Genomic DNA, 72,089 nt, shown 5'->3' with positions numbered 1-72,089 from the left:
AGCCACGCCCAACAGGAAGTGAGGTAATTTCACTTTTGTGCGAAATGCATGGCCACGAAGACGGCGCAACTCCTCCTAGACCGTTCATAGGAATGTCACCAAAATTGATACACTTCATCTACAGACATGGCTGACAAAAGTTACTAAATACGTTTCACGTAGCATTAACCGTTCAGAAGTTATACGTCAATCAATTTTCAATGCAAAATTTTACATGCTTAAAAATTCATAACTAATCTTCTAATTGCTCAAAGCTGCTCATACTTCACAAGCAAATCACTCATTGGGCTTCTGACATGTTACCCAATTTCTGTGATATTTCGCCACTGGGGGCGCTATTTTTGGGCGAAAAATCCAATCTTTCCTCAAATTTGGTCAAACTTCACGGCCACCCTCTTACTACCTCCCATGTCATGTATACCACATTTTGGGAATTTTCGTCCATGGGGGGCGCTGTTTTTGGCCGACGCAATTGCTCCAAAACGGGTTTTTGGTACATAATTCCATAATGCTTTTCCTTCACACCACTACCTTGTGATAGTGCGTTGCTGTTGTAGACACTTATTTTTCCAACTCATGATCGCTCATGTACAGCATAGCGCCACCTACTGACATGGGAAAAACCAAAAAATTTATTCTTCAAAAATCTATATCTCATCTTCTATTTACTCAATTGTCATCAAACTTCATACGCAAACTCTTCATAGCTCACCTGACATGTACGCCAAATTTTGTGCACTTTCGCCCCTGGGGGTGCTGGTTATGGCAGAAATGATATTGCAGCTTCTGATTTGTCAAATTTGGCAAGCAAACTCTTTACGGTATTTCGTGGGGACGCATGCCCCCGCCCCCCTTGGCCGCTGGCGCGAGGGCCCGTCGAGGCCGCTTGCGGCTTTAATTAGGGCCCGAGCCCTATGGGCGAAGGCCCTATTGTTCTTGTAAGAGTTCACTATTATTATTCTTCCGCCTTCTTCTTCTTCTTCTTCTTCTTCTTCCGTCTTCTTCTTCTTCTTCTTTATTTTTCTCCACTGTTGGGCCATTTTCGGGGCGCTTGCCATGGGTGAAAACGCACGAAATTTGGCACCAGTTCCGAGAATTGCCACCGCTACTCAGAACCAGAAGCCCAAACTTGGCCGGGGCTCCGGGCCTCTATAGCGCCCCCTAAGTCGTTGTGATTTTGGCCTCCCGCATTACGGTGCCTGGGTGCCATGTAGTTTGTAGTAGTGGCATGCCATTGGGTACGCATACGTATCTCACTAAGCCAGACAAAAATGTCATGCCAATGCATTAGCCACGCCCAACAGGAAGTGAGGTAATTTCACTTTTTTGCGAAATGCATGGCCACGAAGACGACGCAACTCCTCCTAGACCGTTCATAGGAATGTCACCAAAATTGATACACATCATCTACAGACATGGCTGACAAAAGTTACGAAATACATTTCACGTAGGATAAACCGTTCAGAAGTTATACGTCAATCAATTTTCGATGCAAAATTTTACATGCTTAAAAATTCATAACAAATCTTCTGATTGCTCAAACCTGCTCATACTTCACAAGCAAATCACTCATTGGGCTTCTGACATGTTACCCAATTTCTGTGATATTTCGCCACTGGGGGCGCTATTTTTGGGCAAAAATTCCAATCTTTCCTCAAATTTGGTCAAACTTCACGGCCACCCTCTTACTTCCTCCCATGTCATGTATACCACATTTTGGAAATTTTCGTCCATGGGGGGCGCTGTTTTTGGCTGACGCAATTGCTCCAAAACGGGTTTTTGGTAAATAATTCCATAATGCTTTTCCTTCACACCACTACCTTGTGATAGTTCGTTGCTGTTGTAGACACTTATTTTTCCAACTCATCATTGCTCATGTACAGCATAGCGCCACCTACTGACATGGGAAAAACCAAAAAATTTATTCTTCAAAAATCTATATCTCATCTTCTATTTACACAATTGTCATAAAACTTCATACGCAAACTCCTCATAGCTCACCTGACATATACGCCAAATTTTGTGCACTTTCGCCACTGGGGGCGCTATTTTTGGGCAAAAAATCCAATCTTTCCTCAAATTTTGTCAAACTTCACGGCCACCCTCTTCCCACCTCCCATGTCATGTATACCACATTTTGGGAATTTTCGTCCATGGGGGGCGCTGTTTTTGGCCGACGCAATTGCTCCAAAACGGGTTTTTGGTAAATAATTCCATTATGCTTTTCCTTCACACCACTACCTTGTGAAAGTACGTTGCTGTTGTAGACACTTATTTTTCCAACTCATAATCGCTCATGTACAGCATAGCGCCACCTACTGACATGGGAAAAACCAAAAAATTTATTCTTCAAAAATCTATATCTCATCTTCTATTTACTCAATTGTCATCAAACTTCATACACAAACTCTTCATAGCTCACCTGACATATACGCCAAATTTTGTGCAGTTTCGCCCCTGGGGGTGCTGGTTATGGCAAAAATGATATTGCAGCTTCTGATTTGTCAAACTTGGCAAGCAAACTCTTTGCAAGACCCTTATTGGGGCGCTTGCCATGGTCGACAACGCACGAACTTTGGCTCCTTTTTCTTAGACTGCCACCGCTACTGAGAACCAGAAGCCCAGATCCAGGCGGGCCTCAGGGCCTCTATAGCGCCCCCCGTGCACCGTTCAGTGCGAGACCCTATTGTTGCCATGTGTCCATTTCTGTGGTTTGTCGCCATTGTGGGAATAATGTCTCTTGCCGAAGAAGCTGTGGAAGGTATTTCGCGGGGACGCATGCCCCAGCCCCCCTTGGCCGCTGGCGCGAGGGCCCGTCGAGGCCGCTTGCGGCTTTAATTATTCTTCCGTCTTCTCTTCTTCTTCTTCTTCTTCTTCTTCTTCTTTATTTTTCTCCGCTGTTGGGCCATTTTCGGGGCGCTTGCCATGGGCGAAAACGCATGAAATTTGGCACCAGTTCCGAGAATTGCCACCGCTACTCAGAACCAAAAGCCCAAACTTGGCCGGGGCTCAGGGCCTCTATATCGCCCCCTAAGTCATTGTGATTTTGGCCTCCCGCATTAAGGTGCCTGGTTGCCATGTAGTTTGTAGTAGTGGCATGCAATTTGGTATGCATATGTATCTCACTAAGCCGGACAAAAATGTAATGCCAATGCATTAGCCACGCCCAACAGGAAGTGAGGTAATTTCACTTTTGTGCAAAATGCATGGCCACGAAGACGGCGCAACTCCTCCTGGACCGTTCATAGGAATGTCACCAAAATTGATACACATCATCTACAGACATGGCTGACAAAAGTTACTAAATACGTTTCACGTTTGATAAACCGTTCAGAAGTTATACGTCACTCAATTTTCAATGCAAAATTTTACATGCTTAAAAATTCATAACAAATCTTCTAATTGCTCAAAACTGCTCATACTTCACACGCAAATCACTCATTGGGCTTGTGATATGTTACCCAATTTCTGTGATATTTCGCCACTGGGGGCGCTATTTTTGGGCAAAAAATCCAATGTTTCCTCAAATTTGGTCAAACTTCACGGCCACGCTCTTACTACCTCCCATGTCATGTATACCACATTTTGGGAATTTTCGTCCATGGGGGGCGCTGTTTTTGGCCGACGCAATTGCTCCAAAACGGGTTTTTGGTAAATAATTCCATAATGCTTTTCCTTCACACCACTACCTTGTGATAGTGCGTTGCTGTTGTAGACACTTATTTCTCCAACTCATAATCGCTCATGTACAGCTTTGCGCCACCTACTGACATGGGAAAAACCAAAAAATTTATTCTTCAAAAATCTATATCTCATCTTCTATTTACACAATTGTCATAAAACTTCATACGCAAACTCTTCATAGCTCACCTGACATATACGCCAAATTTTGTGCACTTTTGCCCCTGGGGGTGCTGGTTATGGCAGAAATGATATTGCAGCTTCTGATTTGTCAAACTTGGCAAGCAAACTCTCTACAGGACCCTTATTGGGGCGCTTGCCATGGTCGACAACGCACGAAATTTGGCTCCTTTTTCTTAGACTGCCACCGCTACTGAGAACCAGAAGCCCAGATCCAGGCGGGCCTCAGGGCCTCTGTAGCGCCCCCTAACTCGTTGTGATTTTGGCCTCCCGCATTAAGGTGCCTGGTTGCCATGTAGTTTGTAGTAGTGGCATGCCATTTGGTACGCATATGTATCTCACTGAGCCGGACAAAAATGTAATGCCAATGCATTAGCCACGCCCAACAGGAAGTGAGGTAATTTCACTTTTGTGCGAAATGCATGGCCACGAATACGGCGCAACTCCTCCTAGACCGTTCATAGGAATGTCACCAAAATTGATACACATCATCTACAGACATGGCTGACAAAAGTTACTAAATAAGTTTCACGTAGCATAAACCGTTCAGAAGTTATACGTCAATCAATTTTCAATGCAAAATTTTACATGCTTAAAAATTCATAACAAATCTTCTAATTGCTCAAAACTGCTCATCCTTCACACGCAAATCACTCATTGGGCTTCTGACATGTTACCCAATTTCTGTGATATTTCGCCACTGGGGGCGCTATTTTTGGGCAAAAATTCCAATCTTTCCTCAAATTTGGTCAAACTTCACGGCCACCCTCTTACTACCTCCCATGTCATGTATACCACATTTTGGGAATTTTCGTCCATGGGGGGCGCTGTTTTTGGCCGACGCAATTGCTCCAACACTGGTTTTTGGTAAATAATTCCATAATGCTTTTCCTTCACACCACTACCTTGTGATAGTGCGTTGCTGTTGTAGACACTTATTTCTCCAACTCATAATCGCTCATGTACAGCATAGCGCCACCTACTGACATGGGAAAAACCAAAAAATTTATTCTTCAAAAATCTATATCTCATCTTCTATTTACTCAATTGTCATCAAACTTCATACGCAAACTCTTCATAGCTCACCTGACATGTACGCCAAATTTTGTGCACTTTTGGCCCTGGGGGTGCTGGTTATGGCAGAAATGATATTGCAGCTTCTGATTTGTCAAACTTGGCAAACAAACTCTTTACAAGACCCTTATTGGGGCGCTTGCCATGGTCGACAACGCACGAAATTTGGCTCCTTTTCCTTAGACTGCCACCGCTACTGAGAACCAGAAGCCCAGATCCAGGAGGGCCTCAAGGCCTCTATAGCGCCCCCTAACGTGTTGTGATTTTTGCCTCTCGCATTAAGGTGCCTGCTTGGCATATAGTTTCTAGTTATTATTATTATTATTAGGGCCCGATCACCGTTCAGTGCGAGACCCTATTGTTGCCATGTGTCCAATTCTGTGCTTTGTCGCCATTGTGGGAGTAATGTCACCAAATTTCACATAAAGAAACCTCTTGTGTGAATGAAGTTGCTATGATTTTTGGTGCTGATCTGGATCACTGAACCAGAATGATCCATGAAAAATAGGCTTTTTCCTCACTAAGCGTCATTCTCTCTCTTACTGTTCTGGATCTATAGGGTACAGTGGCCAGACGTCCCGGTTTGTAACAGCTAGCGCAAATTACTGTGACTTTAGTTACATTCTCTAGCTAGTTATTATGATTATTATTATTATTATTATTATTATTATTATCATTATTATTATTATAAAGCCTTTTAGAATGTATTTTCCCTTCAGGTTTCAACCAATCATTCACAAATTTCACATGAAGAAACCTCTGGGCTGAATTAAGCTGCCGTGACTTTTGGTGCTGATCTGGATTGCTGAACCAGAATGATCCATTCAGTCACTTATAACTCTGTAATTTTTCATGAATTTTACAGTCAGTTTTTTTTATTATTATTATTATTTTGTTCAGGGCACAACTTTTCCTCACTAAGCGTCATTCTCTATCTTTTACCGCTCCAGATCTATAGGGTACGGTGACCAGACATCCCGGTTTATAACAGCTCGTGCTTTGACTTTAGTCACAGTCTCTATCTAACTCAAACTTCCTGAAGATCATCCTGAAGAAAAGTCTTGTTTTGTTTTCCACTTTTATTTCGAGTCATATTGTAATATTGACTCACCAGATCACTGTGAAAACACAAACAGTTTGGCACAAGTTATAGATTACATATAAATTATTAATTAAATCATTAGTTAATTGTTAGAGAGTGTTTAACTGTTAAACACTAACAATTAACTAATGATTTAATTAATAATTTATCAAAAAACACGTTTAACTCCAGCATCCATGATAATGGTGTGATGATGATAAACTTTAACATCATCACACCATTATCATGGATGATGGAGTTAAACGTGGTTTTTTTTGGGGTATTTTCTAATTCCGTGTTCAACTATGTTACTTTCAGTGTTAGTGAAAGTCAGTGAGTCAAGATTGTCAGCAAAGAAAACAACAACAACAACAACAACGAGATGTTAGACATTTCTCTAACAGCTCCCATATACTGCTTCAATTTTTTAGTCATGTGACCAGAAATGTCCTGGCTTTTGATGGTTAAAGTACAAGATGATGAAAGGATGCAACAGTAACAATGAAAACAAAACAAAACTCTAATTGTTTGAAATTGCTGCAGTAAATCAGAAATAAAACACTTCAGGAAATACAGTGGTGCTTGAAAGTTTGTGAAATCTTTAGAATTTTCTATATTTCTGCATAAAAATGACCTAAAACATAATCAGATTTTCACACAAGTCCTAAAAGTAGATAAAGAGAACCCAGTTAAACAAATGAGACAAAAATATTATACTTAGTCATTTATTTATTGAGGAAAATGATCCAATATTACATATCTGTGAGTGGCAAAAGTATGTGAACCTCTAGGATTAGCAGTTAATTTGAAGGTGAAATTAGAGTCAGGTGTTTTCAATCAATGGGATGACAATCAGGTGTGAGTGGGCACCCTGTTTTATTTAAAGAACAGGGATCTATCAAAGTCTGATCTTCACAACACATGTTTGTGGAAGTGTATCATGGCATGAACAAAGGAGATTTCTGAGGACCTCAGGAAAAGTGTTGTTGATGCTCATCAGGGTGGAAAAGGTTACAAAACCATCTCTAAAGAGTTTGGACTCCACCAATCCACAGTCAGACAGATTGTGTACAAATGGAGGACATTCAAGACCATTGTTACCCTCCCCAGGAGTGGTCGACCAACAAAGATCACTCCAAGAGCAAGGCGTGTAATAGTCGGCAAGGTCACAAAGGACCCCAGGGTAACTTTTAAGCAACTGTAGGCCTCTCTCATATTGGCTAATGTTAATGTTCATGAGTTCACCATCAGGAGAACACTGAACAACAATGGCAGGGTTGCAAGGAGAAAGCCACTGCTCTCCAAAAAGAACATTGCTGCTCATCTGCAGTTTGCTAAAGATCACATGGACAAGCCAGAAGGCTATTGGAAAAAATGTTTTGTGGACGGATGAGACCAAAATAGAACTTTTTGGTTCAAATGAGAAGCATTATGTTTGGAGAAAGGAAAACACTGCTTTCCAGCATAAGAACCTTATCCCATCTGTGAAACATGGTGGTGGTAGTATCATGGTTTGGGCCTGTTTTGCTGCATCTGGGTCAGGATGGCTTGCCATCATTGATGGAACAATGAATTCTGAATTATACCAGCGAATTCTAAAGGAAAATGTCAGGACATCCGTCCATGAACTGAATCTCAAGAGAAGGTGGGTCATGCAGCAAGACAACGACCCTAAGCACACAAGTCGTTCTACCAAAGAATGGTTAAAGAAGAATAAAGTTAATGTTTTGGAATGGCCAAGTCAAATTCCTGACCTTAATCCAATGGAAATGTTGTGGAAGGACCTGAAGCGAGCAGTTCATGTGAGGAAACCCACCAACATCCCAGAGTTGAAGCTGTTCTGTATGGAGGAATGTGCTCAAATTCCTCCAAGCCGGTGTGCAGGACTGATCAACAGTTACCGGAAATGTTTAGTTGCAGTTATTGCTGCACAAGGGGGTCACACCAGATACTGAAAGCAAAGGTTCACATACTTTTGTCACTCACAGATATGTAATATTGTATCATTTTCCTCAATAAGTAAATGACCAAGTCTAATATTTTTGTCTCATTTGTTTAACTGGGTTCTCTTTATCTACTTTTAGGACTTGTGTGAAAATCTGATGATGTTTTAGGTCATATTTATGCAGAAATATAGAAAATTCTAAAGGGTTCACAAACTTTCAAGCACCACTGTATAATCAGCTCCAGTGAGACACACTCAGGTTGTTTGATTCCTTCCATACTGTGGCTTTTCATCATTAAACTCTAAGTCTTAGAAGGACGTTGTACATCAGAATATATAATATCCTGAGGTTGTTGTTTCTTTACTCTTCCTCTTTTGGCTCTCCTCTCACTGAAATGTAAAGCAGTGTAATTCAGCTCCACAGTGTCACAGTCCTGGAGGAACAGATACGAAATTACAAAGAACAGAGATCTCAATTATTAAACTTTTAGTACAAAAACTAATCATTTGTCCTTTTATGAAGTAACGTACTCACACATGCTGAATATTTACCTGATTCGGGGTTTTGTCCGTCACAGAACTTTGTTTGAGTTTCACTGTTGAGAACAAAATGTGTTTTACGGACAGATCAGAGGACGTCTCTATAGTGAGACACACTTTTTATTTTTTATTTTATGGTCACACTTTTTGGTTCTTCATAAACAGATTTAAAAATGTGTGTGTAATTGTTGAGATGGTGAAATTGTACGTGAGGAGATGTTTCTAGAACATTTCTGGAAGGAGTCTCCAGTGTGAGCACTTTGTCGCAGTCAGAGGTAAAGATAAGAGGTGAGTTGTGGTATAAGGGGAATAAAACACTTCAGGAGATGATGAGGTGGGAACAGTAGCTCCGCTTCATACCACATCAGGATATCTAATGAACAGGAACTTTGGGTATTTTGTCAATTTGATGGAAGTCGTGATCTAATTACTCATAAACCGTCCATTCGGTGTCCTGTATGTAATAGGAATTATATACACAATAAAGCCAAAAGTATGTGGACACCTGATCATGTGGTTCTTCCTCAAGCTGTTGAAACAATATCAGAAGCACACAATTGTACAGAATGTCTTTGTGTCCTGGAGCATTACAGTTTCCCTTCACTGGAACTAAGAGATCCAAAACTGCTCCAGCATGACAATGCTCCTGTGCACAAAGCACGCTCCATGAAGACATGGAGTGGAAGAACTCGAATGTTCTGCACAAAGCCCTGACTGAACTCAACCCCACTGAACTGGAACACTGACTGCACCCCAGACCTCCTCACTCACACTCTTGTACCTGAATGAACACAAATCCCCACAGACACACTCCAAAATCGAGTGGAAAGCCTTCCAGAAGATTAGAGGTTATTATAAGAGTAAAAAGAGGACCAACTCTGCGTTAAAGCCCAGGGTTTTTAAATGTTAAACGATGGGTGCTCTGATGGGTGTGATGGTTGGGTGTCCAGATACCTTTGGCTAGTTGGTGTAATGTTAAAATATTTATATTTATAAGAATATAATAACTTTAATAAAATCCATAATGCAGACTCACCTCTGTTTCTTCCTTTACAGGTTATGATAAAGATCAAAGCAAAGATCACAACCACACACACTCCCAAAGCTCCAGCGAGACAGATCACTACAGGATCCATGACAGATCTCTCTGCTACACAGGAAAAATCACAGGATTAAATATTGGTACAACATGCATACATAAATAAACTGATACACTCTGAGCGATGATGTAAGCAGATAAAGAAGATTCCAGCATTTTATCCCACACTTGAATTCTCAGTGTTAACTTATTAGAATTTGTTGATGAATTTTCTCGAACAGCAGAACTAAAGATAGATGCAAATGTGGTTAAATCACATCTACAGTGTAATATATTAAAGCGCTCATTCTAATCCGAGCAAACTCCAAATCACAATCTCCTGCCAATAGAGCGATCGCTTCAGTCATACAAATAGAGAAAACCTCAAAATAAAATTCTTACCTTTCACTGATAAAAAGGTTCCTTTTCCAAAACTTGTTGAAAGTCCATGAAAATAAAAAAGTCCACAGTAATACAAGGCTTCATCTGATGGTTCCACATTAACAATTTTCAAATGGAAGCCCGTTTTTTCTTCTTTCTCGATGCTGAATTTTGGCGGCTTGAACTCATCTATATATTTGGGTTCATGTTGATATGTCAACAATACCTGAGGCACCTGTCTGACTTTTTGCTTGAACCAGATGATGGTTCCAGGGTTATCCTCTTGCATTTTAAAGCAGTGCAGAGTCACGTTCTCACCAACACCAGCAGTGATCACTGGGTTCGGCTGGTTGAGATCATTTATCAGTGCAGAATCTAATATAAATGGTTAAAGAATGAAACATGAGCAAATAAACCAAAACTATTGTTTTCATCCAGTAATTCACAGAGATTGGTGTAATATTGTGAGTAACATGGGATCACATGAGCATTAAATCTTACTGACATTATCAAGCTCAATGCAATGTACTGAATAAACTGAATTTCCAGTGTAACCAGCGACTGGAGGTCAGAGAGGAGATGTGTAAAGTGTGTTTGTGTTTGTGTTGCACAGAAATGTATATTGCTTCTATGTTTTATCATCAAATTTCAAGGTGAAAAATCTTACACAGGAACAATTTAAGATAAAAAAATGAAATTGAGGTGCAGGTCAGAAAATTAGAGTATCGTGAAAAAGTTCAATATTTTCCTTCAGTTATTTAAGAAAGTGAAAATGTAATATATTCTCGACTCAGTACATGTAAACTAAAATGTTTCAGACATTTTTTTCCTATTTTAATTTTGATAATTTTGTTCTACAATGCAAAAAACCCATTTTGAGTTTCAGTAGAAGAATATAAATACCGTGTATCTCTCGTTCTATTTCAGTACATGCAACCACAATCATGTTGAAGACTGCTGACTTTACAGTTGTTCAGAAGATGTTCATCAACCCACTCCAGACGGAGGGAAAGGCACAGAAGGTCATTGCTGAAAAGGCTGGCTGGAAAAGGTGCACAAGCAACAGGGATGATTGCAGCCTTGAGAGGAGTGTCAAGAAAAGTCGATTCAAGAATTGGGGAGAGGTTCACAAGGAGTGAACTGAGGCTGGTGTCAGTGCATCAAGATGCACCACGCACAAACGTCTTCAGGAAAGGAGTTACAGCTGTTGCATTCCTAATATCAAGCCATTCCTGAACCAGAGACAATGTCAGAAGCGTCTTACCTGGGCTCGGGAGAAAAAGAACTGGATTGTTGTTGCTCAATGTTCCAAAGTCCTCTTTTCAGATGAAAGTAAATCTTGAATTTAATTTGGATATCAAGATCTGAGAGTTTGGAGGAAGAGTGGAGAAGAACAGAATCCAAAGTGTTTGAAGTCCAGTGTGAAGTTTCCGCAGTCTGTGATGATTTGAGGTGCCATGTCATCTGCTGGTGTTGGTCCACTGTGTTTCATCAAATCCAACATCAACACAGCATCCATCAGGAGATTTTAGAGCACTTCATGCTTCTATCTGCTGACAAGCTTTATGGAGATATCGATTTCCTTTTCCAGCAGGACTCAGCACCTGCACACAGTGCCAAAACTACTACCAAATGGTTTGCTCACCATGATATTACTTATGCCAGCCAACTTGCCTGACCTGAACTCCAGAGAGAATCTATGGAGTATTGTCAAGAGGAAGATGAGAACCACCTGACCCAAAAATACAGACGAGCTGAGGGCCACTATCGAAGCAACCTGGGCTTCCATAACACCTCAGCAGTGCTACAGGCTGATCGCCTCCATGCCATGCCGCATTGATGTGGTAATTCATGGTAAAGGGGTCCTAACCAAGTATTGAGAGTATAAATGAACATACAATACTTTTCAGAAGTTGGACATTTCTCAATTGTAAATTCTAGTTTGATTGATCTTTGGGACCTCAAATCATGGCACCTCAAATCATCAAATTCTACTGATTTGAGATACTGGATTTCTGATTTTCACAAGCTATAATAATCAAAATAATAAAAAAGGCTTGAAATATTTCACTTTACATATAATGAATAGAGAATATATGAAAGATCACCTTTTTGAATTAAACTACGACAAAATGAACTTTTTCCATGATATTCTAATATTTTGAGATGCACCTGTATCTTAAAAAGCATTTGAGATCTGAGAGAAAATGTTCAGAGAAATTAAACTTTTTAACTCTTTTATCTGTTTGACCAGAGTTAAAAATCCTTAGTAACAGTCTCAGAATTTTCATAATGTAAATTTGAAATTATTTTGCAGTTTTGCGATTTTTTTCAGCTATAAATGAAGATTTTAGTTTTTGTCATGAGTTTCACTCACTAGAATCTCAAAAAAAAAAAAATCAGTTTTCCTTAAAGTGGCTCTTCAACCAGACACAGCCCTGTAATATTAAGATCAGAAACTGTTTTTGTGTCAGTAATCCTTATTACAGCGACACACTGATGAGCAGAAACATAATGAACCATCCACACTTACCAGTTTGATTAAAAAGCATCACTGTGATCCACATCAGTGTGATCATCTTCAGTGTGAGCTCTGTGTACAGCATGTCTCCTCTCGCTGCACTGATCGACGGTCAAACTGAGCACTGCTCACTTTGGGCAAAGACTGAAGGTGTGACATCACATCACATCTCTGACATCACAGATTTCCAGGGTATTTATTTATTTATTTATTTTTTTTGAGACACAAATCTAGACTAGAAAGCAGAGCAGTAGATAGTAGACTGTGGCCCCTCCTCAAGGTATTTGAACACACGCTTCACAACTCTTTCAACATCTCATCTCATCTCATTATCTGCAGCCGCTTTATCCTGTTCTACAGGGTCGCAGGCAAGCTGGAGCCTATCCCAGCTGACTACAGGCGAAAGGCGGGGTACACCCTGGACAAGTCGCCAGGACTCTTTCAACATCCTCTTCAAAAATACAATACAAAAAATATATATATATCAATAAAAAGTTTCTAACTTTATCTTGCACTTTGTTTGCTGGCCGAAACTTTCTGTGATCTTTCCGTGCTCTCCTTTAATGGCTCTCTGCGTTCTGCCTCTCGTAAACCACTTTGTCTGGCGAAATTAAAAGTAAATTAAATATAGTGATTATAAAGGGAAGTTGTATCTTTACCTGTGTAAATAATTAACACATCCTGCACTGTGTACATTTCATCCTGTAGATTCAGCTGCAGGTAAAATTCACGAGACTTCCTGGGGAATTAAACCTCATGACCTTGAGGTCAAGGTGAGGCCCATAAGCTTCTGTGCTTATTTTTGAGATCCTCCTCCTGACATCCTGAAGGCGTTCTACACAGTGTGTCCAAAAGTATTTGCACATCCGACCATCACACCCGTATGTGTTTCACATCCCATTCCGAACCCCGGAGCATTCAGCCACAGGAGAGTGAGTGAGGTCGGGCACTGATGTTCAGCAAAAAGACCTGGCGCTCATTCAGCATTAAATTCACTCCAGAGGTGTTCAGTGGGCTCTGTGCAGGACACTAGAGTTCTTCTACACCAACTTCAGCCTTTTTTCAGCCTTACTTTGTGCACGGGGGCATTGTCAGGCTGGAACAGGTTTGGGCCTCTTAGTTCCAGTGAAGGGAAATGTTAGTGCTCCAGCAGAGAAAGGCATCCTGGACAATTCTGTGCTTCTGCCTTCCAGCAGTTTGGGGAAGAACCACATATGAAATGTGTGTGATGCTCAGCTGTCCACATACACAATAGGAGCAAAAGTATGTGGACACCCAATCATCACATTCTAGATTTATTCCTTCTTTGCTATTATAATAACCTCCACTCTTCTGGAAGGCTTTCCACTAGATTTTAGGGCGTGGCTGTGGGGATTTGTGTTCATTCAGCCACAAGGGCATCACTGAGATCAGGCACTGATGTTGGTGAAGAGGCCTGAGGTTCAGTCAGTGTTCCAGTTCATCCCCAAGGTGTTCAGTGGGGTTGAGTTCAGTCAGGGCTCTGTACAGGACACTCGAGGTCTTTGGGCCTCTGAGTTCCAGTGAAGGGAAATTGTAAATCCTACAGCAGCGTACAAAGACATTCTGTACAATTGTGTGCTTCCAACTTTGTGGTAACAGTTTGGAGAAAACTACACATGGATGTGATAGGAGGGTGTCCACATACTTTTGGCCATATAGTGTATAGAGTGTAAAAGTCCAGCTGAGTATTTGTCTCTCAGTAAGGGTTCCTAGTAGCAGCACTTTTATGAAGATAAAAGCTCTTAATATTCTAAAGAACCCTTGAAAAACCCTTACAAACCTCTACAAGCTCCTTCTTCCTCGACTGATTCCTGACTTTGACCAACGACCAAAGATTTAGGAAAATCTCATCTCTCTTTTTCTGAATTATGATCATGAAGAGATGTGAGACTTTTGTGTTGATACGGCTGGAGTTTTATTCAGGCCTTAATGCGGCTCCTCCTTCACCACTCTGTGGCTCGAGCCAATCAAATTCTCTCTCTCTCTCTCTCTCTCTCTCTCTCTCTCTCTCTCTCTCGCTCCACCCCACATCTCAGCCACACTTTGACACTGAAGAAGCAAAACTGAAATATTAAAATGAACTGTCAGGAGATAGACCATGTGGTGCAGGTTTTCTGTAAATGAGTTTTAATGAATCAAGATCAGAGAAGTGAAATAAAAAGAATTCGGTGCTCAGTGAATTTGATCGCATTTTATAGACAAATATATTATGATGTAATATTTGGATGGAGGTTAAATACATGCATGAATACAGGTTTTCTCACAAAGATGAACAAACAGGTCTTTATTTCTGTATGTAAAGTGTGTCTGTGGTTTTGTAGCTCTGTTTATCTCTTTGCTCTTTGACACACTGCAGCTCTGAGTGTTTCATCTCTGATGGTGTTTCTGAGAAAAGCGACTCAGGCGGTCAGAGCGGCCTGCAGGTTCTCACCTCTCAAACTTTCCACAGGATGTGTGGTTATTTTTTTCTCTCTCAGGCCACGCTGTTGTTTTTCAGATACAATCCAGAATTAGAATCATCTTCATAGCCTTTCTATAAATGTGTGAAATTGTAACTCCTCTCTTCTAAAGCACCAGATTTCACTTTAATCTGCTCTAAACACACAGCAGCATGGTCACGGAGTTTATAAGCCACACCACTCTCAGCTTTAACTTCCCACACCAGACCTGTGTGTGCATTCTGTGTGTGCTGAGGGACAGTGAAGGGGAACGAGCTTCTTATGAGACCCACAGCTGTGAAAGGTCACATGTCCGACTTGTTTATAGAGAAAAGTTCAAAAGTTTGCATCCCCCTAGGTTTTTGGATGTGAAATATAATAATCTGTTTTACCATTTCAGTGCAAAAATATATCTAAAGAGATAAAAAATAAATAAAGAATTGATAGGAAAGAGGTTATTAAAGCAATATATGATCAGTATATCAGTTATTAGAGAATATTTACATATATTGCATACTGAAAGGGAAAGTTTTTTTTCATTTATTGGTTTGTTTGTTTTAACCCTCAGTTTGGTCACCTCTCAGTCTCCACCCATCAGCCAGCAGCCGTAATCCATTATAATGCTGTTACTTTAAGGTGTTAATATTAAACACACTGCTGATGCCCAACATGTCTGTTCATGTGTGAGTGAAAAACAGACACTAAAAGTTCTCACCCCTTCATGTGTCAGGCTGAGATTCAGCAGCAGCTCAACACCCCGCCCTGAACTTCCTGATTCGAGGTTAGTGGGCGGAGCTTCTTATAATCCACCAGATCATAAACCTCAGGGCAGAAAGATCCTTCTTCACTTGTCCTGATCTCATCAAACATCTGCAGGTGCCATTTCTCAGGAACACTCGTAGCTGTGACCTCCGTCTCTTCTTTATTCATGTTTTGTAAAGACTATAAATAGGAGAACTGGGCTGATGTTCTCACTGGAAATTTGCTGTGGTGTAAGAGGAATAAAACACTTTGGGCTGTGCTGTCATAGGAAAATAATCAACTTCAGGCTGGTAACAGTGAATCCTCTGCATGTCTGTGTACCGTATTGAGCTGGATTTCTTCTTGTCTTAAACCTGTCACTGTGTTTTCACAGTGTTATTGATACTGTATGGACAGAACACATGGACTGTCTTGTGGTTGAGTCCTGAAAGCAGGACAAGTCCATCCATCCATCCATCCATCCATCCATCCATTATCTGTAGCCGCTTATCCTGTCCTACAGGGTCACAGGCAAGCTGTTATCTTACTGAAAAAGTGAAAATAGTGAAAATACAGTTTCTTAAGGCAATAAAGATGAATTTTTCTTGACATCATAACTTTTTATTTACTGCAGTCCTGTGAGGAATGAGGGATCATTTTTGTTTAAGATTTTATAAGTGCATTCTGCTTCTTCTTCTTCTTCTTCTTCTTCTTCTTCTTCTTCTTCTTCTTCTTCTTCTTCTTCAATCCTCTTCTGTGACTCTAACTCATCAGTTCTCATGCTCCTTAACCCTTTCCATGTCAGAGTTTTCCTCTATGAGCCCTGTCACACTGCACTGCCTCCATCTAGTGACACAATATTTCTTTTCTGTTCCTTCTTCATTGTTCCTTTTTGCAGCCAGGGACCACTTTCAGTTCAAAAATAAAACCATTCACCCCCCTCCCCCCCATATCACTATAAATCTTAATTTTACAATTTAAATCACTATTATTGTCACACACCAAAGACAAAGATACAGAGCAGCAAGTAAATCTGGAACCCTGGAGTTTTGTGGAACTTATTTACCATCACTGAATAGAAATTGTTGAACAGTAGCGATCAGCTCTGAGTAAACTGGCACACTTGGGACTTAAACATCAACCAGTCTGTACTATAAGAACCATTTGATCTATTAAATGAAATGTGACACTTGTGTTCACTTTGATATCCAGTATATTATTGTGCCCTCGTCTTTGTGTCCTTTTGAGCCGCTCTGTCAGAGAAAGTCTGTTCCAGTATTGAAGAAATAATCTTGGGAAAACTCTTTTAACCCCCTGAGCAGGTGCAGTCAGACCCAGTCAAAACAACACCATCAGGACAAACTGTACAGATGTTCAACAACACATGAGAGTGTTGAAATTTTGCAAGCTTGTTCATGACCCCAAATGAGGCAAAGTTATGTGATTTTATTCATAAAAAGAGACTCGAAGCAGTATTTCAGACAAATCAAAAACATAAATGAGTCAAAACAACCCCCAACATAAGAGGAGGATTAAACTGCTGATTTTGTGTTGCCAGGTGCCTTGTAATGTTCTAGAATCTCAGCAGTGACTGTATCTATAGGTGGACACTATGACAGGTCTTCAAAAGTAAATCCGTGTCTCTAAGGCCCTCTAGTGGCTGGCTGCAGTACAGTTTAAACCCCACCCAACCCCATATTGTGTATTTGTAGCTGACTGAGGTTCCGTGCTTTATGTTGATCTGGCAACCAGTGCATTGTGTCAGAAGAGTTTCAACACCACGGACAGCGACACACTTTCACTTCTCACTGCTCTTCTCTCTGATCTCAAACTCACACATTTCTGCTCTCTCTCTCTCTCTCTCTCTCTCTCTCTCTCTCTCTCTCTCATACTGTCACCACACACTTTTTACACTTTTCCCTTCACTTCACTCTAAACACCAGCTACTGGTGAGTATCAGCGTGGAGCAAAACATTATAATATTTTAATATTTTAGGATCAAGAACTAATACACAAAACACAAAGGCTCAGATGTACGGGGTGGGGGTGGGGGGGGTCATCAGATCATTTTAAACAAAGGTCAAGAAATGAAGTGATTAAATTAACTGAAAAAACCTCCACTGACAACACAGTGTGTATGTTGGGTGGATATTTACGTTAATTATGTGAATGGCATTTAGCACAGGCTCTTATCCACAGTGACATACAACATACCCAGAGCAGCCTGGGGGGCAGTTGGGGGTTAGATGCCTTGCTCAAGGGCAATTCAACCGTTCCTGCTGGTCCAGGGAATCGAACCAGTGACCTTTTGGTCTCAAAGCTGCTTCACAGGGTGATGGAAATCTGAAGATGGTTATATCAAATGGTATCCTTCAGCAAAGCAAAGCTAAGGCAGGCTGTTATTTATTTATTTTCTATATTTGCAGCCTCCTTCATCCTCATTTTGTTGATCTTTATTTTCATACAATCAAGAAAAAGTGCAGCATTCTAGTCTTCAATACACAAAATTACTCAGTTTCACACAAAGTTCTTTATTTACTAAGAAATATTTTTGAATGTACAACCATATCACTGATCATGATTTTCTGTTATACCCCCATAGCACACTGGCTAACATGCTAACTAACAGACATTAGTAGTTAGTCGCTAAAATTCAGTGATGAAGGTTTTATGCTTTGTCCTGATCCTCTGTACTGTAACTGCAACAGACACATAAAGTGTATAACAGTCTTTTCTTCTCTTCACACTTCTGTAGCCCTGCAGAGACCTCGACCTCAATTACATTTAGTTTTTAATCATCACCTTGTAATGTTCCATCATGTTAATATCGATTTCCAATCAGGCTAAAGATTAAAAGTATGAGAGGAATGAAGATTAGACACGCTCCGATATTTATGACCTAAGAAAGAGGAGAGTAAATCACGTCAGTGTACACATTATCATGAGCTCGTTCTCTCTTCCCTCGTGTTTTACTGAAGTGTGAGGCAGCAAAGTTCAGCTCTACAGCATCACGACTCTGTGGGAATGAAATATGAAATGATTACTTGATGGAAATATGAGCACATTGTAACAGTTAGACTGTTTGAGCGGGATTAGATTTCCAAAAAATGTAATGTGGACAAGATGAAGTCAAGACACAGCTTTCATCTGAATCTGTTACAAGGTTTAGGTAAGTTCATAATAATAATAATAATAATAATAATAATAATAATAATAATAATAATAAGTATAAACTCAGCATTAGTGACCTGATTTGGTGTTTTCTTGACCACAGAGTCTTGAGATCTCCCTATAAAAAAAATATGTATATATATGTTTATGTTGAGATCCAGATTTAATATACAGTATATTGCTGTTTAATGAGGACTCACAATACTACTATTACTACTACTACTACTACTACTACGAATAATAATAATAATAATAATGATAATAATAATAATATAGTTCAACTTATATCATGCCTTTCTCACAGCCAAGGTTGCTTTACAGTTACAAAAAAAAAAAAAAAAAAAAACTGTCCACCAAAGAGGCTCAGGATGTAATTCCAGTGGTGTAGCTACCCACAGTCCCACCAAAAGGTGTATGAGGGTATGTCCCACACCGCCTGCACGGCCGCCACGACACCGCCGGGCAATATCACTCTGAACACCACGCCATGGATCTACAAAGTGATCACAAAAGCACTGCCACACAGAGCGCTGGTGTGTCCCAAACAACCTGCACAGCCACCGCGACGCCACCGAACAACATCACTCAGAACACCGTGCCAAACACAGAAGCACCGCCACACAGAGCACTGGATAACCCTGATGTAAAAAGAGCAACGAGCTCACTGCAGTCCATAGTGAGCAGCACAGGCATCACCCACAGTGCACCAAGGCCTGAAGGAAACCGACACCCAAAACTGGGTCTGGAGCTACACCACAACCGGCGGGCAAAACATTCAAACAAAGAACAAACATCAAACTGTAGAAACACAAAAAGAGAAACAAAGGGGGGAAAAATAAAAAGCTCCGGTGAGAAGCGGCAGCCAAAATGCGCACCGCATCGTCTCAACTGGAAACAGAAATGGAGTAAATGTGCAGCAGTTTGGGGAAAAAAAAACAAACCACTGGATGTGACTGAGGCTGAATTCTGGAGAAAAAATGATGTAAAATCAGGTTTTGAGAATTGGGTTGGGGGTTGTTTTTTCTCCCTGTACATACGTTAACACCTCATTTTACCTAAAATTATGTAGAAATGTTTAAAAAATTAACTTTCTGTCTTTGTGCAAAGATCATGTTGGATAGAACAGGATCCATTTTAATAAACACGATGAATAAAGATACATCGTTCTCATGTTCATGCTTATTACTTTGATATTTTATTTGTAAAATTAAATGGAAATTAAATCAATATATCCAGAAGCTGTGGCTTTTAGACAATGTTTTTGTGTTTCAGTGGAACTGGACTGAAATTGTAAAATGTAAATTCTTCTTTTTTTGGCTTTTTTTTTGGCAGAAAACAGATTTTTAGCAATTTATTGTTGCAAAGCAAATAAATAGCAATAACAATTGTTTATATTGCAGAATATTTCAATCCACAACCTTACTGAAGACTCACCACAGCAATATTCACAGTTTCTCCCTTTACAGCTGAAAACAAGAACAAAGATCAGAGACACACACACTCCCAAAGCTACAGCGAGAAAGATCACTGCAGCAGGATCCCAGGATTTTTCTGTAAACAAACAAACAAACAAACAAACAAACAAACAAACAAACAAACATAATAATAAAACACTATTTGACATTTTATGTCGATATAAAATAGAGATTTTGTCCTGTGGTTATAACGATCGTCATTGTACTGATTGATGGTAATCAAAATATCGACATTAAACACAAATTAAAGAAAACGTTACGATGGAAATATTATTATATGCATTCTCTGAGAAAGTAAATGTGATCTTACACTTCTTACCCAACTGTACTTGAGTCCCGTTCCCAAAAATGATCTTCCCACACACGGCCACAGCGCAGTAGTAAGTTTCAGTATCATTGATGCTGAGGATGTTCTTGGAGAAGTCGTACACACAGGTGTGTGTAGAAGAGCCGCTCTCACACTGACGGCTGCTGTTGTGATGAGTGTAAATGATTTGAGGATGGGATTGTGGTGAAGCAGCTCTGAACCAGAGCACTTGGTGTTCTGCTGCTCTGCTCTCAGAGAGAACCGAGCACTGCAGAGTCACTGACGCTCCTGCAGGAACCGAGTCCAACACGCCGCTCTGGTTCACTGACACTTTTACATCTCCATCACCTGTTCAGTGTGATAGAGACAGGGTGAGATCTCAGGTATTTTCATCTACATTTACCTGTAAACTGCTTTTCAAACATGTTCTCAAACTGATATTTCAAAAAGAGAAGAAGAATCATGACACCAGAATCGCTCGACTAACAAACAGTGTCGATGTGATAAAGTCAGTCGTAAGGAAGGAAAGTTTGCTTGTATTGCGCTTTTAACAGAGAAATGTCACAAAGTGCTTAACAAGAGCCATTTCACAGCATACAAATGGAAAAAGAGAAACGGAGATGATGAAGTTACCACCAGAGCCATGTATTTAAAAGACTTACAAAACTAAAAATACACAATTAATCCATAAACCACATCAGAATCAGAACCAGAAGCACTTTATTGCCAGGTATGTTACACACACAAGGAATTTGACTCCGGTTCGACTTAGCTTTCATAGTACAGACAGATAAAGTATAGAAAGAAAAACACACACACACACACACACACAGAGTCTCACTGCAGTGAACTCCAGGGAGAGAATTGCGTTTCTACAGCGACGGCCTTGAGGCAGTGCTGGCTAGGGAGCCAAGATAAGATTGGAATTTGTTTAGACTTAAGATGGGTAGACGTGTCCTTTTTCGCTTAACCCACTTGTCCATTCTGGCCACCAAAACGATCCATTTCTCTTTGCAAAGCCATCAACTTCTCCATGATGTTATCCATGTTGCGATTCAAGTTCTGAATAGCTACAGTCTGAGTGCTAACGGCTTTGCCCACCGCTTCGATCATATCGGGCAGCTTTGTGGGGCTTTGAACAGGGCTTTTTTTCAGCTGGACAGATAATTGATCTGCTGACTGATGAACGGATTTCTCGAAGCAAAATGACTGTATTTGGTGAAAGTACAAAAAGAAAAGAAAAAAACAAAAAAGCTGATAATATTTTTATATTTGTTCACAATACATACATAATAATACATATTAAATACATTTGACCGTAATCATGATATTTTTATTCACTGTCGCTAAACGTTCTTTATCCCCTTCAGACCTGATTTTTTTCTACTGAGCAAGAAAATGTTTCCACAGCTGATTTTTACTTTTCTTCAATGTGGAAATGAAGTCAGAATATTTATTTTTTGCCAACTCATATTTTTATTCGGCGGCACGGTGGTGTAGTGGATAGCGCTGTCGCCTCACAGCAAGAAGGTCCGGGTTCGAGCCCCGTGGCCGGCGAGGGCCTTTCTGTGCGGAGTTTGCATGTTCTCCCCGTGTCCGCGTGGGTTTCCTCCGGGTGCTCCGGTTTCCCCCACAGTCCAAAGACATGCAGGTTAGGTTAACTGGTGACTCTAAATTGACCGTAGGTGTGAATGTGAGTGTGAATGGTTGTCTGTGTCTATGTGTCAGCCCTGTGATGACCTGGCGACTTGTCCAGGGTGTACCCCGCCTTTCGCCCGTAGTCAGTTGGGATAGGCTCCAGCTTGCCTGCGACCCTGTACAAGGATAAAGCGGCTAGAGATAATGAGATGAGATTATATTATATTATATTATATTATATTATATTATATTATATTATATTATATTATATTATATTATATTATTGAAACAATATCGGTTTTGTACAAAGCACAGCTGAATGTTGCATTCATCACCAAAGACTTATTTTTTGCTTATATATATATATATATATATATATATATATATATATATATATATATATATATATATATATATATACTGTAGAGCCTCTTGCATCTGGTAGCTTCTTTCTTGTCATCATAATTTGGCATGTGGTCCACCATGTTGAACTGTACTTCAGGTCGGAGCCTTATATCCTGATCGTGTTTGGGTTGATGGACGTGAACTGGCTCAGGAGACGTGCTGGACCTTCCACGTTTCACCCCCACTGGTTTTTCCACTCTCACAAGACATTCATTTAGAAATGAAGGAGATCCAGGATGGTAGTGAAAGGCCTACAATGCTATTTAATCTCTCTCTTCCTGGTAACTGTTAGATCCTCATGCTCCTCTGTCCCTACACTGTCTTCTACCTCAACTGCAGCTGCTAGCTCAAATTCTTCTGGCATTCAATGACAGTGAAACCTCTCCATTGTCATTGTCCCTCTCTGAAACCACACTGAAAAAAGTGAAACAAAGCTGTTCATTTAATGTATTTGTTTTCATTCCAGTGAATAAAAAAAATAGTTTGCTCCCATATTCAAAAGTTGTTTAAATGAATTTAAAATATTCAGGTTTAACAAAGATTATTTATAAATTTGATTTGTTAAGACCCTGAGTTCATTTATAATCTGCGAGTGTCTGGTCTGTCACAGCTGCGTTACACCCGGGCACTGTAGCATTGCTGCCCACTGCACTGGGTGTGTGTGTGTGCTCACTGCTCACTTGTGTGTGCATGTTTGTGTGTTCACTGCTTCAGATGGGTTAAATGCAGAGGAGGAATTTCACTGTGCTTAAGTCTGTACTTGAGTGGACGTGTAATAAATCAAGGCTTCTACTTGTCTTCTAATAATAATAAAATTTTACCCAACTCACAAACTGAAATGATGGATAAATGTGAGATCGATAGAATGATATTTTTTTATCTGAGTTCATATTTTTACACTGAATGTCCAAAGAGTTTGTTACCTCGTCCATGACGAGTAGGCGGGGCGAAGTATTGTAATCAGTGTGGTTTGTTTGTTAACAATCTAGCGTTGAGACTGTTGCACCGATTGACTTCAAATTTTCAGGGTAGGTGGGCAATGGGGCGTAGATTACCTCATTAAATTTTGGGGTAATCGAGTCAAAGTCACGGGAAAGGTCAACCTTTTGGTCAAAATAACATTTTCCATTATAACTCAAAAATGGTTGCTGATTGACAGATGTTTACTATTATGAGCAGAGAGGAACTCCCATATGGCCTTTCATTTGGCACCATGATCATTGACCTTGAGTGACCCTGAAAAGTCAAACTAAAGGTCATGGTTTTTCAAAGGGCGATAACTTGAAAATGGTTCATGATAGCGAGATGTTTACCATTATCAACATATAAGAAGTTCCATATGGGCTTCCAGTTGCCATCATGATCTTTGACCTTGAGTGACCTTGAAAGTTCAAACTCAAGGTTTACAAAGGGCTATAACTTTAACCTGGTTCATGATAGCCAGATGTGTACTGAAAAGCGCCCTCCTGCCACTGCCTTACTGGTGATGGACCCAGAGCTGGAACCCAGGCAGGTGCTACCACTCCTCTGGATCAGAGCCGACCTGGGAGCAATGGTGATTCAGGAATAACTCCATTTTCCCCAATAGTCAAGTCCTCCTGGACCTGAGACTCACCACTGGTTGCAGTTTAAAGTCATACCCAGGACTATTAGGAACAGTTACACTGACAGTGACCCCTGTGCCCTTTTGGAGGACAGAGAACATAAATTATGAGGGGGAAAGTTGGGTTCTGTATTCATATTTTCATATAAGCCATTGTTAAAGAATAACTGTCTAATCAATCAAAAACACATTACCAGTGTTCAAGACCCATCCCTCTAACATGAGCTTTTATTGTTTTTTAAATTTGTTGTGTCTCTTATTTATGAAATCGACTATTTTACAATAATAAATGCCCCCCGGAAATGCTGAAATTCAAATGCGAGACACCCTTCTTTGGCCCAGATAACCGTTACTATTGAGGGAAGCTTTTATTCAGATTAAAATAGCAGTTATAGTGAGATGTGAGTGTAGGCTCACGTGAGAATTCATGTGAACCACATTTTCCATTCTATTCTTTTTGATATCTCTGCTGACCACCAAAACACCAAGAGAGAAAAATGTGGGGGGGAAGTAGGTAGACAAGAATATCATATGCTTGCTTAATATCTCACTTTTTTTCTTTCTAGGGCCAATGTCGTCACATTCTGGGATGTGCTCAGTACGGCCCGCCTATAGTATAAATATAAATTCAAACTGCGCTTGAAGCACATTCACACTCTGTCCTTAAACGAGATACAAACTCTGTGTAATTTTTAAGAACTGAAAAATGACTAGTTTCTGGATTTTAGTTTTGATCACCGGCATCATGTGTAAGTAATACGAACAATTTTCATCATGTAAACATATTCATATACTGTACTGTAGTTATTCATCTGTTTGACTGCAAACTTGGATCAAACAAAACTCACTAAAGTAAAAACAAATTGTTCAATAATAATAATAATAATAATAATAATAATAATAATTTGGACCCAGTGTTTTGATGAATATTTAAAGGAATTATTCTAAGAAGTTAAATTACGAGCCTTATGTTAAATTGTTGGATTTGGTTTTGAAAAATAAATCTCTTTGGGGTCTGTGTAATTTATTATAAAGTTAAACAGATCCCTGTTTGAAAAAAAAAAATAAAAACTTTGAGAAGCTCAGCATTAAGGCGATTTTTAATGTATTATAAAATCTGAATTACATTCTTTACCAAATTAATTTTTGTTTTTGTAGATCCAGTCCAGTCTGGTAGACGCTGGGTTACTGCACAATCCTCAGTGCCACCAGTTTATCAGTCTGATAAAGAGCTCAGTGTGGATATCAGAGCCTCGGCGAGTCTGCAGTGTTGTATTTTTGGAATAAAAGATGGAGAAATGATCTTTTTTAAGCAACAAAACAGAAAACAGACTCGGATAGTCGTCAGATTCTTTAAAGCTTCTGGAGAAAAGTTTTACAATGAATTCCAAAATCCTCGTTTCCAGATTAAACAACATGCAAACTGCTTCAATCTGACCATTTTAAACACCACGCTGTCTGATGAAGCCGTGTACTACTGTGCACTGACGAGACCCGACCCTGTGTTTGCAGAAGGAACTGATTTAAAATTTAAAGGTAGGATTTCTACTGAAATGAATAATGTGCTGGTTAAATGTAGAAACGTTTCATTTGTCATTACTGTTGTGAAGGAGTGAAATGTTCACTGTGTTTGGTAACTTTAACAACACGGCATTCAGGGTTTATTTTTAGTCCGTGATTCATGATAAATGTTTACAGGTCAGAGTTTTACCACTGAATCAGAAACATCGAAACCAGCTCTGTGTGATCACAACACGAACATGAACACACAAGAGAAAACAGGTCAGATGTTGTATAATTATGTTTTAATGCATTAATCTGAAAATCATAATGAATGATTTGTCTAAATTATGATTTTTTTAGATGGTATTTTTTGGACTAATGTAATTTTCATTGTGTTTGATGCCCATTCAGAAGTGACCAGATCTCTCCACTCCTCAGTGCTCGGTTTGGGAACGGCTTTGGGTTTGTGTGCACTTCTGATTTTCTGTCTCATTTATTTCATACTGAGGAGAAGAAAATGGGATAAAAGTAAGTGATTCTGTGATCAGATAATGATGACTTCAGTTCACTTCTGTCACTAATCGGCTTTTGTTCCATATTAATAGTGAAGGCTTCAACAGAAGGTTCAGCAGGAACGAGGGAGGTGAGTCTGTAGATTACAGGTGATATAGTATTTATATACTCTTTTGTAATTCTGGTTAAATGTCGATGTGTCCTTTAGTTCTGGAGAAATCTCACCTCCAATCACATTTCCTGACTCATTCATCCTCTTTATATGCTGCTACATTCATTCAGTGCTAATTATAATGGTTTAGATTTAAGATTCACTCACATTATACAAACCAATGACACGCTGTATCCCATCTGTAACTCTGAACTATTTATTTATTTATTTATTTATCTTTCCCAGGACTCTCATGTCGACTCCTGGACTTACGCAGCTTTACAGTTTCCCAAGAAGGGAAGTGGAGTTTGTTTCTCAGACAAGTTGGTGTACTCTGAAGTGATGTATATGAAACTGTAATATATTATACAACTGCCTCTTCATCTCTTCTTCTTCTTCTTCTTCTTCTTCTTCCCTCAAAGTGATTATTAACAATCAGTTACATAAAAACCACAAATCTGTACATGACTTTAATCACTTCACACATGTAATAAATGTGATACACTCATGTTGTGTTTTGTACAGATTTTTTTGTTGCCTGGTTTTCACGTCTGTATTTTGCAGAAGGCACACAAGTCTGGAAATAAATAAATAAGTAAATAAATGCACGGTGCTGTAGTGTTTAGCGCTGTCACCTCACAGCAAGAAGGTTCTGGGTTCGAGCCCAGTGGCCGATGGGGTCCTTTCTGTGTGGAGTTTGCATGTTCTCCCTGTGTCTGTGTGGGTTTCCTCCGAGTGCTCCGGTTTCCCCCACAGTCCAAAGACATGTGATGAGGTTAACATGGGGCAGCCAGGGCCTGAGGTTGGGCTGAAGTGTCCTTGAGCAAAGCACCGAACCCCCAACTGTTCCCCGGGCGCTGTAGCATCGCTGCTCACTGCTCTGAGTGTGTGTGTGTGCTCACTGCTCACTTGTGTGTGTGTGTGTGTGTGTGTGTGTGTGTGTTCACTGCTTCAGATGGGTTAAATGTAGAGGAGGAATTTCACTGTGCTTAAGTCTGTGCTTGAGTGTACGTGCGATAAATAAAGGCTTCTTCTTGTCTTCTAATAATAATAAAATTTCACACAACTCACAAACTGAAATGATGGATAAATATGAGATAGATAGAAGTATATTTTTTGATATAGGTTCATATCTTTTACAGTGAATATCCAAAGAGTTTTTTTTTTGTTCGTTTGTTTGTTGTGTCGAGTACTTTTGCCCTCTCTTGTTGAAGTTCAGTGACATTATTACGGCCATAGAACACCTTTTACAGTCAACTGAAAATTGTATGCATTACACATTTATTACTGACCGAAGTCTTTACCTCAGAAGGGAATAAAATTATCTCCATCCATCCATTATCTGTAGCCGCTTATCCTGTACCGGACTGTGGGCGAGCTGGAGCCTATCCCAGCTGACTATGGGCGAAAGGCGGGGTACACCCTGGACAAGTCGCCAGGTCATCACAGGGCTGACACATAGACACAGACAACCATTCACACTCACATTCACACCTACGGTCAATTTAGAGTCACCAGTTAACCGAACCTGCATGTCTTTGGACTGTGGGGGAAACCGGAGCACCCGGAGGAAACCCATGCGGACACGGGGAGAACATGCAAACTCCGCACAGAAAGGCCTCCGGTGGCAAATGGGCTCGAGCCCAGAAACTTCTTGCTGTGAGGCGACAGTGCTAACCACTACACCACCGTGCCGCTCCCAACACAACACAATACAATGTCAGTATTTTGTGCACCTGAACAGATTGAATAAATAAATAAATAAATAAATAAATAAGCAGGTGGTCAGTGTTGTTGATCAGACCTTGAGGTTACATTTGTGCTTCATATCTCAGTAGAACACAACACTGACACTCCCATGTTCCAGGATGGTCACTATAGTGTGTATCGGGTCAAATCTGTCACGAGTTCATTCACTTTTACAGCATTTACATTTACTGATTTGGAATTTTGTTCATACAAGTTAAATTAAGAAGGCGACTAAAATAAACAATAAGGCATTAGTGTAGGCGCACGAGAGTGTACGAGTAAACCACATTTTCCATTCTGTCAGAACGTCTTTATCAAGACCTCACTGTGCAACACCAAAACACAAATATGGAACAATGTGGGGTCGATGTAGGCAGATCAGAATATCATGTGCTCTCTGATCATGTCTTTTTTTTATGACACCCAATCACGTCATATTCTGGGGCGTGTTCAATACAGAGCGCCTGGAGTATAAATATAAATCCAAACCCTGCTTCAAGTGCATTCATATTCTGTTCATAAATGAGATACAAACACTGTAGATGTACGAAGAAATGAAAAATGACTTGTTTGTGGATTTTAATTTTGATCTTCAGCACCATGTGTAAGTAATATGAGTCAATTATTCACATCTAGTTTCATAGATTTAAAAAAAATAAAGTCGATTGAGCTGATTACTCTCAAACACTTTGTGAAGCTGTTTATGTTGAAAGATCTCCTGATGTGATTTTTAATAACAGTTTATATAGATTGGTTTAAGAAATGTATTCATTACTTAATTAATGTGTTTTTTTTTCTAGATCCACTCCAACCTGGTAGACGCTGGGTTGCTGCACAATCCCTCACAGAGTCAGGAGTTTATCAGCCTGATAAAGAGCTCAGTGTGGATATCGGAGACTCGGCGACTCTGCAGTGTTGTATTTCTGAAAATGTATATGGGATAATCGCCTGGTTTAAGCAACCGAACAGACAAAAACCTCAGATTATAGTCACGGTGTATAAAAGTGGGGGAGAAACATTTTACAATGAATCCCAAAAGTCACGTTTCCAAATAGAAAGATCTTCAAACTGCTTAAATATTACATTTTTAAACACCTTTCAGTCTGATGAAGCCATGTACTACTGTGCACTGACGAGACCCAACCTTGTGTTTGGAGATGGAACTCATTTAAAAATTAAAGGTAGGATTTCCACTAAACTTTCTTAAACTCCTGCTTTAATGTCGTGATATTTTTCCTTATTATCATTAACATGTTCAGCCTGGAAGACAAATAATACTGAAGTAGTGAAATGTTCACTTTGTTTTCTTCTTCAACTACACTGAGTTACAGACTTTTAGTCAGTGAATGATGATAAATGTTTCCAGGTGAACATGTTACTATTGAATCAGAAACATCTAAACCAGCTCTGGGTGATAATTCAGTGGGCTGTGAACCAACACTGCATGGAAACAGCACTAACATGAACACACAAGAGAAAACAGGTCAGATGCCTGATAATTCACTATTAATTAATCATCCTTAATTCATAATATAGTGAAATAACATTCTCAGAAGTGACCAGATCTCTCCACTCCTCAGTGCTCGGTTTGGGAACGGCTTTGGGTTTGTGTGCACTTCTGATTTTCTGTCTCATTTATTTCATACTGAGGAGAAGAAAATGGGATAAAAGTAAGTGATTCTGTGATCAGATAAAAATTCCAGTGACTTTTATTCCTATCAAAGACACTAATGTGTGTTTCTGTATTAATAGTAAACGCTTCTGTCGAAAATTTTCCAGGAATGAATCAGGTACGTGTGCAATAAAAATAGCACTGGTTTTTATTCTATTATATACTCTATATTTTAATCATGTTTTTTAATGTAGATATCACTATGTCTCCTTTATTTACTCATTAGTCTACATGTGAAATGTTGCTCCATTCAGATATTTTTCCTGATAATGTTCTCGATGTCATTTATACAGTCAGTTTGATCAGATTTCACAACAATCCCCAGCTTTTATGTTTAATGTTGATGAACATTAACTGTGTAGTGAGTGTGTATCGTGCAGTTCCACAGATTGTCTGGTTTTTACTGTGAGCTGAAATTCTTATTTTGTTTTTGCTTTATTATTAACATTTTTAAAGGAATCTGAAGCTGAAACACTGAATTATGCAGCTGTGCATTTCTCTAAGAGGAAACCCAAAGCTGAAACAAAGAAATCTGGTTCATCAGATGAGTGTGTGTACGCTGATGTGAAGAAAACTGCACGCTGTAACATAAATGATTCATAATAAATGGAGAAACACACGGCAGAAGCAGTGAAAATGTTTTAGAAGGTTAAATATCTCGACTGTGTGTTAATTTATTTCATATTTTTCATGACAAGCTTTTAATCACTCAAAGATTATTAAACTATTGTTAAATATTTTTGCTCGTTTCAGCTGGACAGATAATTGATCTGCTGACTGATGAACGGATTTCTAGAAGCAAAATGACTGTATTTGGTGAAAGTACAAAAAGAAAAGAAAAAACAACATCAGCAACAACAAAAGCTGATAATATTTAACTTTGTTCACAATAATTGCATAATAATACATATTAAATAAATTTGCCCGTAATCATGATATTTTTATTCACTGTTGCTAAACGTTCTTTATCCCCTTCAGACTTTATTTTTTTCTACTGAGCAAGAAAATGTTTCCACAGCTGATTTTACTTTTCTTCAATGTAGAAATGAAGTCCGAATATTTATTTTTTGCCAACTCATATTTTTATTCTTTTTTTTCTTGTCCATTACAATGGACACCAGGACTAAATGAACATAAAATATCAAGAAACCTTCAGAACAAATTGGCGTATTATTTAAGGAACATTTAATATTATTTTCATTTATAATTATTAATAATTATTTAAATAATATTTTACATTATTATATTATATTATATTATATTATATTATATTATATTATATTATATTATATTATATTATATTATATTATATTATATTATATTATTTATGCATTGAAACAATTTTGGTTTTGTACAAAGCACAGCTGAATGTTGCATTCGTCACCAATCTCTTCCTTCCTGGTAACTGTTAGATCCTCATGCTCCTCTGTCCCTACACTGTCTTCTACCTCAACCTCAGCTGCTACCTCAAATTCTTTTGCCATTCAATGACAGTGAAACCTCTCCATTGTCATTGTCCCTCTCTGAAACCAATAAAACATCATCTTTTACTCACTTTACTCCCTTACTCCTGGTCTCATCTGCCTCATTTCCTGAATCCAAGCAGTCAAGATCGGACAGTTCTCCATTTATCAGAAGTTCAAGAAAGTTTGTGATTTTATACTCTAAAAGTGCATCACTATAAAAAAAAAAATACTTTGATGATGATTAATATATTGTCAAGCTACATTTTAGCTCTGAAAAGCTTCCAGAAATTCACAGCCTGGTATACGAACACTAAATCATCAAGCTCCTGCTGTTGTCTTTCAGCACCTGAAGTCCATTGTGATGGACATTAAACTTAAATCCTGTGCTTTAGAGCTTTGAAATATATTCAATTTAACTTTAAATACAATCACTTGATAAGATTAAGATTATATTTAGGGCAAATATATTACACTACCATAGACATAAATTAATATTGAAAGGTGAGAAAGGTGCTTGGCTCCTCCTCCTGTCCACATGGTGAGCCATGCTTGTCTTGTGTGATGGCTGAAACTTTCTGAGAGCAAGTTACAGGTCATAACTTCATTGTGATTGGATAATCAGGAACCAATGAGTGACCAAGCATTGTTACCCCGCCCACGACGGAGTAGGCGGAGTGAGGTATTGTAATCAGTGCGGTTTGTTTGTGTGTTTGTCTGTTAGCTATCTAGTGTTCAGACGGTTGCATGGACTGACTTCAAATTTTCAGAGTAGGTGGGCTATGATCCGTAGATTACCTGATTAAATTTTGGGGTTCATCAGGTCAAGGTGAAGGTCAAGGTCACTGGAAAGGTCAACCTTTTGTTCAAAATAACATTTTCCATTATAACTCCAAGACAGTTGCCGTTAGACAGATGTTTACTATTATGAGCATATAGGAACTCCCATATGGCTTTTCATTTGGCACCATGATCTTTGACCTTGAGTGACCCTGAAAGGTCAAACTCAAGCTCATGGATTTTCAGAGGGCTCCTACTGCTCCTTCTTATTTTTATTCTTGTTTTTATTCCTTCAAAATGCTTATTCACAAATCACTTAGATAAAAATGCAAATCTGTCTATGACTTTCATCACTTCCCACATTTATTAAATGTGATACACTCCTGTTGTGATGTGTACAGAAGTTTTTGTTGTCTGTTTTCTTTTTTAATTCTGTATTTTGCAGAAGGCACACAAGTCTGGAAATAAATAAATAAATAAATGCACGATGGTGTAGTGATTGGCACTGTCACGTCACAGCAAGAATGTTCTTGGTTCGATCCCAGTGGCCGGCAGTGTATATTTTATGGTGTTATCTGTCTGACTCTGAGTTTTGCTCAAGACAAAATAAATGTATTCACAATTTAATTGAAAATGTAACACAAATCTTCAACATTATTGGAAAATTTCTGAGTTTAAACAAAAGTTATGTTCCATTACTGGCGCGTTTATAAAAATGATGTGTGTTTGCCTTAAATCGAAGTCAAGGACTGTGACTGAGTCCATTCCCTGGGGGCGGGGCTTGTTTATTCATGCACCTCTGTGCTGCTTATGTTTCCGGGTTCGAGTGAAATTACACTGAAAATCAGGTGCTGTGAATGTGGTGCCCAGAAATACCAACGTAGTTTTTCTTTATCACTGAGTGTTGAGTAAAACCTCTTCAAACACATTTTACATGAAGAAAAGTGAAGTGAAGCATCAAACAAGCAAGATGGATCCTTCCTGAAAATGATTCATAATCATTTGTTGTAGAATCCATCCATCCTTCCATCCATCCATCTTCTGCAGCTTATCCGGGTCCAGGTCGCAGGGGTAGCAGCCTAAACAGAGCAATCCAGACTTCCCTCTCCCCAGCCACCTCCACCAGCTCTTCCGGGGGGAATACCGAGGCATTCCCAGGCCAGCTGAGAAATGTAATCTCTCCAGCATGTCCTGGGTCTGCCCTGAGGTCTCCTCCTGATGGAGCATGCCCAGAAAATCTCCCTTGGGAGATGTCCAGGGGGCATCCTAACAAGGTGCCCGAACACCTCAACTGACTCCTTTTGATGTGGAGCAGCGATTCTACTCTGAGTCTCTCCTGAATGACCAAGCTTCTCACCCTGTCTCTAAGGGACAGCCCAGCCACCCTGTGGAGAAAACTCATTTCAACCGCTTGTATCCGCAATTTCATTCTTTTGGTCACTACCCATAGCTTGTGACCATAGGTGAGAGTGGGAACATAGATGGACCAGTAAATTGAGAGCTTTGCCTTTTGGCTCAGCTCTCTCTTTACTACCACAGACTGGTTTAGTGTCTGCATCACTGCTGATGCTGCCCCGATCCATCTGTCCAACTCCCGCTCCCCCTTACCCTCACTCGTGAACAAAACCCCGAGATACTTAAACTCCTCCACCTTAGGTAGTAACTCCCCCCTTATTGTAGAGTCCAGGATATTAATTTGTTGTGTCCTTGTTGATTTCTTACAAAATGTCTAAAGGTATAAAATGAGCATTTTCAATGGTGCTGGTTTTCCAACACCTCTTGTAAAGAAGCCGAGTGGTGAATCTGCTTGTGGCAGCTGGGGCGTGGCCAAGCAGCAGTCTGTGAATGGAGGGCGGGGTCAGGGAAGGTAAGTGGCTAGGTCATTACACCTGATGTCAATTTGTGTGTGTGTGTGTGTGTGTGTGTGTGTGTGTGTGTGTGTGTGTGTTGCAGGGATGGAGTATAAAGGGAGGGGAGAGGAGAGAAGAGGAATTCACTCCCCAACCACAACAAATGTGTGCGTGAGTGAGTGAAAGAAAGAAAGAAAGCTGAAAAGCTCAATAAAGTGCGTGTGTGTGAACACGAACTCTCGTCTGCCGTGCTTCTGTGCTCCACCCACATCGTGGATTACTACAGTGGTGCCGGAACCCGGGATGCACAGAAGGGAACCACCTCATGGAGTCCTCCCCGTTCAAAGAGCTCATCCTTGCCCTCGCTACCACCCAGCAGAACCAGGATCAAGAGCTGATCACCCTCCGGAAGGAGCAGCAGCAGCCCTTCGAAGCCTTGATGCTGGCCCAGCAGGAAGATCGCCAGGCGTTCCGGCACTGGCTCACGTCAGCAGGGCTGCTGGTCACCGCTGCCGCCACCCTCACGAAGATGGGACCGCAGGATGATCCGGAAGCGTTCCTCGCTCTCTTTAAGCAAGCAGCCGAGGCGTGGGGGTGGCCGCTGGAGCAGCGCGTGGCGCGCCTCCTCCTGCTCCTGACTGGTGAGGCACAGCTCACAGCGCAGCAGCTCCCTGCTGACAGCTGGCTGGTCTATGTGGACCTGAGGAAAGCCATCCTGCAGTGGCTCGGCCGCTCCCCGGAGCAACAACGTCAGCGCTTCCGGACACTGACACTGGAGGAGGTCAGCTGGCCGTTTGCATTTGGCCAGCAACTCCGGGACGCCTGCCGGTGGTGGCTGAGGGCGGAAGACCACGACCCCGAGGAGATCATCGATCTGGTGGCACTGGAGCAGTTCATCTCTCAACTTCTGGAAGGAATGGTGGAATGGGTCCAGTGTCACCGCCCGGCATTGCTGGAACGAGCCATCGAGCTGGCAGAGGACCATTTGGAGGCGGCTCTGACGGCAGGTAGACGAGGCGTCTCCCCTCGATTCTCTTCTCTCTCTTCCCCCCCTGTCTCTTGTCCCCCTCCCCACCCTGTTCCCCTGCCATGGAGGTGGTGGCTGGCTCCTCCCCAGCTGGCCCATCGCACCCTTGGTGTCCTCCCATCTCCCTCTTCTGTCTGTGTTGTCTCCCCCTCAGGTGAGTGACACCCATAACACCAGTGCAGAGGGAAAGCCTGGGCCGGTGTGCTGGCACGGCAGGGAATCGGAGCATCTCCAGAGTCAGAGCCCTGCAAGGGAGGTGGGGGTTGTCTTCCGGATCCCCGACATGCCAGAAACTGCCCCCGATCGGGCCTGAATGCATCGCGTACAGGTGAGTATTCAAGGGGATACATATCACGCTTTGGTGGATTCCGGTTGCAATCCGACCTCAATTCACCAATGCCTGGTGCAAGGTGAGGCATTGGGGGGAGCACAAGCAGTGAAGGTGTTGTGTGTGCATGGGGATGTTCACAATTACCCTCTAGTGTTGATCCAGATTCTATTCCGGGGCCAAACGCATAAAATGAAGGCGGCGGTTAATCCTCGCCTTATCCACTCGTTGATCTTGGGTACTGATTGGCTGGGATTTAAAGAATTAATGGAGTATTTAACATGTAGTGGGTCCTGCCCTAGTAGGTCACGGGAAGATCCTGGTGTGGCATTGGCTGGAGAAGCTGTCACAGAGCCGTCTGCGTCAACACCGCGTCAGAGTGAGGAGCACCCCACTCCTCCTCCCTCTCTCGGGGAGTCCCTTGGGGATTTCCCGTTAGAGCTGTCACGAGACGAGACTCTGCGGCATGCATTTGACCAAGTGAGAGTAATCGATGGTCAAACTCTTCAGCCAAGCGCGGCATCAACCTTCCCCTATTTTGCCATTATTAAAGATAGATTGTACCGAGTGATGCAGGACACTCAAACTAAGGAACGAGTAACCCAGTTGTTAATACCAAAGAGCTATAGGGAACTCGTATTCCATGCGGCTCACTTTAATACCATGCCCGGACACTTGGGGCAATACAAAACACTAGCCCGAATAATGGCCCAGTTCTATTGGCCAGGAATTCACGGGGATGTCCCTTGGTGGTGCGTAGCGTGCCATGAATGCCAATTAGTAAATCCCGTGGCCACTCCAAAAGTGCCGTTGCACCCTCTTCCTCTAATCGAGATCCTGTTTGAGCGAATTGGGATGGCTCTCATCGGGCCATTAGATCAGTCAGCATGGGGATATCGCTTTATTTTAGTTCTAGTGGACTATGCAACGCGATATCCAGAGGCATTGCCTCTCCGCAATATCTCAGCACGCAGTATTGCGGAAGCGCTCTTCCGCATTATCTCCCGGGTCGGGATTCCGAAAGAAATCCTGACAGACCAAGGCACCTCGTTTATGTCATGAACACTGTGCGAGCTGTATGGGTTACTGGGGATTAAGTCCATCCGCACCAGTGTATATCACCCACAAACGGATGGATTAGTAGAGCGATTCAACCAGACACTCAAAAACATAATCCGGAAATTCGTTAGTGAAGATGCGCATAATTGGGATAAGTGGCTCGAACCCCTGTTGTTCGCAGTACGAGAGGTCCCGCAATCCTCCACAGGGATTTCTCCCTTTGAATTATTATATGGGCATAAGCCGTGTGGCATTCTGGATGTGCTGCAGGAAAATTGGGAGGAGGGATGTTAGAACCTGTGTCTGTCTCAGTTCAGATGCGTTGACGTAAGAGCGCTCTGGAGCAGGGTTAAAACAAACCACACGAGTTAAATCAATCTGGTTTATTCAAGCACTGCTCAACGATACACAGAAAGAGCAGGGTTTATATACATCAGAAGCTTGCGTGACAAGATAAGTAAGGGGCTCGGGGGCACAAGGTCAACTCGCCAGATAAGGAGTCGCTTTTATTATACATGAAAGAGCAGACCATACACCCCCTAGAACAGGAGGAACCAGGAATGTGGTTTCAGCGAAACTAGAAGGTACAGAGAAAATAAAAGAGTATGTTCTCGCGATTATGCACGTTTACCAGGGTGTGAAAGGGTCATAAAGCTCAGGACAGCTATGCACGAGAACACACACAATCTTACAATCCCCTCTTTTATACTTTGTTTACAGAGTATAACTACAGTTTAGACTCTAACGTATTGACAGACATAACAAGACTGATTAGTATGTTGTTTAGCAGTCCAATTGGCAAATCGCCAAAAAACGTTGTCCTCGTGGCTGGCTTGAGCGGGATTCCCTGCTCCAAGCGCTAAGACCAATACCAGAAGGAAAGTCATACTGGTCACTGACTTTGTTCTTTCTGTGTCCACAGGATGTAGATAGTTGAAGGTAGCCCAGGCTCACGTGTCTTCCAGATTCCTCAGTTCAGAAGTCTGCGGGACGCACCGACCATCCCCTCTTTGTAGATCAGCCGAAACCGGATCACTCCGGATGCTGGAAAGGGGATCCCTGAAAAGGCCGTCAGCTATTGTCACAGCAACTTTCTGAAACACAAAAACCTGTTAAGCATCAACAATATAGATTTCTATTACATTGGAGCCTTCTTTATTCGACTGGCATGAATCCACTGTGGAAAAAGGTCAGTTAGTACAGCCGTTCGAGTTACAGCGAGCACATCCGTGGGTTCACTGTAGGGCGGTTCCTCTAGAGGAGTGCCTAATTTAGCGAATTTCTTTACCAACACTTTATCCCCTACCTCAAAGGGGTGAGTGGGTGCCTCAGGAATGGGAGGCTTTTTGGAATTTAGTCTCGTCCAGTATTCATCAAGTACCCGCATGAGACCCACAGCGTACTCACTGAGATGTACATCAAGATCACTCGTTCCTATAGCCTGCATACCTCTGCGCCAGGGTGTAGGAAAAGGCCGGCCCATCACGAGCTCGTACGGAGACAGGTTGTCGAGGGCCACTTGAGCGGTCATTCGCATGTCAGCGAGGACTAAGGGTAAAATTTGTACCCAGTTTTTAGTGCCGGTTTCTTGCATTGCCTTGCGCAGCTTACCCTTGATTGTTCTATTTGCGCGCTCCACAATGCCGGAGGATTGTGGATGGTACGGGATGTGGAATCGCCAAAGGATTTTTAGGTCCTTACATAGTTCTTGTGTCACCTTAGAGGTGAACGGCGTACCTTTGTCAGAGTCTATCCCTACCGGGAGACCATAACGCGGAATGATTTCTTGCGTCAATTTGTTTACCGCCGTGCGAGCGTCTTCTTTCCCGCAAGGGAAAGCCTCCACCCATCGTGAAAATTTGTCGACCATGACCAAGAGATACTTAAAGGGGCCCTGTTTTGGCATGTGAGTAAAGTCAATCTGCCATTCCTGGAACGGCGTGTCAGGTATGGGAAGGTGCTGATGTACCGCGCCTGGTTTAGATGGATTATTCTGGGCGCACGTTAAACATCTGTCTAGAATGTGATGTACATCGGTGTGTATTTTGTCGATGCAAAATATTTTGGATAAATCCTCCACTACCCCCCTTCGTCCGCGGTGAGTGGGACCATGAAACTCGCGGACGAGGAAAGGAGTGCAATGTCTAGGCAAACAAAGGCGGCCCTGAGCATCGATCCGAACGCCGTCAGACGGCTGCGCGCCGCATGAGTCCCAGAAATGGTTGTCTGAGGCCGAAGCGGAGGCCTGGAGGGAGATCAAGTCAATGTCCGGAAGAACGGCACTAATCATGCGACTGGATGAGACCAGGGAGAGAGTAAGCGAAGGCGGAAAAACACCGGAGGCAGCCGCGGCTTTGGCAATGCGATCGGCGAGAGAGTTTCCCCTGATCTCAAAAGAGTCCCCAATACAATGAGCACGAGTCTTAACAATGGCTAAAGAGCGCGGGAGAAGACAGGCGGTGATTAAATCAGTAACAAGCGAAGAATGAGAAATGGGCTTACCGTCTGCAGTGGTGAACCCACGCGAAGCCCAAATCCGACCAAAGTCGTGAGCAACGCCGAAAGCGTAACGTGAATCAGTGTAGATAGTGACGTCTGTGTCCTGGGCAATAACACATGCACGGGTTAGAGCGTATAGTTCGGCAGCCTGAGCCGAGGAGAAAGGAAGAGAAAAAGCTTCAACAGTTTCATCAGGAAGGCGGCACACAGAATAACCACACACAAAGACGCCGTCAGAGGGGCGTGAACACGAGCCATCCACGAACAGCGAATCACCTGAAAGTAACGGGGTGGAGCGTAAGTCGGGGCGGATACTTGTCTCGAAAAGAATGCTAGAAATGCAGTCGTGTGTTTCAGAAGGAAGAAAATCATCCTGTGAATTGAGGAGGCGCTGAAGCGCGTGCGCGAGAGAATCAAAAGAGGAGGAGGGCTTAACAGTAAGGTTTTCGGTGGCCAAAAGAATAGACTCGTATCCAGAGCGACGCTGCGCAGATAAATGCTGGGTACTGAGGTTCTTTAAAACGTGCACTACATCATGTGAGGTGTGGAGAACGAGCGGGTGAGACAAAACCAGCCGTTCAGCGTCCGTGACCATGACAGCACATGCAGCCACCGCCCTGAGGCAAGCAGGGAGGCCCTGTGCCACAGAATCAAGAGTTTTAGAGAGGAACGCACAAGGCCGCATACCCCCCCCGTGCTCCTGCGCCAAAACCCCAGACGCAGTTCCCTGCTGGTTGCACACATATAAATGAAACGGCAAACGGTAATTCGGAAGTCCGAGAGCAGGGGCCGAGCATAAAGCCTGTTTCAAGGCCCTGAAGGCCGTCAGCATCTCATCAGACCACACCAGGGGCTGAGTCAAAGGGTCCGAGTGCAGAATTGCAGAGCGCAGACACTTGTCATAGGTGGAACAGTCAGGAATCCACTGGCGGCAGTAATTGATAAGTCCCAGAAAAGCCATGAGGGCGTGTTTGGTGGCAGGCACCTGAGTGTCTAGGATGACCTGCACACGCTCGGGGCTGAGCCTGCGGGAGCCCTGGGAGAGATCGTGACCCAGATATCGAACAGTGGGGAGGCAGAACTGAAGCTTAGTTCGTGAGACCTTGAAACCTTCTTGCGCCAGAAGAGAGAGGAGAGCGAGTGTGGCTTTAGCGCAAAGGTCCTCGTCCTCCGCCGTTACCAGAAGATCATCCGCGTATTGGAGCACGGAGGAGCCCGAGGGGAGGCACAAACCGGCCAAGGCGTCCCTCACTACGGCTGTAAAAACCGCGGGGGAATCGACATATCCTTGGGGTAACCTGGTCCATGTGTACTGCTTTCCCCTGTGCGTAAAAGCGAACAGGGGCTGCGTGTCGTGGCCCACAGGGACGCTGAAAAAGGCAGAACAGAGGTCAATCACAGAGAAAAACGCATGTTCACACGGAATCGAGGCCATAAGAGAGGGAACGTCTGGAACTAATGGGGCGACTGGGATAATTAACTCATTAATCTTACGCAAATCCTGGGTGAAACGCCACGTGCCGTTGGGCTTCTGCACCGGGTTCACTGGGGTGTTATAAGGGCTGACACAGGGAACAACCACACCTTGCTCTAGGAGAGAACACAGAACATCATCAATGCCAGACAGTTTAGCTGGGGAAAGGGGGTACTGTTTTACATATACTGGCGAAGAGTGTTTAATGACCGCCTCGTAAGGGGTACAGTTAACAAAGCCCACCTCGTCCTTATGTTCCGCCCAAAGAGAAGCTGGGAGATCAGAAAGAGAGGGTGTGAGGCAGGTAACGGCACAAGCAGCATTGAGAAGGTTATGGGGGAGAGAAAGAGAGGTGAGGGCAAGAGCAGCCGACGAGGTTTCGTCTGGTATGTCAACAACCATGTGTGAGCCACTAAAAGAAATAGAGAGCCCTAGGAGGCTCATGAGGTCCCGTCCAAGCAGGTTAAAAGGGCAATCAGGCATGCAAACAAAGGAGTGAGAAAACTTCAGTAAAGGATCAAGGGCACAAGTAACAGAAAGGGGGGGCGTGCAACTGGAATGGAAAGGAACCCCTTCTATTCCCACAGAGCTTACAGACCGTGTAGATAAAGGACCCGCATATTCCCTCCCCACTGAGGACATGGTAGCCCCGGTGTCGAGTAAAAAAGGATATTCAGTCCCTGCCAGGCATAAAACAATAGTGGGAAGATCTTCGTTAAGAGGGGAGCTGAATAAAAGATTTAACATAGCAACGGTCGGGGTTTCATCGCTCTGAGGGCAGCCCTATGGGCGGGCAGGATCTCTCTGCCCTGTGGGGCTTGAACCGGCGCGCATGACGGGTTTCTCGCGTTCCTGCTCATCTCGCTGTTTCGCATGACATTCTCTTATCCAGTGCCCCTCTTTTCCACAATAGTGGCACTTTCCATTTCTCCTCCCTCCCCCGCCGCACGGTCCCGTTCGGCGACCCCTCTCCTGTCGTCCCTCCGCTCGTCCGCCCGGCACGACGGATAAACATGCTTTATTCGTTTTACAGTCTAAAAGACCATCGCTCTCCAGCGTGCGCACCCGCTCCCCGGCCTGACGGAGGACCAGATTATTCCGGTCACTCCAGTGATGTTTTAAAACGCTCTGTATTTCGGGGCGACAATTAGACAGAAAGGTGGACAAGAACATTGGGTTCGGGTTTGCCAAATCAAGTTCAAGACCTCCCAAATGTTGCCAAACTTCCCCAAAGCGCTTCCAGAAAGCCGACGTCAGCTCAGAACGCTCCTGTTTGCAATTAGTGACCTGTGACAGGTCTCTATTTGCTTGTTTTAAGGCGAGCAGGTATCGCGTCAATTGCTCACGAAGCTGCTGCAGTGCGTTCGGCGTGTCCTTCCAAAAGAAGGTAGTCACGGTGCGCCGACGCGGGCGACCGTCATCCCCTTCATACTCTTCCTTAATATTTTCAGCTTGATCATTGACGGGGGCGAGAACCTGAACGTTTTCTAACAGGGCTGTCTCATCATATGCGCCTCCTAATTTATTTTGCAGAATAAACCGGTAATCAGCTCCCGTAAGCTGACAATTACGAGAAACATTAATTAACTGATCAACAAAAAGCAAGGGCTTATCGGGTGACGGAAGAAGCGAGATGATGTCCTTAAGAGCCGACGGGGACGGAGGAGTTATATCAATACCACTGCGCTTTGCAACCCATACACAAGCAGCGTTTTGTGGCGGATAAGGACGCGAGCCGGCGTCTGGTCCCACATCGTCGGGATTATCCCAATCGTCATCGTCATCGGTGTCATCATCGGTATCGTCACTACTTTCTTCGTCTTTGCCGTTCTTGGCTGATGCAGGCGCACCCTTTATCCCTCCGGGACGCTGCCCTCTGTCAACCGTGGGGGGGGGGCACGCAGACACAGCAGCCAGGGACGGATAAATTTTAGGAATCGTTTTTGCAGCTGACGGCGATTTACCAGTAATTTTTCCAGCCTTACTATAAGGTGGAGGTTTACTATCTAACGAGGCTGGAGGAGCAGAATGAGATTTGGATTTTCCTAGCGCCGCCTCCTCCGTTTCCTTGGTGACGGGTGCAGCCCGAGGCTTCGGGATGGATTTCAGGACTGAACGGGGAGTATAAGCCTGTTTAAAATTATCCCAAATCTTCTTCATATCATACCATTTGGCATATCCTTCCCGCATATACGGGCGATCCCATCCGGGGTCCCCTAATCCCTCATAAATCATGCGATGGGCCGATGCAAGATAACCAGGATCGAAAGTACCTCGGCGAGGATATGAAGGAATTTGAGGGTTGGCCTCGGTCCAACCTGCCAAATTATCGAGCCAGGGAGAAACATAATAAGCGAAACCGCACCTAGTCATCCATTCGGCCGGGGTTTCCCCTGGCGCAGGCTTAGGGAACGAGCTTCCCATCGTACAATGACAACAAACGGATCTGAAGAGGAACAGACAACAAATATAGTACAAATTTGTATAGCGCGCTCTTCCTGGACTCGAACCAGGGAAAACTGTCCTCCGTAGGGCACTACGAAACTACTGCCAACCAGGTAGTCAATCAAACATGTCTTACCTGATTGAGAGTATCACGTCGGGGTCACCAAATTGTTAGAACCTGTGTCTGTCTCAGTTCAGATGCGTTGACGTAAGAGCGCTCTGGAGCAGGGTTAAAACAAACCACACGAGTTAAATCAATCTGGTTTATTCAAGCACTGCTCAACGATACACAGAAAGAGCAGGGTTTATATACATCAGAAGCTTGCGTGACAAGATAAGTAAGGGGCTCGGGGGCACAAGGTCAACTCGCCAGATAAGGAGTCGCTTTTATTATACATGAAAGAGCAGACCATACACCCCCTAGAACAGGAGGAACCAGGAATGTGGTTTCAGCGAAACTAGAAGGTACAGAGAAAATAAAAGAGTATGTTCTCGCGATTATGCACGTTTACCAGGGTGTGAAAGGGTCATAAAGCTCAGGACAGCTATGCACGAGAACACACACAATCTTACAAGGGACCTTCACAGAGTAAAAATGAAATCCAGTACGTTCTTGACCTGCGCGCAAAACTCCACACCCTCACGCAATTAACCCAGGAGAATTTACGGCAGGCACGAGAACATCAAAGCCGGCTGTATGACAGGGGCACGCGCCTTAGAGAATTCATGCCGGGAGAAAAAGTACTCATATTATTGCCCACGTTGAGTTCTAAATTAGTCGCCAAGTGGCAAGGGCCCTTCGAGGTCACACGGCGAGTTGGGGATGTCGACTATGAGGTAAAGCGAATGGATAGGGGCGGGGCACTGCAAGTCTACCACCTCAACCTTTTAAAACACTGGAATGAGGGGGTCCCCATGGCATTGGCATCGGTAGTCCCAGAGAAGGTGGAGCTGGGGCTGGAGGTAAAAAAGATAACATCTCAGGCCACTCCGGTCCCTTGTGGAGACCACCTCTCGCTGACCCAACTCATGGAGGTAGCCAAGTTGCAGAAGGAATTTTCTAACGTGTTCTCGCCCCTTCCGGGTCGTACCCACCTCATAGAACACCACATCGAAATGCCCCCAGGGGTGGTAGTGTGTAGCTGCCCTTACTGCTTGCCCGAACACAAGAAAAAGGTGGTTCGGGATGAACTCAAGGCCATGCTCGAAATGGGCATAATCGAGGAGTCCCACAGTGACTGGAGTAGCCCAGTGGTCCTGGTTCCCAAGACTGATGGGTCGGTCTGGTTCTGTGTGGACTATAGAAAGGTCAACGCGGTGTCTAAATTTGATGTGTACCCAATGCCTCGCATTGATGAGTTGCTTGATTGGTTAGGCGCTGCTCACTTTTATACAACACTGGATCTAACCAAGGGATATTGGAAGATCCCCTTGACTCCTCTATCCCGAGAGAAAATGGCCTTTTCCACACTGTTTGGTTTACACCAATTTATCACGCTCCCCTTTGGGTTATTTGGGCCCCCGCTACATTCCAGTGGCTTATGGACAGGGTCCTCCACCCTCATGCTGCCTACGCGGCCGCCTATCTAGATGACATAATAATCTACAGTCATGATTGGCCGCGGCACTTGGAACACCTGAGGGCTGTTCTAAAGTCGCTGAGGCGAGCGGGCCTCACAGCTAACCTGAAAAAGTGTGCAATTGGGCGGGTGGAAGTATGGTATCTGGGGTTCCACTTGGGTCATGGGCAGGTGCGTCCCCAAATTAACAAGACTGCAGCGATTGTGGCCTGCCCGAGGCCCAAGACCAAAAAGGAGGTGAGGCGGTTCTTGGGGCTGGCTGGCTATTATCGTAGGTTTATACCTAACTATTTGGACGTCACCAGCCTGCTAACTGACCTCACTAAAAAGGGGGCTCCAGATCCGGTCCAGTGGATGGAGCAATGCCAACAGGCCTTCTCTGAGGTAAAAGCTGCACTGTGTGGGGGGCCACTTTTACACTCCCCTGACTTCTCTCTCCCCTTTATTTTGCAGACTGATGCATCGGACAGGGGGCTGGGGGCCGTTTTGTCCCAGGAGGTGGAGGGTGAGGAGCGCCCGGTGCTGTACATCAGCCGAAAGCTGTTGGTGGTGAAAGCAAATATTGCACAATTGAAAAGGAGTGTCTCGCCATCAAGTGGGCGATCCTCGCCCTCCGATACTACCTGCTGGGATGCCCTTTCACTCTCTGTTCGGACCACGTGCCCCTCCAGTGGCTCCACCGAATGAAGGATGCCAATGCGCGGATCACCCATTGGTATCTCGCTCTCCAGCCATTTAAGTTCAAGGTGATCCACAGGCCAGGGGCACAGATGGTGGTGGCAGACTTCCTGTCCCATCGAGGGGGGGAGTCAGCTTCAGGCTGGATGGCTCCCCGGCCTGAGTCGGGCGGTGGGGGTATGTGGCAGTGGGGGCATGGCTAAGCAGCAGTCTGTGAATGGAGGGCGGGGTCAGGGAAGGTAAGTGGCTAGGTCATTACACCTGATGTCAATTTGTGTGTGTGTGTGTGTGTGTGTTGCAGGGATGGAGTATAAAGGGAGGGGGAGAGGAGAGAAGAGGAATTCACTCCCCGACCACAACATATGTGTCCGTGAGTGAGTGAGTGAGTGAGTGAGTGAAAGAAAGAAAGAAAGAAAGAAAGAAAGGTGAAAAGCTCAATAAAGTGCGTGTGTGTGAACACGAACTCTTGCCTGCCGTGCTTTTGTGCTCCACCCATATCGGGGATTACTACACTGCTTTTGAGTCCTGAGAGCTAAACATTTATGATGTTTCCATCCCGAAGAAAGAAGCTGTTCGAGAGTCTGTTGTTGTGGCTCAAATGCTGCAGTATCTCTTACCACAAGCTCGTAAGCAGAAGAGTCTGTAGTTGGGATGGGTAGAAACTCTGACTATTCTCCATCTTCTTGTTTTCCAATACTGGAGAATATTACAATTCCTGATAAAGGGGTAAACACTGATTACAGCTCTGACTTTTTCAGCTTTCTGAGACGGTACAGGTGGAGCTGGGCTTTCTTCTGTGTGTTGTGTTGGTGGATCGTTTGAGATCAGATGCATGAACATCTTCAAATGGTTTGTTCAGAGTGTTCTGTTTCCTGTCACCTGAACTCAAGAATAAGACTAATTTCCTTGTTTTGTAAACATTTACAGTTTTTATAAGCACCAGGAATGGGCGGCACGGTGGTGTAGTGGTTAGCGCTGTCGCCTCACAGCAAGAAGGTCCGGGTTCGAGCCCCGTGGCCGGCGAGGGCCTTTCTGTGCGGAGTTTGCATGTTGTCCGCGTGGGTTTCCTCTGGGTGCTCTGGTTTCCCCCACAGTCCAAAGACATGCAGGTTAGGTTAACTGGTGACTCTAAATTGACCGTAGGTGTGAATGTGAGTGTGAATGGTTGTCTGTGTCTATGTGTCAGCCCTGTGATGACCTGGCGACCTGTCCAGGGTGTACCCCGCCTTTCGCCCATAGTCAGCTGGGATAGGCTCCAGCTTGCCTGCGACCCTGTAGAACAGGATAAAGCGGCTACAGATAATGAGATGAGATGAGATAAGCACCAGGATGCAGGAGGGAACACCTCTTTCTACCTTCTCAGGTGTTTCATCTCGATATAAGATTTATAACTGTCATGTCAAACTGAGCAAATGTAAAATGGTATTGGTGTTGTGTTTGACAGTGCAGTCCTGGATGTACTTTGAGTACAAGAGAGATTAAATTGCAGTGTTGTGATAATGGTGGTCTAAGTTGGTGTCCACATTTCAAATGTTGGTGAAATTGGGTCAGACAGATTTCAGACTGGTACGAGTAGAAAGTGTTGTATGGTGAAGATGAGCACTTTCAGTACACAGTTTGTAGTTCAGTGACCTAATATTGCACAATCCCTCACCAAGTCAGGAGTTTATCAGCCTGATAAAGAGCTCAGTGTGCAGATCGGCGACTCGGCGACTCTGCAGCGTTGTGTTTCTGAAAACATCGCCATCAGTCACTTGAAAATAAAAAGTCACAGCTGTTCACTCAGACCTGTTATTACTTTGACGTTCGAATTCAAGAAATTCATTTCTGGAAGTTTAACAAAAAGAGTTAATATAGTTTGCTCAAAATCCTTTAACCTTCAGTATGTTATATATAAATGTTTAGAATATAAAACCTGACAAACTATATGTACATGAAGATAGTGTTGAGTTTTATTTTAGACACCATCAGCCAGAGCAGTTAACCACAAGAGCAGGAAATGAAATTTGTCACCAACTTGTGTTCACTTGTGATTGAAAAAAGCACTTGGATTTAATTTTATAATGATGTGCTTAATTCTTTTAAAAATGTCCCATTGTAGATATAAAGTACACGTCAAGTACAAGTGTGTCGATTTTTTTGTCACAAAACATCATTATACACAAAGTTAACTCCAAGAAGAAATTGTTTGGTGGGTCGCTGTGAAGAACTTCACACATGGTGGTGTAGTGGTTAGCACTGTTGCCTCACAGCAAGAAGGTTCTGGATTTGAGCCTCACAGCTGATGAAGACTTTTCTGTGTGGAGTTTGCATGTTCTCCCCGTGTCTGTGTGGGTTTCTTCTGAGTGCTCCGGTTTCCCCAACAGTTCAAAGACATCCAGATTAAGTTAAATACCCAGACACTGGGGTCACACAAGCCAGGGCATACTTAGTGCCAGCCCCAAGCCCGCAGGGTTGTGTTAGGAAGTAGAGCCCTGCACTCCCGCAGGAGTCCCGCGGGACTCGCGGGACCCGCTGCAAAGCAGTGCAGCGCGGGACAAATTTTGAAAGCTCATTGCGGGCGCGGGCGGGACCGGAAGTGCACATATGCGGCGCGGGTGGGAGCGGTGATAAGCTGCAGTCCCGCTAACTAAAAACGTGCTTAAAATAAAATTTATAAATTATTAATTCATGTATATCATACATAATTTGTGCTGGATATTTTATTTGGCATTAATAAAAACATTTTAAGATGCCTAAATTTGCAGAGAAAGTCAGATTGCCAGATTGAGTGAGAAATGGCATCTTAAACTTGCCATTGATCACCCTTAGGAGAAATTCTTTGATCACTCTAATGACTCACAGTTCACACCCAGCTAGCAAGAGAACCATGAGTGAATTGATTTACTTGTTACGTTAGTCTACAACTTTAATCAGAGAGACAGGTTACACAGTGACGGTAGGCTTGACTCAATGCTATCCCAGAAATCCTTCCTGTAATATGCAAATTTGGCTGTCCAATCAGAGGCAAATCAAATTTGCATATTACAGGAAGGATTTCTGGGATAGCATTGAGTCAAGCCTACCGTCACTGTGTAACATGTCTCTCTGATTAAAGTTGTAGACTAACTCAAGCAGTAAATCAATTCACTTCTTTTACTAGCTCTGCTTTGCAATAAAAAAAAAAGAACATTGGTACAAAGCAAGCCTATTCACTTTTTTATGCTGATCAGAGAATTACAATGTTTTCTCATGTGATAAAAATGTGTGATTTGCGATTAAATATTTTAATTGTTAGACAGTACTAATTATTATTATTAGAGATACTACATGCTGAATTCAGAAACAAGGTAAACAATAACAAACATGAGCTGTACGGTAGATATTTATGCTCAAATCCACTCAAAGTAGGGGGCGGGGCACCATCATGCTGTGTCAAGACAAGAACTTTCCTGAGAAATAACGCGAACGTCTGCATCATGCGGGATTTGCGGGCGGGAGCGGGACAAAATATGGCAGGCGCGGGCGGGAGCAGGACTGAAAATCATAATTTTTTTGTGGGCGCGGGCGGGAGCGGGACTGAAAATCATAATTCTTTGCGGGCGCGGGCGGGAGTGGGACTGCACAATGCGGGCGCGAGCGGGAGCGGGACTGAAAAATCCGAGCCGCACAGACCTCTATTAGGAAGGGCATCCGGTGTAAAACTGACACCAAATCAAACATGCAGATAAAAAAAAATGTATGGCAACCCCTAACAGGCTCAGACAAATACATTAGGTTTTAGTCCTCAGATCGAATCTCACAATCCGAATCAGTGCACAAGAGAAAATTCACCACACATGGAATAAATTTCACTTCTGAAAAGTAAATCTTAAAACAGAACTCTTTCATACATTAAATGAAATAAATTAGAAATATAATCTAGGTACCAGAAGCCACATCAGAATAAATACAATCAGGTTTTTCTCTCTTTCTTGTCACCCTTTTCGTTTTGTTCTTTTTGAAATGTAAAGCCGCGTAATTCAGCTCCACTGCATCACGACCCTGTGAGAACGAACAGACAAACAGAGATCTCAGTCATCACAGTGACACCGAGAAATCGAGGAGTTTGTTCCTGAGAGAATGGAGATATTATTTAAGATTATTTACCTGATTGGGTGTTTCCTCGGCCACACAATCTTGTTGAGATCTCACTGTTGAAAGAAATAAATATATACAGTACCGTGCAAAAGTCTGAGGCATCCAATTGTTTTTTTTTTCATGCAAACTCTGTTATAGATTTCTATTTTATAATTTCTACACTCATTATCTAGTCAAAACATTACAAAAACATTTTAGACTTCCAAACATTCATTTTTTTTCCAGCACAAAATTAAATATTACAGAAAAAAAAGTTTGTATCTGAGCAGCATATTCCATAAGAGAGCACTTTCTTTTCAGATTAAAAAAAAAAGAGAACATAATGAAGGCAACTGGGTTTTGGTGCAAAACTAAGAAGCGAGTGTGACAGTCAAAGTGTCCAGAAGAACTGTGGCTGGTTCTGTAAGATGCTCAGTAAAACCTACAGCTCATTTCCACATAAAACTGCACTCACTGGACCTGAGATGACTATTTTTTTTTTAAAGCAAAGGAAATTTCAGATCACACCAAATATTGACTTTGTTTCATTTATTATGGCTTACTGATTACTGTTTATAGTAATTTTTTTAATGCTGAAACATTTAATTTCATTATTTTGAAGCCATTTTTGCTCTACAGCATTTCTTTACATCGTGTGCTAAGACTTTTGCCCAGTACTGCGCAAAAAAGGCCACTTCCCTTTTTTTGTGTTTGGTCATATTTTAGTTACTATTTTACCAGTATCGTAATAAGATAGTCACAAAGTCTTAAATGTTTATGTGGACCTTTATACAGTTAGGTCCATATATATTTGGACACTGCCACAAATTTTGTTTTTTTACCTGCTTACTGAAACATATTCAAGTTATAGTTATATAATGGACATGGATATAAAGTCCAGACTTTCAGCTTTCATTTGAGGGAATCCACATTAAAATTGGATGAAGGGTTTAGGAGTTTCAGCTCCTTAACATGTGCCACCCTGTTTTTAAAGGGACCAAAAGTAATTGGACAATTGACTCAAAGGCTATTTCATGGGCAGGTGTGGGCAATTCCTTCGTTATGTCATTCTCAATTAAGCAGATAAAAGGCCTGGAGTTGATTTGAGGTGTGGTGCTTGTATTTGGAAGAGTTTGCTGTGAAGAAAACATGCGGTCAAAGGAGCTCTCCATGCAGGTGAAACAAGCCATCCTTAAGCTGCGAAAACAGAAAAAACCCATCCGAGAAATTGCTACAATATTAGGAGTGGCAAACTGTACAGTTTGGTACATCCTGAGAAAGAAAGAAAGCACTGGTGAACTCATCAATGCAAAAAGACCTGGATGCCCACAGAAGACAACAGTGGTGGATGATCGCAGAATAATTTCCGTGGTGAAGAGAAACCCCTTCACAACAGCCAACCAAGTGAACAACACTCTCCAGGAGGTAGGCGTATCAATATCCAAATCTACCATATAGAGAAGACTGCATGAAAGTAAATACAGAGGGTTCACTGCACAGTGCAAGCCACTCATAAGCCTCAAGAATAAAAAGACTAGATTGGACTTTGCTAATAAAGCATCTAAAAAAGCCAGTACAGTTCTGGAAGAACATTCTTTGGACAGATGAAACCAAGATCAACCTCTACCAGAATGATGGCAAGAAAAAAGTATGGCGAAGGCATGGTACAGCTCATGATCCAATGCATACCACATCATCTGTAAAACATGGCGGAGGCAATGTGATGGCTTGGGCATGCATGGCTGCCAGTGGCACTGGGTCACTAGTGTTTATTGATGATGTGACACAGGACAGAAGCAGCCGGATGAATTCTGAGGTATTCAGAGACATACAGTACTGTGTGCTCAAATCCAGCCAAACTGATTGGTCGGCGTTTCATAATACAGATGGACAATGACCCAAAACATAAAGCCAAAGCAACCCAGGAGTTTATAAAAGCAAAGAAGTGGAATATTATTGAATGGCCAAGTCAGTCACCTGATCGCAACCCAATTGAGCATGCATTTCACTTGTTAAAGACTAAACTTTAGACAGAAAGGCCCACAAACAAACAGCAACTGAAAACCGCTGCAGTAAAGGCCTGGCAGAGCATTAAAAAGGAGGAAACACAGCGTCTGGTGATGTCCATGAGTTCAAGACTTCAGGCAGTCATTGCCAACAAAGGGTTTTCAACCAAGTATTAGAAATGAACATTTTATTTACAATTATTTAATTTGTCCAATTACTTTTGAGCCCCTGAAATGAAGGGATTGTGTTTAAAAAATGCTTTAGTTCCTCACATTTTTATGCAATCATTTTGTTCAACCCACTGAATTAAAGCTGAAAGTCTGAACTTCAACTGCATCTGAATTGTTTTGTTCAAAATTCATTGTGGTAATGTACAGAACCAAAATTAGAAAAATATTGTCTCTGTCCAAATATTTATGGACCTAACTGTATAATAATAATAATAATAATAATAATAATAATAATAATAAGTTACATTGATATAGTGCCTTTCTTAAACTCAGGAATGCTTTACATAGGTCAAAGAAAACAACACACACACAAAGTTGCTAAAGAGTGGTGTGTTTATGCAGTGATGGATGAGAAGTGTTCATGAAACTGAAAGGTTTTGGGATGAGATTTGAAGAAAGGAAGATAAGAGCAGTCATGATGGGGTTGTGGGAGGGTCTTCCAAAGCTTGGGGGCCATGGCGCTGAAGGACCTGCCATGCAGGGAAGAGAGTCTAGCATGAGAGTCTCTAGGAAGAGAGTCTAACCAGCAAGGAGGTTATAGCTAGAGGATCTGAGAGAGTGTGATGGAGTGTAAGGGGTCAGAAGATCACAGATGTAAGAAGGAGAAAGGTTATAGAGGGCTTTGAAGATGAGTAGTCAGATTTTATACTTAATTCGGGACAGAACAGGTAGCTGGAGAAGGTGAGAAAGAATCAGGGTGATACAGTATGAGCAGATGGTTTAGTATGGGTGATGAGCCTCGCTGCAGAGTTCTGAATGTATTGTAGTCTCTGAAAGGATTTAGTAGGGAGGCTAATGAGAAGGGAGTTGCAATCATCTAAGCGGGACATAATGAAGGAGTGGACCAAAGTTTGAACATCGCTAGAAGAAAGGAAGGGGCGAAAGCGGGCAATGTTCTGGAGGTGGAAAAAAAGCAGTCTTGGTGAGGGATTTAATATGGGGATCAAAGTTGAGTGAGGGGTCAAGCAGTATATAATATATAATACAAGCCCGATTCCCAAAAAGTTGGGACAAATTACAAATCGTACATAAAAACGGAATGCAATAATTTACAAATCTCAAAAACTGATATTGTATTCACAATAGAACATAGACAACATATCAAATGTTGAAAGTGAGACATTTTGAAATTTCCTGCCAAATATTGGCTCATTTGAAATTTCATGACAGCAACACATCTCAAAAAAGTTGGGACAGGGGCAATAAGAGGCTGGAAAAGTTAAAGGTACAAAAAAGGAACAGCTGGAGGACCAAATTGCAACTCATTAGGTCAATTGGCAATAGGTCATTAACATGACTGGGTATAAAAAGAGCATCTTGGAGTGGCAGCGGCTCTCAGAAGTAAAGATGGGAAGAGGATCACCAATCCCCCTAATTCTGTGCCGACAAATAGTGGAGCAATATCTGAAAGGAGTTCGTAAAATTGCAAAGAGTTTGAACATATCATCATCTACAGTGCATAATATCATCAAAAGATTCAGAGAATCTGGAAGAATCTCTGTGCGTAAGGGTCAAGGCCGGAAAACCATACTGGGTGCCCGTGATCTTCGGGCCCTTAGACTGCACTGCATCACATACAGGCATGCTTCTGTATTGGAAATCACAAAATGGGCTCAGGAATATTTCCAGAGAACATTATCTGTGAACACAATTCACCGTGCCATCCGCCATTGCCAGCTAAAACTCTATAGTTCAAAGAAGAAGCCGTATCTAAACATGATCCAGAAGTGCAGACATCTTCTCTGGGCCAAGGCTCATTTAAAATGGACTGTGGCAAAGTGGAAAACTGTTCTGTGGTCGGACGAATCAAAATTTGAAGTTCTTTATGGAAATCAGGGACGCCGTGTCATTCGGACTAAAGAGGAGAAGGACGACCCAAGTTGTTAATGGCGCTCAGTTCAGAAGCCTGCATCTCTGATGGTATGGGGTTGCATTAGTGCGTGTGGCATGGGCAGCTTACACATCTGGAAAGACACCATCAATGCTGAAAGGTATATCCAGGTTCTAGAGCAACATAAGCTCCCATCCAGACGACGGTTCTTTCAGGGAAGACCTTGCATTTTCCAACATGACAATGCCAAACCACATACTGCATCAATTACAGCATCATGGCTGCGTAGAAGAAGGGTCCGGGTACTGAACTGGCCAGCCTGCAGTCCAGATCTTTCACCCACGGAAAACATTTGGCGCATCATAAAACGGAAGATACGACAAAAAAGACCTAAGACAGTTGAGCAACTAGAATCCTACATTAGACAAGAATGGGTTAACATTCCTATCCCTAAACTTGAGCAACTTGTCTCCTCAGTCCCCAGATGTTTACAGACTGTTGTAAAGAGAAAAGGGGATCAGGCCCGCCGACAGGGGGGGACAAACGAGTATGTTGTCCCAGGCCCAGGAATGGGGAGGGCCTAGAACTGGGCTCTCATGAAGTTGCGATTATTTTTTTAAATTTCAAAATGTGTTGATTTGGGGGAGAAATGTGCTATATTTGCATTCAATAAATGATTTCTAGATCTTTTGCCTTTATTGTCTTTGAAAAAGGCGTCAAGAACCCCCTACCACCCCTAATGCAAAAATGGTTTGGTCTGACTCTTTGATTAAGGGGAAAAAAACAACATCGTTCGATCATAGCGCTTCGACAATCAGCGTGCGTGCCTTTTGCCAACATGCACAAGTCAGGATAGGGTGACCATTCGTCCGGATTTCGTCCGGACAGTCCGGTTTTAGAGCCGTCTGTCCGGACATCTGTCACGCGTCCTCACTTTTTACATTTTGTCCTCATTTCGGACCCTCAGCCGCCACCGTTGCATCAATCGTCACAAATCCCCGCCCATTATTTACACTTGCTATTCTGCGATGACATACAGGCAAAGATAGCTTACAGGGATTTCTCGTATACAAACATTCGTGCTGCGCGCACAGCTGATGGAGCCTCTGCAGCCTCTGATTGTCTGGAAGCTGCTGTCACTCAAAAGCTGCGCTCACGCGATTGGCTGATTTTTGCTCATCCGAGCTGCGCGCGCAGTGCGAATGTTTGTACGGAAAAACCTATGAATGTTGGCACGCATGCTGTTGAACAATACTCATGCCGAAACGAAAGACATCCTTTAAAAATGCTTGGTGCTTAGAGCATCATTTTGTCGGCAAGAGCCAAAAAGGAGAACACTTCGCCTTCTGCAAGCTCTTTCGCATTGACATTGATGTGGGGAGCAGAGGTAAAGGTGCGATAGACAGACACGCGGACACAGACCGCCACAGAGAGAATGCCAGCAGTGCTGGACAGTCATCTTTAGCATCATTTTTTGCCCCAGCTCTACCAACCCCAATCGATGACAAAACCACTGCTGCTGAGCTGACTAAATTGTTCCACACCATTAAACACCATCACTCGTACAGGAGTTTAGACTGCTCTGCAAAAGTTGACAGGTAAGGTTATAGGCCAAATGTAAATGACATGGTTGACTGTCATTTTTCATGTTTTTCTTTTTGATATTTTTTTGGATGAGCATAAATGAACACAACAATGTTTTGTTTTTAGTTTAGTTCCTGTGGATAAGCCAAGGCCAGTATAGTAGGCTAAATGACAGTAGGCCTACATGTTTCTTGACTCATTTATCGATTTTTCTTTTTTTTTTTTCTTTTTGATGGTCATTTTCAAGTGAATAAATATGTTGGCCTATGGCATGGCAAAGACTGTTTTTTCATTGTCTATAGATGGACACAACTCTTTACAGTGACTTTACAGTGATGTTTTGGTTCTTGTTGACATGGTCTTGACCATCATTTTCCACATTTCTCTTTTTGATAGGTGTTCCAAGTTAATAAATATATATTGACTTCATACGTTTTTTTTAATAAGTTTTTCTTACACCCCCCCCCGTAACGCGACGGTGTCCTAACTTTAGGGCCTTTGTCCTCACTTTCAGAGCATTTTGTCCCGGGCCCAGCCAAAGCTGTCAGCGGCCCTGAAGGGGATGTCTCACAGTGGTAAACGTGGCCTTGTCCCAACTTTTTTGAGATGTGTTGTTGTCATGAAATTTAAAATCACCTAATTTTTCTCTTTAAATGATACATTTTCTCAGTTTAAACATTTGATATGTCATCTATGTTCTATTCTGAATAAAATATGGAATTTTGAAACTTCCACATCATTGCATTCCGTTTTTATTTACAATTTGTACTTTGTCCCAACTTTTTTGGAATCGGGGTTGTATAAAACAGAAAATTTCCAATGAAAATGTTTAAGGTAATTCATAAATTCCAACAGTTTTTATCCAAATCACTTTGACTTAGACTCTTCTATTGTTTCTTATGGCAGACTACATTATATTATAATACACTTATGTGCTCACCTCTGATTTGTTTGCAGCTCCTCATTTTACAGATTATAAAAGCTTGAGCAAAGATCACAACCACACACACTGCCACCACCACTGCGAAGTAGATCACTTCAGGACCAAAAGAACCACCGATCATATTAACAATTTCATAAATAGCTTAAATAAATAGAAAAATTACAGAATTTTTCACACATTTTCTACCAACCAAATTTTGGAGAGTTCTCCAACTGTACTCGAGTCCCGTTCCCAAAAATGATCTTCCCACACACTGCCACAGCGCAGTAGTAAGTTCCAGTATCATTGATGCTGAGGATGTTCTTGGAGAAGTCGTACACACAGGTGTGTGTAGAAGAGCCGCTCTCACACTGACGGCTGCTGTTGTGATGAGTGTAAATGATTTGAGGATGGGATTGTGGTGAAGCAGCTCTGAACCAGAGCACTTGGTGTTCTGCTGCTCTGCTCTCAGAGCGAACTGAGCACTGCAGAGTCACTGACGCTCCTGCAGGAACCGAGTCCAACACGCCGCTCTGGATCACTGACACTTTTACATCTCCATCACCTGTTCAGAGTGATAGAGACAGAGTGAGATCTGAGTATGGTTCGTTTTGGACTTATATGAGATGCAACATGCAGTCCAGAAGTGTTGATTAGTTTCCTAAAACAGCAGCACTAAAGATATTTCCATAGTGAAATCACATATAGAGTATAATATATAAATGTGCTCATTTTAATCTGAGCAAACTCCAAATCACAATCTCCTGCCAATAGAGCGATCGCTTCAGTCATACAAATAGAGAAAACCTCAACACATACAGGTACATTCTCACCTCGTACAAAATAAAATTCTTACCTTTCACTGATAAAAAGGTTCCTTTTTCAAAACTTGTTGAATGTCCACAGAAATACAAAAGTCCACAGTAATACAAGGCTTCATCTGATGGTTCCACGTTAACAATTTTCAAATGGAAGCCCGCTTTTTCTTTCTCGATGCTGAATTTTGGTGGCTTGAACTCATCTATATATTTTGGTTCATGTTGAACAGCCACCATTACCTGAGGCTCCTGTCCGACTTTTTGCTTGAACCAGATGATAGTTCCACTGTTTTCCTTCAGCAGTTTAAAACAGTGCAGAGTCACGTTCTCACCAACACCAGCAGCGATCACTGGGTTCGGCTGATTGAGGTCATTTATCTGTGCAGAATCTAATATAAATGGTTAAAGAATGAAACATGAACAAAAAAGTAATAAAACATATTTTCTTCCAGTAATTCACAGAGATTGGTGTAATATTGTGAGTAACATGAGATCACATGAGCATTAAATATTACTGACATTATCAAGCTCAATGCAATGTGCTGAATAAACTGGATTTCCAGTTTAACCAGCGACTGGAGGTCAGAGAGGAGATGTGTAAAGTGTTTGTGTTTGTGTTGCACAGAAATGTGTATTGTTTCTGTTTTATCATCAATTTTCAAGGTGAAAAATCTTTCATTTAAGATTAAATAAAATTCTGATTTCCCTCAAAACAGCTCTTCATCCAGACACAACCCCGTAATATGAAGATCACAAACTGTTTTTGTGTCAGTAATCCTTATTACAGCGGCACACTGATGAGCAGAAACATAATGAACCATCCACACTTACCAGTTTGATTAAAAAGCATCACTGTGATCCACATCAGTGTGATCATCTTCAGTGTGAGCTCTGTGTACAGCATGTCTCCTCTCGCTGCACTGATCGACGGTCAAACTGAGCACTGCTCACTTTGGGCAAAGACTGATGGTGTGACATCACATCACATCTCTGACATCACAGACTTCCAGGGTATTTTTTTTTTTGAGACACAAATCTAGACTAGAAAGCAGAGCAGTAGATAGTAGACTGTGGCCCCTCCTCAAGGTATTTGAACACACGCTTCACAACTCTTTCAACATCCTCTTCAAGGATGAGGAAATGAGGCCTACAATCCTCTTTTTATTTCTATGTTTTCATGTCAGGATATTGAGCAAATCAATTCCTGTTTGATTGAACTTTTCTCTCTCTTTTGCAACCGTGACCAATATTCAAGCTATTTTTTTCTGGGTTTTTTTTCTGTGGGTGTTATTGTTTATTTATTTTTTAGTTTCCTGCACCATAATGCAGTGACTAATACTCTCATATTTAACTGAACTTTATAAAGGCAAGTTTAATAATTTAAAAAATAATGATTGTCATGAATGAGTCTCGTGATTAAATTGAGATCACATTTCTATCATTTTTAAAGACTTCAGTAAAAGTATTTCCGTTCCATCCGTTATTTACAGCGTTTATCCCTCAGGGTCGGGAGGGAAGCTGGAGCTGATCCCAGCTGACTCTGGGTGAGAGATGGGCTTCACCTTGGACAGGTCACTAATCTACTGTATCTCAGGGTTCACACAGAAAGACAGACGCCCAATCACACTCACATTCACACCTGGGGATCATTTAGAGAAGCCAGCTGACCACAACACATGTCTTTGGACTGTGGGAGGAAACCAGAGCACCCAGAGGGAACCTTCTCAGGTACGAGGAGAACGTACAAACTCCACACAGGAAGGCCGTGAGGTTCAAACCCAGAACCTTCTCGCTGTGAGGAGACAATGATAACCACTGCAGCCCTGTGACACCGAGTCCTGATATTCAATAAGAAGAGTGAAGGAGATAAAAATAAGACAGAGAATATGAGACAAGTGAAAAAAAAGGTGTTCTCCTTTAATGTCTCTCTGCATTTTCCCTCTCGTAAACCACTTTGTCTGGCTAAATTAAAAGTAAACTAAATATAGTGATTATAAAGGGAAGTTGTATCTTTACCTGTGTAAATAATTAACACATCCTGCACTCTGTACATTTCATCCTGAAGATTCAGCTGCAGGTAAAATTCACTCGACTTCCTGGGGAATTAAACCTCATGACCTTGAGGTCAACCTGAGGCCCATAAGCTTCTGCGCTTATTATTGAGATCCTCCTCCTGACATCCTTAAGGTATTCCACACAGTGTGTCCAAAAGTATTCAGACATCCGACCATCACACCCGTATGTGTTTCACATCCCATTCCGAACCCCGGGGCATTCAGCCACAGGAGAGTGAGTGAGGTCGGGCACTGATGTTCAGCAAAAAGACCTGGTGCTCATTCAGCATTAAATTCACTCCAGAGGTGTTCAATGGGCTCTGTGCAGGACACTAGAGTTCTTCTACGCCAACTTCAGCCTTTTTTCGGCCTTACTTTGTGCACGTGGGCATTGTCAGGCTGGAACAGGTTTGGGCCTCTTAGTTCCAGTGAAGGGAAATTGTAAATCTTACAGCAGCGTACAAAGACATTCTGTACAATTGTGTGCTTCCAGCTTTGTGGTAACAGTTTAGAGAAAACTACACATGGATGTGAGGGGAGGGTGTCCACATACTTTTGGCCAAAAAGTGTATAGAGTGTAAAAGTCCAGCTGAGTATTTGTCATCCTAGTAGCAGCACTTTTATGAAGATAAAAGCTCTTAATATTCTAAAGAACCCTTGAAAAACCCTTACAAACCTCTACAAGCTCCTTCTTCCTCGACTGATTCCTGACTTTGACCAACGACCAAAGATTTAGGAAAATCTCATCTCTCTTTTTCTGAATTATGATCATGAAGAGATGTGAGACTTTTGTGTTGATACGGCTGGAGTTTTATTCAGGTCTTAATGCGGCTCCTCCTTCACCACTCTGTGACTCGAACCAATCAAATTCTCTCTCTCTCTCTCTCTCTCTCTCTCGCTCCACCCCGGATCTCACCCACTCTTTCATACTGAAGACTCAAAACTGAAATATTAAAATGAACTGTCAGGAGATAGACCATGTGGTGCAGGTTTTCTGTAAATGAGTTTTAATGAATCAGGATCAGAGAAGTGAAATAAAAAGAATTCGGTGCTCAGTGAATTTGATCGCGTTTTATAGACATATATATTATGATGTAATATTTGGATGGAGGTTAAATACATGCATGAATACAGGTTTTCTCACAAAGATGAACAAACTGGTCTTTATTTCTGTGTGTAAAGTGTGTCTGTGGTTTTGTAGCTCTGTTTATCTCTTTGCTCGTTGACACACTGCAGCTCTGAGTGTTTCATCTCTGATGGTGTTTCTGAGAAAAGCGACTCAGGCGGTCAGAGCGGCCTGCAGGTTCTCACCTCTCAAACTTTCCACAGGATGTGTGGTTATTTTTTTCTCTCTCAGGCCACGCTGTTGTTTTTCAGATACAATCCAGAATTAGAATCATCTTCATAGCCTTTCTATAAATGTGTGAAATTGTAACTCCTCTCTTCTAAAGCACCAGATTTCACTTTAATCTGCTCTAAACACACAGCAGCATGGTCACGGAGTTTATAAGCCACACCACTCTCAGCTTTAACTTCCCACACCAGACCTGTGTGTGCATTCTGTGTGTGCTGAGGGACAGTGAAGGGGAACGAGCTTCTTATGAGGCCCAGAGCTGTGAAAGGTCACATGTCCGACTTGTTTATTGAGCCAAGTTCAAAAGTTTGCATCCCCCTAGGTTTTTGGATGTGAAATATAATAATCTGTTTTACCATTTCAGTGCAAAAATATATCTAAAGAGTTAAAAAAATAAATAAATAAATAAATAAATAAAAGATAAGAAAGAGGTTATTAAGGCAAAATATGATGGGTATATCAGTTATTAGAGAATATTTACATATATTACATACTGAAAAGGAAAGGGTTTTTGTCATTTATTGGTTTGTTTGTTTGTTTGTTTATTTGTTTTAACCCTCAGTTTGGTCACCTCTCAGTCTCCACCCACCAGCCAGCAGCCGTAATCCATTATAATGCTGTTACTTTAAGGTGTTAATATTAAACACACTGCTGATGCCCAACATGTCTGTTCATGTGTGAGTGAAAAACAGACACTAAAAGTTCTCACCCCTTCATGTGTCAGGCCGAGATTCAGCAGCAGCTCAACACCCCGCCCTGAACTTCCTGATTCGAGGTTAGTGGGCGGAGCTTCTTATAATCCACCAGATCATAAACCTCAGGCCAGAAAGCTCCTTCTTCACTTGTCCTGATCTCATCAAACATCTGCAGGTGCCATTTCTCAGGAACACTCGTAGCTGTGACCTCTGTCTCTTCTTTATTCATGTTTTGTAAAGACTATAAATAGGAGAACTGGGCTGATGTTCTCACTGGAAATTTGCTGTGGTGTAAGAGGAATAAAACACTTTGGGCTGTGCTGTCATAGGAAAATAATCAACTTCAGGCTGGTAACAGTGAATCCTCTGCATGTCTGTGTACCGTATTGAGCTGGATTTCTTCTTGTCTTAAACCTGTCACTGTGTTTTCACAGTGCTATCGATACTGTATGGACAGAACATGTGGACTGTCTTGTGGTGGAGTCCTGAAAGCAGGACAAGTCCATCCATCCATCCATCCATCCATCCATCCATCCATCCATCCATCCATCTATCCATCCATTATCTGTAGCCGCTTATCCTGTCCTACAGGGTCACAGGCAAGCTGTCATCTTACTGAAATAGTGAAAATAGTGAAAATACAGTTTCTTAAGGCAATAAAGATGAATTTGTCTTGACATCATAAATTTTTATTTACTGCAGTCCTGTGAGGAATGAGGGATCATTTTTGTTTAAGATTTTATAAGTGCATTCTTCTTCTTCTTCTTCTTCTTCTTCTTCTTCTTCTTCTTCTTCAATCCTCTTCTGTGACTCTAACTCATCAGTTCTCACGCTCCTTAACCCTTTCCATGTCAGAGTTTTCCTCTATGAACCCTGTCACACTGCACTGCCTCCATCTAGTGACACAGTATTTCTTTTCTGTTCCTTCTTCATTGTTCCTTTTTGCAGCCAGGGACCACTTTCAGTTCAAAAATAAAACCATTGACCCCCCTCCCCCCATACCACTATAAATCTTAATTTTACAATTTAAATCACTGTTATTGTCACACACCAAAGACAAAGATACAGAACAGCAAGTAAATCTGGAACCCTGGAGTTTTTATTTATCATCACTGAATAGAAATTGTTGAACAGTAGTGATCAGCTCTGAGTAAACTGGCACACGTGGGACTTAAACATCAACCAGTCTGTACTATAAGAACCATTTGATCTATTAAATGAAAAGTGACACTTGGGTTCACTTTGATCTCATCTCATCTCATTATCTCTAGCCGCTTTATCCTTCTACAGGGTCGCAGGCAAGCTGGAGCCTATCGCAGCTGACTACGGGCGAAAGGCGGGGTACACCCTGGACAAGTCGCCAGGTCATCACAGGGCTGACACATAGACACAGACAACCATTCACACTCACATTCACACCTACGGTCAATTTAGAGTCACCAGTTAACCTAACCTGCATGTCTTTGGACTGTGGGGGAAACCGGAGCACCCGGAGGAAACCCACGCGGACACGGGGAGAACATGCAAACTCCACACAGAAAGGCCCTCGCCAGCCCCGGGGCTCGAACCCAGGACCTTCTTGCTGTGAGGCGACAGCGCTAACCACTACACCACCGTGCCGCCCGGGTTCACTTTGATATCCAGTATATTATTGTGTCCTGGTCTCTGTGTCCTTTTGAGCTGCTCTGTCAGAGAAAGTCTGTTCCAGTGTTGAAGAAAGAATCTTGGGAAAACTCTTTTAACCCCCTGAGCAGGTGCAGTCAGACCCAGTCAAAACAACACCATCAGGACAAACTGTACAGATATTCGACAACACATGAGAGTGTTGAGATTTTGCAAGTTTGTTCATGACCCCAAATGAGGCAAAGTTATGCGATTTTATTCATAAAAAGAGACTCGAAGCAGTATTTCAGACAAATCACAAACATAAATGAGTCAAAACAACCCCCAACATAAGAGGAGGATTAAACTGCTGATTTTGTGTTGTCAGGTGCCTTGTAATGTTCTAGAATCTCAGCAGTGACTGTATCTATAGGTGGACACTGTGACAGGTCTTCAAAAGTAAATCTGTGTCTCTAAGGCCCCCTAGTGGCTGGCTGCAGTACAGTTTAAACCCCACCCAACCCTATGTTGTGTATTTGTAGCTGACTGAGGTTCTGTGATTTATGAAGATCTGGCAACCAGTGCATTGTGTCACAAGAGTTTCAACACCACGGACAGCGACACACTTTCACTCCTCACTGCTCTTCTCTCTGATCTCAAACTCACACATTTCTGCTCTCTCTCTCTCTCTCTCTCTCTCTCTCTCTCTCTCTCTCATACTGTCACCACACACATTTTACACTTTTCCCTTCACTTCACTCTAAACACCAGCGACTGGTGAGTATCAGCGTGGAGCACAAGATTATAATATTTTAATATTTTAGGATCAAGAACTAATACACATCACACAAAGGCTCAGATGTACGGTGGTGGGGGCATCGGATCATTTTAAACAAAGGTCAAGAAATGAAGTGATTAAATTAACTGAAAAAAAAACCTCCACTGACAGCACAGTGTGTACGTTGGGTGGATATTTACGTTAATTATGTGAATGGCATTGAGCACAGGCTCTTATCCACAGTGACATACAACATACCCAGAGCAGGCTGGGGGGCAGTTGGGGGTTAGATGCCTTGCTCAAGGGCAATTCAACCGTTCCTGCTGGTCCAGGGAATCGAACCAGTGACCTTTTGGTCTCAAAGCTGCTTCACAGGGTGATGGAAATCTGAAGATGGTTATATCAAATGGTATCCTTCAGCAAAGCAAAGCTAAGGCAGGCTGTTATTTATTTATTTATTTATTTATTTTCTATATTTGCAGCCTCCTTCCTCCTCATTTTGTTGATCTTTATTTTCATACAATCAAGAAAAAGTGCAGCATTCTAGTCTTTAATACACAAAATGACTCAGTTTCACACAAAGTTCTTTATTTACTAAGACATATTTTTTAATGTACAACCATATCACTGATCATGATTTTCTGTTATACCCCCATAGTACACTGGCTAACATGCTAACTAACAGACATTAGTTATTTGTCACTAAAATTCAATGAGAAAGGTTTTATGCTTTGTCCTGATCCTCTGTACTGTAACTGCAACAGACACATAAAGTGTATAACAGTCTTTTCTTCTCTTCACACTTCTGTAACCCTGCAGAGACCTCGACCTCAATTACATTTAGTTTTTAATCATCACCTTGGAATGTTCCATCATGTTAATATCGATTTCCAATCAGGCTAAAGGTTAAAAGTATGAGAGGAATGAACATTAGACACGCTCCGATATTTATGACCTAAGAAAGAGGAGAGTAAATCACGTCAGTGTACACATTATCATGAGCTCGTTCTCTCTTCCCTCGTGTTTTACTGAAGTGTGAGGCAGCAAAGTTCAGCTCTACAGCATCACGACTCTGTGGGAATGAAATATGAAATGATTACTTGATGGAAATATGAGCACATTGTAACATTTAGCCTGTTTGAGCGGGATTAGATTTCCAAAAAATGTAATGTCGACAAGATGAAGTCAAGACACAGCTTTCATCTGAATCTGTTACAAGGTTTAGGTAAGTTTATAATAATAATAATAATAATAATAATAATAATAATAATAAGCGTAAACTCAGCATTAGTGACCTGATTTGATGTTTTCTTGACCACAGAGTCTTGAGATCTCCCTATAAAAAGAAAAAAAAATATGTTTATGTTGAGATCCAGATTTAATATACAGTATATTGCTGTTTAATGAGGACTCACTGTAATAATAATCATAATAATATAGTTCAACTTATATCATGCCTTTCTCACAGCCAAGGTTGCTTTACAGTTACAAAAAAAAAAAAGAAAACTGTCCACCAAAGAGGGTCAGGATGTAATTCCTGTGGCGTAGCTACCCACAGTCCCGCCAAAAGGTGTATGAGGGTATGTCCCACACCGTCTGCACGGCCGCCACGACACCACCGGGCAACATCAACATCACTCTGAACACCACGCCATGGATCCACAAAGTGATCACAAAAGCACCGCCACACAGAGCGCTGGTGTGTCCCAAACCACCTGCACAGCCACCACGACGCCACCGAACAACATCACTCAGAACACCGTGCCAAACACAGAAGCACCGCCACACAGAGCGCTGGATAACCCTGATGTAAAAAGAGCAACGAGCTCACTGCAGTCCATAGTGAGCAGCACAGGCATCACCCACAGTGCACCAAGGCCTGAAGGAAACCGACACCCAAAACTGGGTCTGGAGCTACACCACAACCGGCGGGCAAAACATTCAAACAAAGAACAAACATCAAACTGTAGAAACACAAAAAGAAAAACAAAGGGGTGAAAAATAAAAATAAAAAGCTCCGGTGAGAAGCGGCAGCCAAAATGTGCACAGCGTCGTCTCAACTGGAAACAGAAACGGAGTAAACGTGCAGCAGTTTGGGGAAAAAAAACAAACCACTGGATGTGACTGAGGCTGAATTCTGGAGTAAAAATGATGTAAAATCAGGTTTTGAGAATTGGGTTGGGGGTTGTTTTTTCTCCCTGTACATACTTTAACACCTCATTTTACCTAAAATTATGTGGAAATGTTTAAAAAATTAACTTTCTGTCTTTGTGCAAAGATCATGTTGGATAGAACAGGATCCATTTTAATAAACACGATGAATAAAGATACATCGTTCTCATGTTCATGCTTATTACTGTGATATTTTATTTGTTAAATTAAATGGAAATTAAATCAATATATCCAGAAGCTGTGGCTTTTAGACAATGTTTGTGTGTTTCAGTGGAACTGGACTGAAATTGTAAAATGTAAATTCTTCCTTTTTTGCTTTTTTTGGCAGAAAACAGATTTTTAGCAATTAATTGTTGCAAAGCAAATAAATAGCAATAAAATTTGTTTATATTGCAGAATATTTCAATCCACAACCTTACTGAAGACTCACCACAGCAATATTCACAGTTTCTCCCTTTACAGCTGAAAACAAGAACAAAGATCAAAGACACACACACTCCCAAAGCTACAGCGAGAAAGATCACTGCAGCAGGATCCCAGGATTTTACTGTAAACAAACAAACAAACAAACAAACAAACAAACAAACAAACAAACAAACAAACACATAATAAAACACTACATCACATTTCATGTCAATATAAAATAATGATTTTGTCCTGTAATTATAACGATCATCATTCTACTGATTGATGGCAGTAAAAATATCGACATTAAACACAAATTAAAGAAAACGTTACGATGGAAATATTATTATTTGCATTCTCTGAGAAAGTAAATGTGATCTTACACTTCTTACCCAACTGTACTTGAGTCCCGTTCCCAAAAATGATCTTCCCACACACGGCCACAGCGCAGTAGTAAGTTCCAGTATCATTGATGCTGAGGATGTTCTTGGAGAAGTCGTACACACAGGTGTGTGTAGAAGAGCCGCTCTCACACTGACGGCTGCTGTTGTGATGAGTGTAAATGATTTGAGGATGGGATTGTGGTGAAGCAGCTCTGAACCAGAGCACTTGGTGTTCTGCTGCTCTGCTCTCAGAGAGAACCGAGCACTGCAGAGTCACTGACGCTCCTGCAGGAACCGAGTCCAACACGCCGCTCTGGATCACTGACACTTTTACATCTTCATCACCTGTTCAGTGTGATAGAGACGGGGTGAGATCTCAGGTATTTTCATCTACATTTACCTGTAAACTGTTTTTCAAACAAGTTCTTAAACTGATATTTCAAAAAGAGAAGAAGAATCATGGCACCAGAATCGCTTGATTAAAAAACAGTGTCGAAGTGATAAAGTCAGTCGTAAGGAAGGAAAGTTTGCTTGTATTGCGCTTTTCACAGAGAAACATCACAAAGTGCTTAACAAGAGCCATTTCACAGCATAAAAATGGAAAAAGAGAAACAGAGATGATGAAGTTACCACCAGAGCCGTGTATTTAAAAGACTTACAAAACTAAAAATACACAATTAATACGTAAAACACATCTCCAGTGAAACAGAGATATAATTCACAAACTCACTGTTTTGGACCAAATTACTTCTGGTTCTCACACAGTCGTCAATTATAGTGAAGTTTTCAATGTTGTCCAGTGTGGACCTCTTAAAACCTCTACAGTGAGGGACATGTCTGTTTGTAGGCATAGAACTAAATATATTCCATGCTATTTGGAGATCTGTAAAGCTGCCAATTGTTAAAAGTGTGATATAAATAAAATAATATTATTTTTTTTCCATTTTTATTTATTTATTTATTTATTTATTTATTTATTTAAATATGACCATAAATTGATTCAAATCACACAGCCAGGGATTTTATTTTATTTTTTTTATTTTTTTAACAAGGTGGGGAAATTTATTTATGACAGTTTAATCACCATGAAAAAAAACAAAAAACCCTTCATCCTTTCCAGAATGTATTAATTTCAATTCACACTGCCAAAGTTTTTTCTTTTAAATTTTTTTAAACAAGGTGTTTATTTATTTATTTATTTATTCGTTCATTTATTTATCCATTCCAGTTTAATCACCATTCAATAAATAAATAAAGCCTAAACCTTTCCAGAATGTATTCATTTTCAATTCACACTGTCAGGGATTTTCTTTTCATTTCTTTTTTTTTAACAAGGTGAGTTTATTTATTTATTTATTTATTTATTTATTTATTTTTTGCAGTTTTCTCACCATTATTACCAGAGACTGAAACAAACACTTGACAGAATAGTAATTAAATAAAATAATAATAATAATTAAAAACCCTAACCCTTTCCAGAATGTACTAACTTGTTATTTATGATGGTAATTAAATATACAGTGTTCAGAAATTGAGTGTGTATTGTACAAACAGTTTTAATTTAGTTAATTACCTCTTACAGCCAAGACAGTTCCTGTGATGAACGTAGCTTGGTGAAAGGAAAATTTCCCGCAGTAGTAAAATCCTCCGTCTTCTTTTTTTACATGTGAGATTGTCAGAGAAACGCCGTTCTCAGGCTACATCCACACGACAACAGCAACGGGATGTTATTTAAAAATATATCGCGTCCAAATGGGCAACGATCAGTAAAATATCAGGTCCATATGGCAACTCAACCCTTGCTGAAAACGATGCAATACACATGCCACACCTCTAGGGGCGCTGTAAGACGGTCCCTTCGGAGACACCAGAACAATAGAAGAAGTAAGGACGCATGCGCATAAACTATTATGCGCGAGACTTCATATTAGCCACAAAGTCAGGAAAATCTGTTCGTAAAATTACATTATAATGACCAAATACAATGAAAAGTATTTTTCCAGTCTCACCTGTGAAAGGTAATCCCATGTGATCTCGTTTGGACGGCAAACCTGTTGGTACAGTTAAACGCAGCTAATCTTTATTCTCCGCTTTGACCTCTCCAATATGGCGGCGAGGATGACGTATGATTCTACATGGAAGGTGGCGTCTTTAATGGTCCAGAATAAATTGAATACTACACGTTGATGGATTAATTTCTTGTTTCTCACCTGTGAAAGGTAATCCCATGTGATCTCGTTTGGACGGTAAACCTGTTGGTACAGTTAAACGCAGCACATGAATCTTTATTCTCCACTTTGACCTATCCAATATGGCTGCGAGGATGACGTATGATTCTACGCGGAAGGTTAATGGTCCGGAATAAATTGAATGCTACTACTTCTTTAATGGTCTGGAATAAATTGAATGCTACACGTTGATGGATTAATTTGCTCTTCTACGCCCTTTTTCAGGAATGTATTGTAGGACTTAAACCATCATCTGAAGAGGTGAGATCGCTCCTTTTTTTCCTTATTTTTGCTGGCGGGATTGACTCTGCCCTAAGGGCTATTCTCTCTCTCTCTCTCTCTCTCTCTCTCTCTCTCTCTCTCTCACTTTGCACCATTACACAATAAATATTCACAGTGAAAATATTTTGTAAGCACGTTTCACGGACCAAGTTATAGGATTTGTTGACAACTCGCATCGAGTTCGTTACACTTCTACCCGGCGTGAAGCACTCACAGTCATGTGGTTATGACGTCATCGTAAACAAATCCGTTCTACTCATCCAGACGACTTCGCAACGGCAACGTTGCCAGATCTTTCCACTCTGGAACCCGTTCTCAAAAAGATTGCGTTTTGGGCACCCAAAACGCCGGTGCCGTGTGGACGCCAGGCCTAAACGATAAGCAATTGTATCGGAGTCACCTGAATCCGTTGCCGTGTGGACAGGGCCTCAGTCTGCTCCATTTTAATTCCTGACGTCTTGAACATGGGGGAAATGTTGATATCTTCATAAGCTAATTTTCCTCCCACTTTTTGAGGCATTTCTCCAAATATTTGTTTGTACCAGAACAAACTTTCAACTGGATCAATGTCTCTAAATGAGCAGTTAAGAGTCACACGTTCTCCAGACTTCACTGAGAGAAATGATGGTTTGGGAAAATCCACAGATTGGGCTGGAGCTAGAAAATAATAAATAAATAAATAAATAAATAAATAAATAAATAAAAATTTTATTAAAAACTCTTTAAAACTTACTGATGGTGTTCAGAGATAAGAGAAGAATCCACAGTGATGTCATCTTCAGAGGTGAAGTCACACTCAGCTCGAGCTGCTGAAAAGCTGCCGTGTTTTTGTTCTTGAGACTTTCATCTGATTGGCTGCTTCAAGTCACGAGTTAAATTTCCTTTTCAGGTACGTTTCTATTTTTGAACCACACTGTGGTTCATCAGAAGCCTGTGGTTTTTGTGTGAAGTTTCCTCTGCATGTCCAGTGAGATGTAACTAAACCAGGACAAAAACATCAATAAGAAGAAAACTTTTTGAAAATTAAAAGTTGAAGCATTGCTCGGTTTTTCGGTAGATCTTTGTGCACCAGAATATAATCTGTCCTGCAGTGCTCCGGAATCCAACCCTCAGATCTGAGAAACCGCACTGCAAACACAGATTTCAAATCAGTGTGAGTTTAATCAGTCATTCCTCCTGAACATCAGTCCACTCGGATTCTTGTGTTGGTCATTTTTCGTTTCATATACAGTACGGATTTTGGTCAAATGTGATCCTGACCAGTGTGAAAACATGAAGAACATTAATGAAGATGATGCTCCATGTTAACAGCAGTTGAAGGCTTTCTGTCACCACTGAATTGTTTGACCTGCTCATGTGAGAGATTTCAAATCATTTTCATGTGGTGGGAAATTTTCTCAAAACTGCTATTTGTGGAAAGTTTTTGAAATCTGAGGAATAAAACCTCCAGTTTCAAACAAGACAGATGAGGCCTTGGTGAGGTTTCAGACATTTTTACGGCAAATTGACTGTTTTTGCTCCTGCGTTTTTTTTTTTTTAAACTGGCTCCTTACCAACATGATCTTTACAGAACTCCAAGGCAAAGTTACACATTAAACACATTACATTACAGGTATTTAGCAGACTCTGTTATCCAGAGTGTACCGGTGAGTGGCCGAGTGGTTAGCATGTCCGCCTCTCGATTGGGAGATCGTGAGTTCGACTCACAGTCGGGTCATACCAAAGACCATCATAAAAATGTTACCTTCTGGCAAGGCAAGCTGCAATACAGATGTGAGTGGGGAGTCAAACTCTCGTGGTTACCAGAGGACTAGCCCCACACTGTAACCCTAGCTATGTAATAGGCGAGAGGCCGAGGGCTAGGGAAATGGAGATCAGCGCCACCCTATGCGCCACAGGTGTGGGAAGGACTTTGGCTTGGCTTATCCAGAGCGACACAGAACATACAGAGCGGCCTGGGGAGCGGTTGGGGGTTTGGTGCCTTGTTCAAGAGAACTTCAGCCTTTCCTGCTGGTCCAGGGAATTGAACTGGTGACCTTTATGTCCTGAAGCTGCTTTGTTGACCTTTAGGCCATGGCTTCCAGCATAAAATCATTTCCACATCATTTTGGTAAAATATTATTGTGAAGGTATGAAGGTACATTACAGGATGACAAAAATAAGTGGTAAAACTGTTTGTTTTTGTTTTCCATCTTTTTCAGTCACGACCACATATGATGGGCTTCCCAGATCACCTCACAGTTATATGAAGTTTGGGGAGCAGTCACACCCTATATACTGTATCTGTGTATAATGTGTGTGTGTGTGTGTGTGTGTGTGTGTGTGTGTGTGTGTGTGTGTGTGTGTGTGTATACAGTATATACGTATGTATATCTTAAGTCACAATCTGTCTATATTTTAACAGTTATTCCACAAAATCAAGTCGTACATGAGCTGATCGCCAATGAGGCGCGTAGCACAGAGTTGTCTATAAGCCATGTATGACAAGATTGAGTGGAATAACTGTTTTATTTGATCCACGGTCACTGGATTTTGAGAAACAGAGCATTTTTATTATTTTTTATTTTTTACAAATTTGATCAATAAAAACTTTATACAAAACGTCCGACAAAATCATTTCCACTTAGAAAGTAAACAAACTGGTGACATGACAGGAGCAATTTGTAAAAAAAAAATGCTATAATTATAATTCTCAAAAACTGAAAATATAAAAAGATATGTTCATACGATCAAATACATTTATTCCTTATTTTGTTGCTTTTTTTTGCATTTTTCATGGTTTTATTTTCGAGGAGAGTTTTTATTTCGTCCTCGGTTGATTCAGCAATGCTCTCCGCCATTTTGTTTTTTCTCTACTCACGGTATATGAGCTGATATCCTAGTAGTAGAGTAGCCAATCAGAGCATGTGATTGCTCATATCCAGTGAATGTGGAGAGAATAACTTATTTTATCTTTCCTCTAGACTCCAATTTCTCCTTTCTTGTGTTTTCTTCATTTTGTTTCTTTCCTGTCCTGACCGCTCCTCTCCTCTCCTCTCCTCTCCTCTCCTCTCCTCTCCTCTCCTCTCCTCTCCTCTCCTCTCCTCTCCAAGGTCTAATCTGCTGATATTCATTATAAATTTATGTGAATATTTTGGTATAAGTTTTATTGTTCACGCCACATTCACACATCAACACATTCACGCCAATGGAATGTTTGGAATATTCCACAAATCATTAATTTGCACAAGCAGCGCTGGCACAAATTGCTACTCTCACTCAGGATCTTTCTACTTTTATTATTATTATTATTATTATTATTATTATTATCCTAATGTCTTGTCGGATGCTATTTCTCCCTCAGGTTTCAACCAATCATCACCAGATTTCACATAAAGAAACCTCTTGTGTGAATGAAGTTGCTATGATTTTTGGTGCTGATCTGGATCACTGAACCAGAATGATCCATGAAAAATAGGCTTTTTCCTCACTAAGCGTCATTCTCTCTCTTACTGTTCTGGATCTATAGGGTACAGTGGCCAGACGTCCCGGTTTGTAACAGCTAGCGCAAATTACTGTGACTTTAGTTACATTCTCTAGCTAGTTATTATGATTA

At 41.8% G+C, this 72,089-nt stretch overlaps 1 protein-coding gene, 1 long non-coding RNA gene and 2 gene segments (V, D, J or C); 2 read left to right on the top strand and 2 right to left on the bottom strand.

Moving 5' to 3' along the window:
- Nucleotides 1–20,271: 20,271 nt before the first annotated feature.
- LOC132890360 (Ig kappa chain V region K29-213-like) lies at nt 20,272–21,059 on the bottom strand. The segment is given in 3 exon segments: nt 20,272–20,318; nt 20,647–20,982; nt 21,038–21,059. Coding segments are annotated over 3 exon segments (405 nt in total).
- Nucleotides 21,060–28,757: 7,698 nt separating this feature from the next.
- On the top strand, nt 28,758–29,720 carry LOC132890359 (Ig kappa chain V-V region MOPC 149-like). The segment is given in 3 exon segments: nt 28,758–28,800; nt 28,997–29,377; nt 29,587–29,720. Coding segments are annotated over 3 exon segments (558 nt in total).
- Nucleotides 29,721–29,920: 200 nt separating this feature from the next.
- Nucleotides 29,921–30,817, top strand: LOC132890023 (uncharacterized). Its single transcript, XR_009655132.1, has 3 exons — nt 29,921–29,986; nt 30,325–30,516; nt 30,622–30,817. It is a non-coding gene; the product is annotated as an uncharacterized LOC132890023 (long non-coding RNA).
- An 18,039-nt stretch (nt 30,818–48,856) lies between these two features.
- On the bottom strand, nt 48,857–57,458 carry LOC132890022 (uncharacterized). Its single transcript, XM_060926823.1, has 6 exons — nt 57,373–57,458; nt 56,580–56,930; nt 55,940–56,288; nt 55,742–55,845; nt 49,180–49,223; nt 48,857–49,074 (listed from the first exon to the last, which is right to left on the bottom strand). The coding sequence occupies exons 1-6, from the start codon at nt 57,443–57,445 to the stop codon at nt 48,952–48,954; spliced, it is 1,044 nt and encodes a 347-aa protein (XP_060782806.1). The 5' UTR covers nt 57,446–57,458; the 3' UTR covers nt 48,857–48,951.
- Between the last annotated feature and the right edge of the window lie 14,631 nt (nt 57,459–72,089).

This window comes from Neoarius graeffei, chromosome 8, assembly GCF_027579695.1.
Source record: "Neoarius graeffei isolate fNeoGra1 chromosome 8, fNeoGra1.pri, whole genome shotgun sequence".
Classification (NCBI taxonomy): domain Eukaryota; kingdom Metazoa; phylum Chordata; class Actinopteri; order Siluriformes; family Ariidae; genus Neoarius; species Neoarius graeffei.
The sequence above is the reverse complement of the archived record's forward strand: the minus strand, read 5'-3'. Positions and strand labels throughout refer to the sequence as shown.

Coding starts and splice junctions, on each gene's coding strand:
- LOC132890022 (XM_060926823.1), bottom strand. CDS start 57,445: ATGCTGTACACAGAGCTCACACTGAAGATGATCACACTGATGTGGATC. Junction 56,289..56,579: donor AACCTTTTTATCAGTGAAAG/GTAAGAATTTTA, acceptor CACTCTGAACAG/GTGATGGAGATGTAAAAGTG. Junction 55,846..55,939: donor CAGTTGGAGAACTCTCCAAA/ATTTGGTTGGTA, acceptor TGGTTCTTTTGG/TCCTGAAGTGATCTACTTCG.